Source organism: Macrosteles quadrilineatus, unplaced genomic scaffold (genome assembly GCF_028750875.1).
Source record: "Macrosteles quadrilineatus isolate MER2022 unplaced genomic scaffold, UCM_ALF_1.0 Scaffold_3__2_contigs__length_128488019, whole genome shotgun sequence".
Lineage (NCBI taxonomy): Eukaryota > Metazoa > Arthropoda > Insecta > Hemiptera > Cicadellidae > Macrosteles > Macrosteles quadrilineatus.
In genome coordinates this window covers 44352414-44421973 of record NW_026542596.1, presented here as the reverse complement: position 1 = coordinate 44421973, position 69560 = coordinate 44352414, and the positions used below count along the sequence as shown (strand labels likewise).

Below are 69560 nucleotides of genomic sequence, written 5' to 3'. Positions count from 1 at the left end.
AAACCGGACAAAGAATCCCCTATGTAATCCACAGACTTCTCTATTTTCACATGTTGGAATTTATACCATCTGTTTCGATTCAGTATGGATGCGGTTCAATACCACACAATATAGACCAACATTTAAAAGTTTTTATTTACTAGAGTTGGTCAAGCTAATTTAAGAGTTAAATTTACCTTATTAATTACTGTACTTGATCGATGTTGCAGTACAGACATGATTTTATCCAGATTTTTTCGCTGTATGGTGGCGCTCACAACGGCCGAGCCTGGAACTAAATTTAATTACAAAAGCTGTATGATGTAATATTGCGTCAGTGTCAATCACCCAATCGTAATTAAAAAATACTCTTCTGTAAAAATATAATTTTCACTTAGCATGTTATAACAAGTTACTGCTAAAACTTGAATATAAAAAAAGTATCATTGTACATTAGCTATGAAGTGAGGATACCATTGCAGAAACGCGGTTGATATTTTAATGAATTTTTAACTAGTATGGTTTGTCAATAAATGATTATTGTGATTTTTCTAAAAAGCTTCTTTCAATTGTTCGGTTGGTTAAATGATTTAAGTTTAACCAGTTTAACTTATTTAACAAGTTTAACTTATTTGCTGAGTTCTAACAGCATTTATAATTTAGTTTTATTATACAGTGTGTAAATTAAGTCTGGCACACATTTTTTATCTTTTTTTCTATAGTAGATAGAAATAATCAATTTGCGGGACTGATTAATTAAAAATGTTAGGCACTTTTTACAAATTTTGAAAATAAAAATTCCCTTAAGACAAAGGGGGGGGTGGGGGGTAACTAAAAATTTTCAAATGACAACCCCCATCTTGTGACCCCTCATTTTAAAGGTATTTGGAAGACAAATTTAACGATGTGTCTAAAGATGTTTTTTAAGCACCCTGTCCAATATGGCGGCTTAAAATGTACTTAGGGTTGAACAAGTAAATTAAGTCTGAAACACCCTTAGGGGGATTTTTTCAAATAAATAAAAAGGTGCCTAATTTTGGCTCAGTCCCACAAGTGGATAAGTTCTATCTATTAATGGCAAAACAGATAAAATTGTGTTCCAGACCCCACCCGTTTAACCCCAAGTACATTTAAAGCCGCCATCTTGGACAGGATGCAAAAAAAAATTCAGACACATCGTTAAATTTGTCTTCCAAATACCTTTAAAATGAGGGGTCAAAATATGGGGGTTGTCATTTGAAAATTTTTAGTTACCCCCCACCACCACCTTACCCTTAAGGGAATTTTTTTTATTATGAAAAAGTGCTAAACATTTGTTCTTACTCAGTCCCGCAAAATAATTCCTTCTATCTACAAAGAGTAAAAAAGATAAGAAATGTATGCCATACCTAATTTACCCGTTCAACCCTAATTACATTTTAAACCACCATCTTTTATAGGGTGCAACAAAAATTTTTTCAGACACATCTTTAGATTTGTCTTCCAAATACCTTTAAAATGAGGGGTCACAAGATGGGGGTTGTCATTTGAAAATTTTTAGTTACCCCCTACCACCACTTGCCCTTAAGGGAATTTTTATTTTCAAAATTTGTAAAAAGTGCCTAACATATGTTATTAATCAGTCCCGCAAATTGATTTCTTCTATCTACTATAGAAAAAAAGATAAAAAATGTGTGCCAGACTTAATTTACACACTGTATATTCTTGTGACGCTATTACTGTATACAGTTTTTTCTGTGCAAAATAAAGATGATTTGATTTGATTTTGATTTATGGTTTGTCAATAAATGATTATTGTGATTTTTCTAAAAAATATCATACCAAATTGTTTTGGTGGTATCTGTTAAATGTTTTATTTAAATTTAGTTTCTGTGGTTTGCTCACTGTACTTGTGGTTTGTTGGAATTGCATTCAGAGAAATACAGGCGGACGACTCTGGTCTTGCTTCTTGAAACGGGTAGTCAATTTGTGTATATATACTGTATAACAATAGTCAATTATCTAACATATAATAACACCATTTCCACAAAAGTCTTATGTTTTACTATTCATGCTCAAGTACGTTTAGTGAGGAAGAACATAGTTTACAACTAGAAATTCGTCATTGCACTTGGTAACGTTTAGAGATGACGTCCTACTCTCGTGTCAAAGAATGTGTGTTGTTGCGGTGTGATGCACACTGTAATTTCCATTGATTCTGGTGTTAAAATGTATGTTTTAGGTATGAAGCGACATTGAACCAATCCCTCATAAAATATATGTTATATCCCACAATACGATAGTATTTATCAAATCTACGTGACTAGCCCCGTTTTCAGTCTCATTATTTGGTAGTAGCGTTTAACACTGCAGTTCAAGTAACCAATTAACTGCAAGTCAATAAGCGCCGCCAGCTCATATTGTAAACAAGTGGGTCGATTTCTATCAGCTGTTCAACAATGGTCTGTTTCCGGTAGGAATAATGTGGCCGGAAGCAACGTTTCCTATTGGCCATATGTTTCCGGGTCCAACAATGGTATGTTTCCGGTGTTGATGACATTTGGCGCACGACGAGAACCGAGTACTTCCCTCCCTTCGGTGTCGAAATAGAAATTACTGAGCCGGGGTGAATTTCCTTTTCCCACACCTTCGGTCCGGAAGGGAGTCGAGGGCAGGTGGGGGGCGGAGCGCGGAAATGCAAATTACCTGGTTGAGATTGAAATTAGAACCCTTCAGGTCTTGAAGGTAGGGGGTGAAGACCGAAGTCCGTTCTGTTGTTGTTACAACAGAATTATTGACTAGGGGCCTACAGTAAATCGAACCAGGGCCCTGTTTCATAAAGATAATAGTCTAGTAATTTCAGTAGAGGGCTGCCACTTTCAAAACTGTGAAAACCACAGTTTAGGTTAGGTTAGGTTAGCTCACGCGTAAACTAATACACTAATACTCTGGGGTCTTTTCAGTAGAGGGCCGCCACTATCAAAACTGTGAAAACCACAGTTTTAGGGGGCCTACCGTAAATCGAACCAGGGCCCTGTTTCATAAAGATACTAGTCTAGTAATTTCAGTAGAGGGCCGCCACTATCAAAACTGTGAAAACCACAGTTTAGGTAAGGTTAGGTTAGCTCACGCGTAAACTAATACACTAATACTAATGCGCATGTTATGTGGTAAACGTGTAGGGAAAGGGAAACTTTAAATAGTGGCGGCCATAGAGAGTGCTCTTACTCTACAGAGAGTGCCACCAGTGCCATTACTCTATTAATGGTTAATAGAGTAAACCATTAATATTCTATAGTCTATGGTACAGTAAAATGTCGATCACCCCAATTCATTTGACCAAGTCAAACCACAATGGCAACTGTAATCTATAGCATCTTTTTGTCACAGCGACCATCATAGTAACAAAATAACCCCGTTGCAGAAAACCTGCAGACAAATCAAATTTCCATCCTCATTGGATTTTCGCTTAGTTCCATAAACATGTCAGATTCATTCCCTATTTAAATAACATAGATTAAACCATAGATTACAGATAGTAGACTGTTTGCTGCTACAGTAAAGGTAATAGGGTGTGTTTTAATTTAAATTTTAATAACCAATAAGTAAGTTACAAAATGTAACCAGGATGTATCCGCAAACAAGCAAACTACATCAGTTTACTCATTCTCCTAAAAAAATTGCATTGATTTACAGTAGTTTTATTTAATTTTCTCCTTAAAGTATTAAGTGCACGACACTTGAACATACAGTACTAAATTAGCTTTTTTAGGTAGCTTTTTTAGCTTTTTTGATAAATGATAAATAATTGTGATACAATTTATCAATATAGATAAATTTATTTAATCTTCCCTTAAAAATAATTATAAATGAATAAGGACCGCCTCCACTGAAGTCATAAAATAATAAGGAACTAGCAACCTGCGTCATTACATGACTTCAAAATCCGTGATATATTTTATATGTAGTTGATAAGGGTGAAAACGATTATATACATCATATCCCTATTATTTGCCTTGCAAGCCCTATTGTTTTATTTGCGTGCGCGATCTCTTCGAGGCATCTTGGAAAAAATACAAATACGAATGAAACATTCAAGTAATTTTCTTCTTTTCATTTTAACCAAATAACGTTGCAACATTTTGCTTGAATTCCCAATAACACATACTATGAAAACTCAAAATCCTATCACAACACAATATCTAACGCAAGAAATTTTCTTCTTTACATTTTATACAAATAACATAGCATAAAATTTTACTTGAATTCACTGAAACATCGCCAACTACATATACCCAAGGGAGTATGATTTATCTATGACTAGCTGTAACCCGCGGGCTTTGCCCCGTTTAACTTCTTAATTTTCAAGACTATCTCGTTCGCATGGCTCAATCACGTCCTGGTTGAAGTTTGTTCGCTACGCTCACTCACCTTTAGGTTGGAGCTCGTTCGCTACGCTCACTCACCTTTAGGTTGGAGCTCGTTCGCTACGCTCACTCACCTTTAGGTTGGAGCTCGTTTGCTGCGCTCACTCACCTTTAGGTATTCTCGCTCACTCACCCAATCCGACCAGTATTTTTCGAGTTTACTTTTCCCATACACACATACAGCAACCACCTCTTTTTTATAATAGTATAGATAGATATACCCCATACCATTTTCGTATGGATGGAAACAAAATTGTATCAAAGCCATCTGTTTTGATGTAAACAAAATGTAAACTTGCAAAAGTTCAGATGATTAACAACAGAATTCAGCACAAACTATGAAATGTTTAAAGTTTTATAGGACGATGGGCTTTTACGGGATATCAACCGAACTCGCAAAATGCACATCTAGAGGATAAGAGCTTTAAATTGATACCCAATATGCCTAAAAAAATAGGGTTCGATTTGTGCCCTTATCTGCACACAAAAATCCAACAAATTATTTTAACGAGAGGTCATCCAGTGGTCGAAACTCGACCAAAAATATGTAATGTAAACTTACTCACTTCTCTATTTTCACCCCACACTGTAAATAAAACATGTGATTGGAGTTTCTTCCATTTGTTTTGATTTTCTGTTTATATTTCGTTGTTATTTCGTCACCAGCATGGCAACGCATAAGATCCATGTTAATTTTTTCAAATTTTTAAACTCATTTTTTGTGCTTATCTTTGAGCCTATTTAAATTTATAAAGGGATTCTGCACACCTACAGGAAAATAGCTTTCCAACGGTATGCGTAGATTTTCCCTACGATTCACACGAGCTGAGAAAAAAGGTTTTAAAGAAACATGCTTGCCTATTAATATATAGATAATATTGATATTATTTTCTTTCCTCCCGTGGCCCTTCCATGAAATACCGCTAATAGTCAAACAACCAAGCGGAAACGGAACTGGCTCTACGGATTTCCGTAAGTACGGACCGATAAGACGGAAGTGGGCGTGAGTACCGCGTCCTGTCGGTCCTCCAGCCACATCCTGAGGGAGCGGAAGGATCAAATCTTGGAGCAATCACAGGATCTCCGTCGCAAGACTTGTCAATCCTGTCTAGGACCTGAAAGGAGAAAATGCTGTTCTGTAAAAACACTGTGTGTAACAACATTGTGACTTTTGGATACCGAAGTCTGAAGTAGGCAAGAAGCATCATATTTCCATTCCATGTTAAATCTGTAGGCCTACTCAGTTTGTTTGCTGAATTACAGGAAAATTTAGTTGAACTAAGTCATCGACAGAGTGCGTTGATGTCAGAAAGAATATTTTTATTAAAGCATCCGTTAATCAATTAATTTAACTTCAAATACATTGTGCTGTATACAACAAGACAGAACATATGTACATATTATATTGAAAAAATCTGATCCATAATTATTTTACCTTACCCTTGCCAAACTTAAAATAGCTAAACATGACTATTATAATCTTTTACAAGAGGTTCTACCCGCGAATTCACGGGTGTACAGAAGCCACCATTAAATTAATTTAATCAACTTTGACTTTATATTTCATTTAAAGGGCCCAAGTTCGAGAAATTGTCATCTGAAAGGATGTTAAAAGCAGTGCAACCTTCATACCTTACGTCCTAAGGTGGCCGAGGTGGGTACAGTTGTACCTGAACTCGCCGCTCTCTTTCACGACGTCTTTAATACTTTAATACTTTTCAATGAAATGGCGACCTGTTAAGGGGAGTCTGTACCTTTTTGGTGAAAAAAAAAAATTTTTTTTATTTTTATCTTAAAAATTCTTTAATTCTTTGTGTTTATTTATATATATAACACTTCATATTTTGCAAAAGTTTTTTATTAAAAAAAAAAACAAATAAATAGTACTGCACGATATTTTTCAATGTTCTTAGGATGCGCGACCTAAGCCCTTTAGAACTTCAAGGGCGTTTTACCGAAAATAGTGTTTTTAAAAGTTAGGTACGCATAACTTAAAAACTATAAGAGATAGCAATATGAAACTTCACACACATCTTCTTCACATCATGGTGAGTAGTGCTTGATACCTCTTTTAGTTTAAAATGATTTGGTTTAAGTCATTACCAAGGTAACATACAAAATAAATAAGGTAAAAAAATTGCATATTTTATTTATAAAAATAAAAAATAAAAAACAAGAATATATTTAAGTTTTAACTAGCAAGCCGGGTACCCTATGGCATAGAGATCATGTAGTAAAAATTTCACTTTAAATGGTTTATAGGTTACTGAGGAATGCGTACCTATATTGGTGCATATCTCCCCATTTAAATAGCATTAGGGCGTAAAAGGGACAGACTCCCCTTAAAGATCGGTGACAACCTCTTGGAACTAACAACATACATGGTTTGTTAATCTCATATTTATCGTGTTTCGCAAACTTTTAATCACTCACTTGGATCAAACAGCTAGAAATAGCTTCACTGTCCATTCACCTCACCTCTTTTTAAGAACATAAAAGTAAATAATAAAATAAGTAAACAACAATGTAAACAAACAAACTATATTGTCAATTGCATTGACCAGCTGTTGTTCACTAAATTAATCGAATAACGTTAACTTCCAAAACATGCAAGGCGTAGCCCTTTGGAAATCAGTCTGCGGGGCAGAGCCCTTAGGGAGTTCGTCCATATCAATACTTTTCTACTTTTCGGCAAATCTTCAAACTCCAAGCTTCATTTTGGTGTGCCATATGCCTATATTTTTATTTGGTAAATTGCCTTAACCGTTTACATAAAATTTGGTTGTATCACTTTAATAATATAATAGATGTTGCATAATTTTTAAATTTTTAGAATTATGTAATTGTGAACTCATATTTTTTGTTTGGGCTTAAATAATGTTTCAGCTATGGTTGCTAAACATTCGTAAACTTCTAACCTGTAGAGAATTATTTTAATTTTTTAGTTTCTAGTTCTACTTTCTTACTTGCCATGCCAGATGTTGATGAGTTATTTATTATTTTGAGTTTGGCGTGAGCAAATTCTTTCTAAGTTTCTATGCAATTCTTGTTAACTCAGATAGCTAAGAGTAAGTTGAAAAAGAAAATCGTAAAATATTACGTAATAGGCCTACACAAAATATTAACTTCCTTGAACATTTTAGGGCCATAAAAGTTATTATTATTATTATTTTATATTATTATTAAATGCCCAATTTGCTATCTAGATGATAATTATTTTATCAGCTTGCTCAAACAGCTGAAAATCTTATCTTTTGCAATTTATTTTACTCTTTTCAAGAACATTCGATCACAGATCGTCCAGGAGATTTTGACCCCTCTGGGATGTTCAGCGCAGATTGTTACCAGGGCCACATTTTGATATCCTATGAAGTATTCAGTCAATTTTCAGGGACACATTTAGGATTATCCTCTGTAATATAAGGTCACAGATTGTTCGTCACACATTCTAGTCCTTCAAACGTCGCCGAAAAGGAATAGTTGCTAAATAAAACAATAAAAGTGTAAAATGTATACATTTGTTTGACAATATCTGGGTCGCCAAAGGCCACGACGCCTCTGCGCCGGCGACAATGTCCACTGTCGTCATCGTCACCAAGCACAGCTGACAGCGCGGGGAAGTGGTTATCTTTGACCAGTCAGTAGGCGCGCGTTATCTCTCGTTTTGGAGAGCGCAAGGCCGTTGATAACCCACACCGGACATGACACGACACGCCGGATGCTGATATGGCGCTCGTGCGTGCGCGGATGTCCACCTGTGAAAGGAGCGATAGTAAATGTAAGTAGCAAGTATAATTTGTGGATGTATTAGTAGTACAAGAATATCATACTTGCTCTTGGCTTCCTTTCTAAATTAGTATTTCTTTCCTCTTGCCATTGGCCGGCTGTTCATCAGTGGTTGTCAACGATATGATAAAATCATTTTAGCGAATTTCCCATATAGGGAATAAGCTATTACCGTAGTACTCATGGTAAGACCTGGACGCGGGACCGATTTTTTTTTCGTTTTGAGGTCCCTAGAGGCTAAAAACACCATCCGTTCAAATTCATATATATATATATATATATATATTTATATATTTATATATATATATATATATATGTGTCCGTCAGCACGATAACTCGAGCAAAAATGATCCGATTTTGATGAAATTTGGTACAAACGTGTAAACGTACGTTTATTCGAACGAGTTCGCGATCCAGCATGATCGGACCATGGGACGGGGGTTTACGGGGGTTTTATGGGGTAAAAATAGGTTTTTCCCATTTTTGACCCAAAAAACATAAAATTTAGCAATTTCTTTTCAAACCATTTTGTAGAGCTTAAAAAAACAAATAATTTAGTATATTGAAGTGTTATTATACGCCTAAAGGTCACGGAGAAAATTCCAAAAAATTGTAAATTTTAAATTCCCATGTTATTCTTATGGAGAATAAGTAAACTGTTGTAGTTTGCTTGTTTGTGAACATATTTTGATTAAATTTGGAAAATGTTTTTATTTTTTACTAACTATTCAAATTTTACAAAAAAAAAACAGTTTTACCCTCCCTGATGCAGCAAACCTAAGTACTTGTTAAACTAATTCTATTTAAATCAAGAATAAATGTTATAATTTTAAGTAGACATTTCAGTGTAAATCCAATCAGTCAAATGGAAATTCGCTTAGTTTGCAGGTTTGCTGCGGCGGGGGTATTTTTAGTAATTGATGTTACTTTGTCAGAGTCTGTTATTTTATGTGTATTAGTTTCTCTTATTTGATTCATTCGTAGCAAAACATCATGCTGTATATTGGGTGAATGACTGCTTTGTTGTTTGTTTGTTTTATTGTTATCAGCTGTTTCGTTACCCTATTAGCATTGACTATTGGATACTGAAGTATACTCCCCATCTATTTAAGGACCAGCTGTAGCTATTTTTTTTTTATTAAAAAAAGAATGTAGTTGTGTAAGCAGTCAAAGAATGCGCTAGTGTCTAAATTCTATTTTATACATTATTTTGGTTGCTGGCCAGGTCATAACAGTTGCTATAACTCATCATTGTATTGACAGAGTTTTGTAATTTAGATCAGTGCAATCTGTAGGTGGCTCACATCAACTACGAAGATTTTGATAAAAAAAATCTGGCTACAAATTTAACATGGGGATGGAAGGTCTAGTTGTATTAATAGTCCAAGCTATTAGGTAAACAAAACATCTATCTATATCTATAAAAGAGGAACTATGTATGTATGTGTGAGTGTGTGTATATACGTTATGGACTCCGAAACCGCTGGACAGATTGTAATGAAACTTTCAGGCATTGTTAATCATCTTTCAAGGATGGTTCGAGTGAAGTTTGGTGCAGATCCGTCAAAAGGGCTCTGCCCTAGAGGGTTTTAAGTGGGCCAATGTCAGACTTTTTCATCTACAATGTTTACAAATAAATATAATTTAAAAGCAGATGTTTACTTTCACCAACTGTTTTGTAGGTTTGAATAATCACAACATTCTGTATTAGCATTAGTCATGATTTGAAATAATGCCACAGTGTTTCAACAGAGTGCAGCACAGAAAACTATTTTACTTTTTAATAAGTCCAAATGTATTAAACCATACAGAGATCTATGATTAAACCCCAATCACAGCACACCTGTGCACTCAACAACGTTTAAATTCTCCAATGTTAAATATTAAAACATAAAAACCTTTATCAAAGTATTATAAACAATAAAAGGGATGACTTTTTTAAATTTATGACAACAGCTTATTTGCAACCAAAAGGTGAGTGAGCGTAGCGAACGAACTTCAACCTGGAGGCGAGTAAGCGTAGCGAACGAGCTAACTTGAAAACAAGTGAGCGTAGCGAACGATTTCCAACCTGAAGGCGAGTGAGCGTAGCGAACTAACTTCAACCAGGACGTGATTGAGCCATGCGAATACTTATGAAGTTAAGGACTGTTCACACCGGCGTAGCCAGACGTATTAATACTTTTTCGGAATACGTAGCTGACGTAGCTCTTAATGTAATTCATAGAGAGTGTTCACACCGGCGTATTAATACGTGAGCTACGGAAGCTACGGCGCTGCCGCTACGCCGGCTAGCTACGCGTAGCTCGCATAGCCGAATACGCGCATGCGCACTAGCACACCGGGCTGTCACCGCCACCCTCCCTCCACCTCATAATTAATTTATAAGTGGTAAATGTTGGATTATCACACAAAAATAAAAAAAATCATTAAATCACTATAACATAACAACCTTAAGAAAACTTTATATGATCAATATAATAATACTTCATCATACGAGTACCTAATGTTCACTAACATTTTACTTGTAAATCTCCTTATCAAAAAAGTCGTCTCTCTTAATATGGTTTATTATGGTTCATATTGTGGGCTGATATTTATGAAACATTAATGAATTATTTTTAGACATAGGCCTACGTCTTACTTACACCATAGAATATTTTATCAAGTAATCCATGGATGAGCAAAATTATTGCATATTTTCTGATGATATTTATTTTATATTATAATATAGCACAAGTCTTATAGTCTACTATATACGGCCTAAAATTAGAGTGAAACATTTTTTTCAACATTAACTCATTAATCAACAGACTTTTCAGGGTACTATAAAAGCTGCAATTGAACCGTGACAATCTTAACTGAAATCCATAAAACGCTAATAAAAATAAACAATAAAATTACCAAATAAAATAATATAATAAAACAAAGAATCAACAACCGGCTCACCGGCTACGTAGCCGTCAGACGTAGCTGCGGTGTGAACAGTGCACGGGCAACGTATTAATACACCGAATACGTCTGCAGACGTCGGGCTACGCCGGTGTGAACAGGCCTTTAAGCGGGGCAAAGCCCGCGGGTACAGCTAGTTGATTATATATCCGCTAGGTAAAAACCTTCAAGCACATCTGAGCCCAGTTTCGAACCAAGAATTGTAAGTATTGACTTTCAGGATGGAACCGGTGCGGTGATCTGTGCGGTTGTTGGTTTTTGTTTTTGCAAGCACCTGAAGTGGGAACTGCATTTGACAAAAGTATGATTCGTCATGAAACTATACATATCTTGTGTAGAATACAATACAATATGTATGTGTCTCGATCAGTGAGGTTCCCACAGCATGAATGGGTCGACCAAGTAGGGTGTTGTGGAGTGGACACCGTCCAATCTCATTCAAATCTACAATCTGCCCTCAGTCCTCACGCGATAACTAAGTCAGGAATTTCATTCATTACATTCTGCCCACAACAATTATTGTTGTTTTAGTCAGTTGAAAACATTAGATTGATTTGAGTTTTTGGACGGAGAGATTGATTATAATTATCTTTTCACACCACGAAGTCTGAAGTTCTGTATACATTTGCAGGCGAGGAATTTGTTGTGCCTTTTGCTGATTTCATGACGCTACTGTGAAAAAATTGAGTGACGTAGGCTTAAGTCTTAAACAAAAATCAAGCAATTTTTGTACTCATATCGTAGTTTAAAATAAACAAATAATATAATCACCAATCAAATGTGTAAATATGAATACAAACAAATTACCTACCACTATTCATAGGCCTATTTCTCGTGAAATGAATTTAAACAAACCGTTTTTGTATTCATTGAAACAGAGCCCTCGATGCTCACAAAGTAGTCTATTCTTGTGTTTCTTCAATTTGTCCTTAGATTGTATAACCTCTTTTTATCAAAACTACTGTTTAACTCTAAAAGAATTAGAATTTTTCTAGAGACGCCGTAGATAAATGCTTGTAACAATGTGTTTTACTTCCAAACCTGTAAAGATGTCAAAACGGATATAAATACCCCCGCCGCAGCAAACCTGCCGACTAAGCGAATTTCCATTTGTCTGAATTGATTTTCAGTTAAATATATTTTAATAACATTAGGTTTAACGAGTACCTAGGTTTGCTGCTACAAGGAAACTAATAAAGTATGTTTTTGAGTAAAATATTGATAGCTTAGTACAAAATAAATAAATTTGCCAAGTTTGATCAAAATATATTCATAAACAAGCAAACTACAACATTTGACAATATTCTCCATAAGAATAACATGGGAATTTTAAATTTACAATTTTTTTAATTTTCTCCGTTACTAATAACCGAACAAAAATACTTTTATATACTAAATTATTTGTTTTTTTAAGCTCTTTAAAAACTAAAAAGGTCTAAAGAGAAATTGGGAAATTTTGTGTTTTGAGGGTCAAAAGTGAGAAAAACCAATTTTTACCCCATAAAACCCCCCGTAAAGCCCGGTTCCCATGGTCCGATCGTGCTGGTTCGCGAACTCATTCAAGTTTATCCCGCTTTACACCTTTAAACCAAATTTCGTCAAAATCTGACAAAAATTACTCAAGTTATCGCGTTCACGGACGTATATATATATTTATATATATGTCTATATATATATATATATATATATATACACATATAAAAATTTGAACGAATAGTGTTTTTGGCCTCTGGGGACATCAAAATGAAAAAAGTAAATCGGTCCCGGGTCTAGGTCTTACTCTAGGAAATTCGCTAATAAAGCAGCTAATACTAAAAACCCCTAATGTTTTCCAAACACTACTAGGCAAAGAGGAAAACCAAGATAACTATAAAAAGATCGGATACAAGAACAAGCCGGGAGTCTGCGGCCTCATCGCCCCCTCGCCTCCTACAGCGTAGAAAGTGTGTAGTATTACCATATATTATAATGATAAATAAATCACATGTTACATAATTAAGTGAGTAGGCGCTTGTTGAGCTGTGATAGGTGACGAGACTGTCAGATAGAGCTGCACCCGGGCAATGTGGGAGTCACATGTTGATGTTACTGTCATATGTTGATGTTACTGCCGTCACATGTTGATGTTACTGTCGTCAAATGTTGATGTTACTGTCATATGTTGATGTTACTGCCGTCACATGTTGATGTTACTGTCGTCACATGTTGATGTTACTGTCGTCAAATGTTGATGTTACTGTCATATGTTGATGTTACTGTCGTCACATGTTGATGTTATTGTCACATGATGATGTCACTGCTGTTTAATGTTGATGTAACAGTACTGCCAAATGGTGATACTGTAGTGACATATTGAAGGTGATGTTTTGCTGTCACATTTTGATACTATTGTCAAATGTTGATGTCACAGGACCGCAAAATGTTGATGTTACTGTAGTGACGTATTGGAGTTATGTTTTGTTGTCACATGTTGAAGTTTTGATGTCATATGTTGATGTTACTGTCACATGTTGAATTGTTGATGTTACTGTCACATGATGATGTTACTGTCACATGTACAGTTGGGAACGAGCACACTCGCCCGGTAAACACGTTATACTTTCAGGACTAGTAACCTAGGCTATTGTTTGTTTCGTTTGTACTATTGTTTGTTAAGGTTTTTTTACCTCACACCTAATAAATAAATTAATGTAATTGACAATATGTCTAAGACAAGCTATGTTTAAATGTGAGATAATTGTATAGTTGCCTATAACTTCAAGTTCAAACTGACAAAGTAAATACAGCAAGTAAATATTCAATATATCAATATTTTTATATGCAGTCGCTTCATAGATTATTATTAGCTTTATTACTTTGACTAAGATCAGCTGTTTTGTTAGTCAGGTCCATAAAAAAACCCAATAATAAAATACAGATGGATATATCAAATCACTAAAAAGTTAATTATTCCTTTGGATCGGATTGGACACCTTCATATTGTTATGCGATCATTAAAACTGATAAAGCTGTTCAATGCTACAATTTTACTGCATGGTGGAAGCCTTCTACCATGATTTTACTGTGTCTTTTAAGAATAAAGCAGTTTGTTACATACAGGAAACGAAAGGGCGAACAAATCCTGAATCTACTAGTGTACTAGTGTATCCTACACTCCCGCAACACTGCCAGAAATGGCCGATGACGCCTTCAACTCCGACCAGCAACCCGCGCAACGCCTCCGCGGCAAAGTGCCTACTGTTGCCTATCACATCCTTCTGCAGGCGTTTTAATTATTTCCCTCAATAGGTATACGGGTTTCAACTGTACAATTTAAAAACCATTTTTTACACCTACACACTTTTAATTCAACGTAACCATTCAAAATCGAAATGGTAGTACTGTATTAATCCTAGCCAGGCGAAATTGATTGTGAATACACCGTAGACACAAATCCACAGTTAATTTTTTAACAAATCTTTTTTTGTACCCTACGTTGCCAAACGGTAATCATCGGTTTTGAGATGAAAAGATCACACAATGCATAACGAATTATCTAAAAAAAAACGGCTCATGAAAGGGTTTTGTAGTTGATTCGCTTAACATTGACCGCAATGATTGGTAAGGGTTGGATTGGTATAACAGTTTAGGAAAGTGAAGTATTCAATAGCTGATTTAAAAATGAAAAAGTTTGTTAGTATTCAGCTTTCTTAGCTGTTACTAAAGTAAAATAATAAGATTTTTGTGTATAAAATGAAGTAAGGATATTAAATTGGGGTAAACTGCATCGTATTTATATTAGCATAGCGATGATGGATATCGAGTTGATTTGTAACGACTGACTTGGAGCTCGAAACATGCAAAGTATCGGAATAGCAGGACAAGGTTTACTGCGCGATTGAGTGTGTGGGAGGAAACATTTCCCGCGCTTGCATTTGAGAACGAGCCACTTATTTATGAAGGTCACCTTTCGCTGAGAATGAGAATCAAGTTGCAAATCTTCGAGTTTCGTTTAAAAAATCCGAATACATTACATTTTGATTTTTAATCGAAATGTTACTCGGGTAGTTTTAACGATAGCTCTCTCGAAGCCACTCCTCCTCGATAATTTAACGAGATAATTTCCGTCTGGTGCTTACAAGAAAAGCACATTGATACAAGTCCTTGCCCGTATGAATGAACCAAGTGTTCAGTTATGGCCGGGAGGGAGGGGAGCGGCCGCGCTAGTGCGCATGCGCCAAACACTCCCAGTCGAGACCTGCTCCTCGCCGCAGCGAAAATAACTTAACTGTTTATTCTCGTGTCTTTTGAACTGTAGTTAGTGTTTTTTACCTCCAAAATCACCGCAATACATGAAGAAGTCTACCAGTGTTGATATAGTGATATACAAGACAGGTGTTTCAGTGTTTTCGTTGGTGAATATCGTGTTGTGGCAGTCCTGAGGAGAGGCCATGCTTTTGAACAGATCTGTAAGTTGAAAACGTTCTGGCGACTCGCTCGTCCTTCTCAAAACTCCTACACTAAAAACATGGCCGCGTTATCTAGCGGGTTTCTTTTATAAATCTGTGCAATTAGTAAGTAGCGAGTTGATAACTCGATTGTTAAAAGTTTTATAGGTTATGTCCAATTCCCTGTGGTGTAACCTTGTCAGACTGCAGTGGGGGTTGAATGAATGAACTTATTGCAACAGTCTTTCTTTCATTAGCTATCCATTCTGTCAAAGTTAACTGTACATTATGTAAGTGTGCCGTTCTGACCGTAGGAAAAACTCGGAAATGTAACATTTTACATTACAAAATAATGAAAACGAAATCCTGTTAATTCTGTGCGGTTGTCAAGAATATCTTGGTCTAGTGCCACAGTTTATTTTTGAATTGAGTGAGAGAAAACGCCAGTAGAAACTTCAGACAACCTTCTTGAAATAAGCATTAAACTGTGTTTTATACCGTACATTATATTCTACGGTAAACGTGTTTTGAGTGAAGTGAAGTGTGTGGTTGGAGCACTACTTAACTAAACTTGGATTTGTCATCTGAATTTATTGGCTGCTGCTTACAATGAAGGTAAGATTCTGTTAATTATTTTACTATTCTTCTAGACAGCAACTTAGGTCATTTTCCTATTTGTTTTATTAGCCTAACTTAACTTATGTAGGTATATCAACGAGACTTAACTTGCCTACAAAACCTTAACATAAACCTAGACACATTCATAGTGCCAAGTTATATTATTTTAATTTTCAAAGCCTTAGCCGTAGCTCTTCGATAAATAAACTAAGTTATCCTAGCTTTCTTAGTTAACCTATTATGGGAGTTTAAAGTAGCCTAACTAATTCTATGGTAACCAGACTTAATTTTTGCCAAAGTTACTTCTAAACGAGTCATGAGGGTTTGAGACTGCGTAACAGTTTAACATCGAGACCCAGTGGCGTGGGCCTACATACAAAATTTTTCCTCGTAGGTTTCTTCGTCAAACATAACTAACTAATTCTAGTTAGGTATCATGTAACCATTGGTCTTTAAGATTACATAGCCCTTAAAGTAAGTATAAGACCGAAAATGACACTGAGGTGGTAAATGTAACTTGTCTCCACTGATTGAACGGAAAGGGAGCTGAATTCCACTCTTTGCTAACTTAAAAAGAATTTATACGAACCCGGATGTCGTTTGCCCTGAGACCAGGAATGCAAGTCAAAATAATCTTTTAACAACATGTCATCACTACCGTAATTGTAACATATAGCCTATTTGCTAAGTCCTATTCCTATAATAAATTAAGGTACACATGAAACGATTAATTCACCGTTGTACGGTACCTATCTCTCTGTTAAATTCAGGACTACCGGTACTTAACTTGGTTATAACTTTTAGAGTGATGTAATATAATATATCACGAATCCTGGAGAAATGGGGCAGATTTTTTCCCTCTCAGGTTTCATTATGGATAACCAAAATCAATGTCGATAAGGCTAGCAAGTTCTGATAGCTAAAATATAGTTGGTATTTCATGTGACACATTCTAGATCTAGATTATTTGTGGCCCTGCTTTGTTTATTTTGTAGCTTCATTTATAACAAGATTCTGCAAGTTATCTTTTTAAACCAGTAAGTTAGGCCTAAAATATGCAGCATATTAGTACAGGTCCATGGCAACTCAGTCAGTGACTTAAAATGAACCCAATTGTTAGGCGTAAATGTGCTAGGCCTATTAATTAATATCATGAGTATTTTCCTCTTTGATAACTCAACTTATACTGTGGTTAGCATAGTAAGTTAGTTCATCGCTACATTGAAGGATGTTTAGTGAAATTATTTTCAACCCAATTGGATCATGTTAAAGAGTCCCATACAACCTGTAAAAATGTCTCTTACACATATTAGGGGGGAGTAGACTGTTATTTCCATATTTGTTAGAGAGTTTAATGGACCGGACCGTAAAATATATTGTTTCTTAGCATTGTAGGGATTGTTGTGAATTTATTGGATATGCTATATATTTTAACAATGAGAACCTGCCAACTTTCTAATATTCTTTTTTATTACTTTCAATTTCAAACCAAGTAGGTAGGTTATTCACTTGATTTGTTTGGTGTGGTTGACTATACAGTTCGTCGATTCTAAATTTACTTAGGTTCTAAATGCATTAGCCTAGAATGATTCTGATGATATTTCAAAATTCTGATTCTATTTATAGAACGATTCTCCTTTGTTCCTCAGGAAATTTCAGTTTTTATTATGCTGCATTGTGCTTGGTGTTGATGAAATTATCAGTATTAAGCATAGGTTTTAGGCAGACATAACATTGTACTCTAACCAACTTGAGTAATGATATGGTAGGCCCTACATAGGGTAGTCTATTGTATAAGGTTTCAGTTATTATTTGTTGAATAACAAATTTTCATGACAAACCTACAGAAAGTTTATGGGCTTTTGTAGAGATCACCGATAAACATAAAGATGGACAGTGAGTTCTCCTGCCTGAGACGTTCGAGTTCTTATCTTTTCTTCCTGGTTGGTGAACAAATGGGCTCGGAAACCACAGAATTATTGCAAATATTAAAACATTACTTTATTTACGAATAAGAGATCATGTCTACTGAAGCTGGCCTTTCATGCACTTTTAAGACCTACAGTATGGACAGCACCAACATTATCCATCTAGAAACAGAAACACTTTACATTAATGACAATCGATCCTGGATTCATTGAATGAAGGTTGGTCTTTCCAATAGTCCTACTTTGGACCTATGCAGCAGGAATGTCCTGAGTTTATACCATCCTCGGAGGAAGTGGTGATCTTTATTGCTCCACAAAACGTAATAAAAGACACATAAATTGTTGGAGTCAGGAGGGATCCCGGCGGATGGAATTTGGATGTCCCCAGCCCCGGGGAGGGGGCAAGGCAAGGGCATTGTCTGGCCCCGCGACCGGTCAAGGTCACCCTAGGAATCCGAGTTCCTAGGCCATCAATGAGGCCTCTGTCATTTCTGTCTTTCTGGTGATAAGTTATGTTTCGGAATCTCCAGCTTTGCACGTGGGCGGTGGCCAAGCGATTGTTCATGGATTTCTCCGGACAAAGAATTGGGATGGAGTTGGATGGAGGTTGCTTGGACTGTTACTTGAAGTCTGTTAGTTTGTTAGCCCCTATTGGTTATTGGGAATCGACCGGGAAGTATTTTAAAGTAAAGTTATATGGACTTATGGTTCGAAATGCGACAAAGCTTAAACTTACTAGATTGTTGATTGACAGTGGTACATCAAATTACTCTTCTATTGCAAAATGAGAAAAAATGAGCTCTACTGGAACTTCTGGAAAAAAGCCTGTGAGACATGAGACGTTTGGTATTGAACACATCTTGGTCGACATTTTTTTGAATTGGTTGCCGTCGTTAGTGTAACTTTTTGCAGTCAAATACATCCTCATACCCTGGCAGAATCAGCCCAAATCACATCTTCACAAACTCCTAGTTGATACCCCTGTACGCCCTAACACTCGTTACTCTCTCTATAGACGTAGGACTGAGTGGAGCGTAGGCAAGGCATTCGCTAGACATGAATGAGGGCTGTTGCGGAATTCCGTACAATCAGGCCACCGACTTTCCCGATCATTCATGGTTCGGTCGTAGGCTAATAATTTCTCTTTCCTCCTTCCACGACTCTCGCTGCTCGACCGTGTAACCGTTGCCGGAACTGGGCAAGGGTCGTCGTCACTGAAATTGTCCTAGCGACGTCAGTTGTCACTGAAATTGTCCTAGCGACGTCAGTTGTCACTGAAATTGTCCTAGCGACGTCAGTTGTCACTGAAATTGTCCTAGCGACGTCAGTTGTCACTGAAATTGTCTTAGAGGCGTCAGCTGTCAATGAAATTGACCAATGGTCGTCATCATTGAAATTGTCCTAGCAACGTCAGTTGTCATTGAAACTATCCTATCGTCGTCGTCACACTTGTCAGCGTCGTCAGTTGTCACTGTGGGTCTGGCCATGTGTCATCGTCCCTTGTAGACCCACGGTCGTTGCAATCGGTATTGGACAAAGGCGTAACAGTAAATGGCGAAAGGTCTTTTACATCAGAATTGGTCAAAGGTCGTCGTTACCGGAATCGGTCATTGGTAATCTTTGTGGTCTGGCCAAGGGTAATCGTCATTAAAAATGTCCAAGGTAGGTCATCGGAATTGGCTACTAATTGTCGCCATTGGAAATGAAGGATTTTACTTTTGGAAACAGGCGAGGCATGAAATTATAAATATCCTCACACATAAAGGTTTTGTTGTTTCTCTGGATCCGGCCTTTGCAGTTAATTTGTTTATCGTTTAGGCTAAATATCGTAATAATTGTAAAAGATCGTACAATCAAGTATAAAATAAGATCGGTTTCTTTTTTATTTATTGGTTAGGTGGTCAGGAAAAGATTGTTTGTGACTGTTCCCTAATTAGTGAACATAAGAATTCGTTGAACAACATACTGTTTCTCTAAAGTGTCCTTAATATTTACAAGGCGACACGACTTAAAAACAATTATAAATTAATTTTGAAAACTACAATATGAGATCAACATCGTAGATCCCCTGTAAATAGTAGTTGTTCTTGTGAAAATCCCCACTTGTAAATACGTACCATACTTAATATCAATTTCTATGAGTACAGTATTCAATTTAAAGCTGTAATGTTGCATTCATTGGCCGGGGTTTAGAGAGCGGCGACGATGTTTTCAGGTGGATGTTTTTAGGACGGACAGTGCAGACAGGAAGTGGTAGGGGGGGCCATTGAATGCTGCCTAGCCCTCGCCGAGCCGCTGGCTCTACCATTCACTCAACTCAAGCTCAAGCTGTCTACCAAGTCCAACACGGCAATAGCAATATTACGTCGGTGTTTGTTAAACCACAGTGTTTACACTATTTGCTGTTGGTCACTAAACAAATCCACTACCCGGTCCTAACCGAAGGAGGAACTTATATTAGAACGCTGCTATGACAGACAATTGTCGGAAGGAGGAGATTTTGTTTTTTTAAATGACTCGCGCAATTGACACACTAGCTGACAATCTGGTCACCAAAGAAATCCACTAGGCTTTAGGTTGTTTAAAATTACGAAAACCATAATTTCGATCTTGTCCCTTTATAACGTTGCGAGGATTATTTTCTCTATCCATACCTTCGATGTTTATAACCAAACAATATACATCGATGATCCATACAACGTGGGTTATGTCAAGTAGACTTTCCGGTTTTGTGCCAGACTACGAATTCGCGTTCGATCGAGTCATCTATATAATTACAATTGGCAGAATGAGTTTCATTTTCTGCTGTATTGAGGAAGTTGCATTACAAATGTCTTTACGCTTAGCTACCAACGGCTCAAAGCTCAGTTGACTTCATAACGCGGTGTGTAATTGAATTGGAACAGAAGAGTCAATGTAAAATTAAGTTTCGAATTTGGATTTTTTCAAGTTCAATATATTGAATCCATTTCTAGTTTGTCTCAGGTTTACTACCAAATAACATAGATTTGTGGAAACCTTAACATTATGTAGCCCCAATCACTTCAACTCGACGAGTTGCAGCAAATTTTCTCTTCATCACTCAACGTTTTGCATTTACATTTTATCACACAAACAGAAACAAAAGTCATGTTTTTTCGTAGTTTCAAGTAAGTTACGGTGCATAATCTATATTTAGGGTAGGCCTATTCTAAAATCATTCAAATTAGTGTTTTTACCGAATTCCCCTATAGAGAAGTACAGTAGCTATTACCGTAGGTGGCAGGTAAAACCAAGACCCGGGACCGATATAGGTACTTTTTCATTTTGATGTCCCTAGATGGCCGCTTTTTGCCTATTGGTATTGACTGAATTTGCTACGTGCAATAATAATGTCTCGCAAATTGTAAAGTAAGGTGATTCAATGTGCAGTGGTATATTGCAAGGTATCACCACTGTGTTCCAGGCCGTGTTTCATTAAACAATTCCCCAGTCCACAGTTCTCAGGCCCGACGTTCCTGGTCGTTAGTAATAAGTAGGCGATTCAATGTGCAGTAGTTGTGGTATATTGCAAGGTATCCACTGTGTTTCAGCCCGTGTTTCATTCCACAATTCCCCAGTCTACAGTTCCCAGACCCGACGTTCCTTGTCGTTAGTAATAAGTAGGCGATTCAATGTGCAGTAGTTGTGGTATATTGCAAGGTATCCACTGTGTTTCAGCCCGTGTTTCATTCCACAATTCCCCAGTCCACAGTTCTCAGACCCGACGTTCCTGGTCGTTAGTAATAAGTAGGCGATTCAATGTGCAGTAGTTGTGGTATATTGCAAGGTATCCACTGTGTTTCAGCCCGTGTTTCATTCCACAATTCCCCAGTCTACAGTTCCCAGACCCGACGTTCCTTGTCGTTAGTAATAAGTAGGCGATTCAATGTGCAGTAGTTGTGGTATATTGCAAGGTATCCACTGTGTTTCAGCCCGTGTTTCATTCCACAATTCCCCAGTCCACAGTTCTCAGACCCGACGTTCCTGGTCGTTAGTAATAAGTAGGCGATTCAATGTGCAGTAGTTGTGGTATATTGCAAGGTATCCACTGTGTTTCAGCCCGTGTTTCATTCCACAATTCCCCAGTCTACAGTTCCCAGACCCGACGTTCCTTGTCGTTAGTAATAAGTAGGCGATTCAATGTGCAGTAGTTGTGGTATATTGCAAGGTATCCACTGTGTTCCAGGCCGTGTTTCATTAAACAATTCCCCAGTCCACAGTTCCCAGGTCCGACGTTCCTGGTCGTAATTGGGCGGAAGCTGCTCCGAGCCGCTCGTCCCGGAAACAGTAACGACGTCCCGTCCCAACCTGAGAAAGGAAGGGATTATCCGTTTTTTACTTTTTTCAATTTCGGAAAATTACTAGGCCTACCTTCCATTGTTTGTTGACGCGGATTGAATACTCGCTGCGGATGGGTTTTTCGCATTTCGAATCGCCCGTGATCTTTATTTGATTTGGATACACGGTATGGGGATGCATCTAATCTGTTATAGGTATATAATATGCAAGCTACTAGCTGTAGTCAATTGTTTAGGTCAAGTGCAAGAAAGTGCCTTACTTTGTCTAACAAAATTAAGAATTTTTCATTTAGTTTTGTATTGTTAATTCCAATTGAATGTAGATGAATGACTCGCTCAGTGTGCTATCTACCCACTGTTAAAATTCTAGGCCTACACCATCTCGTAGTACAGTACAGTAGTTAGTAAATCTGTACTGTTCAGTTTTTGGATAATTGATAATCGATGTGGTTATGGTTTACAGTAAATTATCCTTTTAGTTTAGCTCGGTTAAATAGCTGTCGCCCCATTAATCCCAGAATTGTAAAAAAATTCTATAATTTAGATTTTTTAGATTTCTGCGTGCATGCTACTATAAGGTTTGAAGTGAAGTGAACGGTAATTGTATAATGGAAACTGGGCTGGTACGTACATAAACTTAGAAAATATGCAAAACTTTAGCCTATATAGGCCTATAGTGAACCAATTTATACATTTTATGAAACTGAGCAACAGTTCTCGCATTGCAAAACCCCTTGATTTGTAATGTACTAATTTTTCAATGACCCAACACATATTCGTCTTAAATTACTGCTCATTGTATAGATTTCCTTTCCTGGTCGGCATTTATACTCGGTTGAGTCACCGACCGCCGAACCCCGTTTGGAACAGCCGATTTGGCGGTGTTTGGTCGTTGACCGGGAGTCAGCTTACTGGAAGAAAATTATTGGAACAATCAGGGAAATGACGTAGAGTCATATTTCAACGGCCTTCCGCTTCCGGTCCGTCATCGTGTAAGTGCCCTCTCGATTGACGTGTGTCTTCAGTGTAAACGCCCTTGACGAATGTTTGTGGCATGTGTCAATGTCCTATCGATAATGTAAATGTCCTCTTGGTGGAAAGACGTAGGTCAGAGGCACGTGTAAACTCTGTAAATGTCCTCTCGATAGACCAATGCATTGCGGGACGTGTTAATGTCTTCTCGATAAATGTACTGCAGTGCGTATAAATGTCCTTTCGACAGACGTATGTTTTGTCGTTATAAATGAATGTTCTCTCAGTATAAGTATATCTTGCATGTACAATTTCCTATATGTATGTTTACGTGTGAATGTCTTCCTACTTACTATCTTAATTAAATACCTGAAACATTCTCCCTACTCTTAGTAGTTTCTTCAAACGCAATACAGTAAAATCCCGATTAATCAAAGTAATGCTATGAATTGTTAACGATTAATATTAAATGTCACGCGTTCCAGTCATATTACAATTTCTGTCTAAAAAATTGCATTTTAGCGAATTTCCCTATAGGGAAGACATGATCGGACAATGGGAACGGGGGTATTACGGGGTAAAAAGAGGTTTTTCCCATTTTTGACCCAAAAAACTTAAAATTTAGCAATTTCTTTCCAGACCATTTTGTAGAGCTTAAAAAAACAAATAATTTAGTATATTGAAGTGTTATTATGCGCCTAATGGTTACGGAGAAAATTCCAAAAAAAATGTAAATTTAAAATTCCCATGTTATTCTTATGGAGAAAAGGTAAACTGTTGTAGTTTGCTTGTTTATGAACATATTTTGATCAAATTTGGAAAATGTTTTTATTTCTTACTAACTATTAACACAGTTTGCCCTCCCTGATGCAGCAAACCTAAGTACTTGTTAAACTAATTCTATTTAAATAGGAAATAAATTTTATATTTTTAAGTAGACATTTTAGTGTAAATCCAATCAGGCAAATGGAAATTCGCTTAGTCTGCAGGTTTGCTGTGGCGATGGTATTAAATAGTTAAATAGTAGGTTCACAATTGTGGTATATAGCAGGTATATAGTTTTCCATTCCGATTACCCCTATTTCCCTGCATCATGTGAAAAATTATAGTTTATAGAGAAATCCGTATTAGATCATAAAAGAAAATATTCATTTACAAGTTTCACCTCAACCTTATCCACTATACTGTTGATTTTGTAACCAAGATTTTACCTCTGGTATAATATTGCTGTGTGTTTACACAATGAAATATGAATACGCATTTATACCTTTCTCCGTTTTAAGTAGTTTGTTGGGTAATTCCCCAAAATGTTTTAACGAGCCTTGTTAGTCGCCTCAAATCGGTTTTTGACAAACTCCTGCGGTTAAGCTGTAATTTGAGCGATTACGTTGTTCCGTTCGTCATCGTGAGTCAGATGATCCTCTACACTCTACACTCTACAGTCTACACTCGGCTCCCGACTACGTACAGAACACAAGGCGAATGTCCGTGAAACTTTGAGACTAAATGTATATTGATGTCTCAATCAAGAGGAAATCTGACAATCAAAGTAAATATGAAGTCGACACTGTTTTAATTCTGAAAAGATAAGGATGTTCCGTGTACGTGTTTGATTATGACTTTATATACTCAAACCACTGACAGTTCCAAAATCGCTGACCAGTAATCATTGTTGTGTCAACCAAAATTGATTGCTTATCACAAGCTTGTTGCACCGACTACCTACCGATATAACATGAAATACAGTATGCAATACTTTGTATTAATTACTATGGTAAACAAAAATCGCAACTATTCATCCACAACCGATGACGAACCAATATATCGTAACGATTCATCCACAGCTACGATTACTAACCAATGTATCGCAACACAGCCGATTACTAATCAATTATCGCAACTATTCATCCCAACCGATGGCGAACCAATATATCGTAACGATTCATCCACAGCTACGATTACTAACCAATGTATCGCAACACAGCCGATTACTAATCAATTATCGCAACTATTCATCCCAACCGATGGCGAACCAATATATCGTAATAATTCATCCACAGCTACGATTACTAACCAATGTATCGCAACGATTCTCACACAGCCGATTACCAATCAATTATCGCAACTATTCATCCATAACCGATTTCTAACCAATATATTGCAACGATTCATCCAAATCCGATTCTAACCAATACATCGCAACAATTCATCCACAGCTAGCCAATATTAACCAATATATCGCAATGATTCATCCACAACCGATTACTAACCAATAATATCGCAACGATTCGCCAACAGCAGATTACTAACCAATACATCGCAACAATTCATCCACAGCTAACCAATATTAACCAATATATCGCAATGATTCATCCACAACCGATTACTAACCAATAATATCGCAACGATTCGTCAACAGTAGATTACTAACCAATACATCGAAACGAGTAATCCGTTACTTACCCCCAACAACAAAACAAATGGCCAATGAATGATAGAGTGGTATTGAACTTAAAAGATACCTATTTCTTCTTTCTGCAGGACCTCACAAACATCTTGTATGGCGAAGGTCATAGAAACACACGTATCACAGTTTACATGTACTGTATACTGTAGTGGCTAGTAGTAGTACACTACTCTGAGGCCATTTCCTGATGCAACCGTTTGTCCTTGCACCTTCATTTGCCCGCAGTTTGCACCTTCACTTATATAGCAACTGTTCAGTAGGTTTTTATTATTACATCTGGACTACTCACTGAGTAGGATAAGGTCATTTTATTAGTGCTGTGTTTTTTGTGAGTTTTGGCATGTTGCGGTCACAATAATAAGCTTCGAAAGTGATGTCTCTGCTAATGGACTTTGCACTGTATTATTGCATCTTGGGGGGTTTTGAAATGTTCGTGCATTTAGTCTAAAACAGTGTGGCTTAATCTAGAGAGCACAGAATAGAAACTTCTTTCTTTCTATTCTGTACTCTCTGGGCTTAATCGTCCACACTCGCTCACTTTTAATCGTCGGTTGTATTGGTATCTTTAGCAAATTTTAACACCCGTGAATGTTCTTGGTTCTAAAATATTTTTAAGGAAATTACAACACTTTAATTTAACGATTTGGTTGTTTGATTACTTTATGATTTCTAGGTAATACGCGGAATAGAGCAAAGCTCATGATCTTTTGAGAATTTGGTTATTTGATAATTTCTTAGTTAGAAGTTACCCTCGGAATGGATTAACGCTATGCTCTTTTTGAATATTTATTAACAGTAGTTATTTGATGTTTGTTTGGTAATTTTGTTGCTTGAACTAGTCCAAAGAATAGATCAACGCTCATGTTTTAATTTGGGTGTTTGTTCAAATTGATCTTTTGATTATTTCGTAGTGTTAAGTAGTCCACAGAACGGAGCAAAGCTTAGTCCATTTGAGTATTTGACGATCTACAGTAGTTATTTTATGTTGATTGTAACATTTTTTGGGAATTCGATTCCTTGATTATATTGTAGTTTGGAGTATTCTACGCATTGGAGCAACGCTAAAGTCATTTGGGTACTTGGTGATATAGTTGTTTTATGGTAATTTTAACATTTGGGGATTTGATTCTTTGGTCGTTTGGTAGTTTGGTGTAGTCTACTCAATGTAGCAACGCTAAAGTCATTTGGGTACTTGGTGATCTAGTTGTTTTATGTTAATTTTAACATTTGGGTATTTGATTCTTTGATCGTTTGATAGTTTGATGTAGTCTACGCAATGTAGCAACGCTAAGTCATTTGGGTACTTGGTGATCTGGTTGTTTTATGTTAATTTTAACATTTGGGTATTTGATTCTTTGATCGTTTGGTAATTTGATGTAGTCTACGCAATGAAGTAACGCTAAGTCATTTGGGTACTTGGTGATCTAGTTGTTTTATGTGTTAATTTTAACATTTGGGTATTTGATTCTTTGATCGTTTGGTAATTTGATGTAGTCTACGCAATGAAGTAACGCTAAGTCATTTGGGTACTTGGTGATCTAGTTGTTTTATGTTAATTTTAACATTTGGGTATTTGATTCTTTGATCGTTTGATAGTTTGATGTAGTCTACGCAATGAAGCAACGCTAAGTCATTTGGGTACTTGGTGATCTAGTTGTTTTATGTTAATTTTAACATTTGGGTATTTGATTCTTTGATCGTTTGATAGTTTGATGTAGTCTACGCAATGAAGCAACGCTAAGTCATTTGGGTACTTGGTGATCTAGTTGTTTTATGTTAATTTTAACATTTGGGTATTTGATTCTTTGATCGTTTGATAGTTTGATGTAGTCTACGCAATGAAGCAACGCTAAAGTCATTTGGGTACTTGGTGATCTAGTTGTTTTATGTTAATTTTAACATTTGGGTATTTGATTCTTTGATCGTTCGGTAGTTTGATGTAGTCTACGCAATGAAGCAACGCTAAGTCATTTGGGTACTTGGTGATCTAGTTGTTTTATGTTAATTTTAACATTTGGGTATTTGATTCTTTGATCGTTCGGTAGATTGATGTAGTCTACGCAATGTAGCAACGCGTGTTCAGTAGGTGAACCGGTTGAAACAGCTGGCTTTCAGTGTATAACATTGTGTAACTATTTTAATCTGTGCTACGAGTTTGGAACCCAGGAGTTTTGAAAGTTTGTTACAGTACTTATATGGGCGTTGAGATTCAATGTGGGTCCGTATGTTTGCTTTCTGAGAATAATCAAAGGAACTTATTGTTAATTCTTGACTGTACTTACTCTAATTAACAATAAAAATTACCAATATAGGGGTTGGGGTGAGATTTGTTTAACTTACTTCAGATGACAGTAGAAAATGATACGTGATTAGGTAGGTTTGGTTTCTATTTATTTAGGTTTTATACATCGATGATTTAGGGTGACCAACACTCAAAAGTTCATTGTCTATGACAATTGAGGCGTTGTTACTGACTGTTAACGGGTTGCAGTTAGCAATATTTTCTCCTATAGGAGTAGTGGTTTACCCACACTCGGATATAAGTGAAGTGATTTACAAAAGGAAAACCTATGTCCTTAAGATTTTTGGTTTTAAATCGTTAATATCAACACAGGTTTTGCGCTAAAAATCAGTAGTGATACAGCTTATACTGAACCTCGTTCTTAGCTAGTTTTTCTCTCTTTGATTAATTGAACCCATCCTTGTCATGGATTACGAAATCGGCTGCACCAACATTTTAGCACAGGTATACAAGTAATATATTTTTACTCAGCAAATATTTACGGTGTGTATATTATATAAGACTGGGATCAGCAGCCTGGACGGCTAGCCTCTGCACGTGCGTTTAGGTTTTTGACCCCAGATTTGCTGTCCCACAACAAATGCACCGACTACCTTAACGTCGATTGATTTCTGTTTCGTCCACTTGGCGTTTATTTCGCCTATTATACAAATTATCGGTCATTTACTTCTGACTTGCGGTCGGTCGTTTACACCACTTGTTGATAATTGCGCTATGTATTTATTTGCTACTGTTTTATTGTGTGATTTCCTTATTGATTTGTGAGTCATTCCAATAAATTCTTGTAAGGTGGTGTGCCCTTGAGATAAAGGCTGTTGAACGTTGAATGTACCAGTGATCGTGTATCAAATCTGAAAATTGCAGAAAAATGTTGATTCGTTTTTCACCAAGAGTTACTTTTTCGTCAATTGTAAGAGTAGCTTTAATGTGCTGTGATAAACTTGTATAGCAAGGCCCCTGATTAAATAGTATTTTAGAGATATTATTTTAATTTAATAAAATTATGGAAGACAGGTTTTTGGTTGCCCAAACTAACAGAGGCAACAAACAGTGCTTAATAAACACTCGATTTAGTGGTAATTAGTTGCCAATTGAAAGGTCACTCAATGTTTTTGGTAGTCAAATTATCAAGTGTTTTAAAACGGCAGCCTAACATTTATAATTGGAGAACTAAGATTAACCCCTAGCTCTCGTATGTTGTCCCTGCGAGCCATCAACTTATTTAAAAAAATATTTCGCCAAACCCCTTTACAATAAAAGGTGGAATCCTCCTCAAACAGTGTTGGCCAACATCGGTGACTCCACGTCGTGTAGCACGGCCTCGCTGCGCCCACGGCGAGTAGCAGGGCCGCGTAACTCCGGCAGCCGACGAGAGAGAATGAGAGAGAACAACAACCTTGGTTAGCTCGGCCTCGCCCCCCCTCCCCCCTCCCTGTGTCATAGAATGGACCACTCTGCCATTCGGCTTTCTTTTTTGCTTTGCTTCTGCCTTCTGCTCGGAAGACTTCACACCTTACTTTCTTCCGTTGTCGTTGTTTTAATTTCATGCATGATGATTCACTTTGGGCTTTTTCTTGTGTGTTTTTTTCTCCCGACGTGGATGGAAGTGTGTCGATAGAGATTGTCCATCTTTGGAACTTTGAGGTTATAGAGTTGTTGTTTAGTATGATGTCCATAGTTAGTTGTCCAAGAGTGCCAATAAATCAGTGACTAAATCGAGATATTCTACCTACAAATCACTTGAAGATGTCATAAGTTTATCGTCACGCACCGACCACCGTGTTATCAAAGTGACTATATACACTCCTACAATGACGTATGATGTTAATAACAAAAATCTGTAACCATCCATGATGGATAAATAAAGCTATCACAATGTAACTATCCATGACGGATAAACATGGGGTACGGGGTCCACAATGTAATTGCGACTTTATCGTCCACCAAACTAAATATCGCGTTAGTGTATAATTTAACTACCACAATTACAATAGTGTTTCATACTAAATCCAAATCCTGTGGTGTCGGGTGAGCTGTACGTGTTATGTGGCATGGACGCTACTTGACACTATTCCACGTATCACTGCCACGCGTCCGCGGGTCTTTACAGGCCGCTGACAGTAAAATACGCCAAGTCAATGCCCAGATTTGTTAAAATGTAATAAGAATCTCAGTTTGGGTGGTTTTCTGTATTATCCGGTAGTGTAGGTAGTCTGTGTCGTCAGTTTGGATGATTTTATGTGTTATCCGGTAGTTTGGGCAGTCTGTATCGTCAGCTTGGGTGATTTTCTGAGTTATCCGGTAGTGTAGGCAGCCTGTGTCGTAAGTTTAGATGGTGTTCTGTGTTATCCGGTACTGTAGGTAGTATGTGTCGTCAGTTTGGATGGGTTTCTGTGATATCCGGTACGGTAGGTAATCTGTGTCGTCAGTGGTAATCTGTGTCGTCAGTTTGGATGGTTTTCTTTGTTATCCGATAGTGTAGGCAGTCTGTGTCGTCAGTTTGGATGGTTTTCTGTGTTATCCGATAGTGTAGGCAGTCTGTGTCGTCAGTTTGGATGGTTTTCTGTGTTATCCGATAGTGTAGGTAGTCTGTGTCGTCAGTTTGGATGGTTTTCTTTATTATCCGATAGTGTAGGCAGTCTGTGTCGTCAGTTTGGATGGTTTTCTGTGTTATCCGATTGTGTAGGCAGTCTGTGTCGTCAGTTTGGATGGTTTTCTGTGTTATCCGATAGTGTAGGTAGTCTGTGTCGTCAGTTTGGATGGTTTTCTGTGTTATCCGATTGTGTAGGCAGTCTGTGTCGTCAGTTTGGATGGTTTTCTGTGTTATCCGATAGTGTAGGCAGTCTGTGTCGTCAGTTTGGATGGTTTTCTGTGTTATCCGGTAGTGTAGGCAGTCTGTGTCGTCAGTTTGGATGGTTTTCTGTGTTATCCGGTAGTGTAGGTAGTCTGTGTCGTCAGTTTGGATGGTTTTCTGTGTTATCCGGTAGTGTAGGTAGTCTGTGTCGTCAGTTTGGATGGTTTTCTGTGTTATCCGGTAGTGTAGGCAGTCTGTGTCGTCAGTTTGGATGGTTTTCTGTGTTAGATAGTGTAGGCAGTCTGTGTCGTCAGTTTGGATGGTTTTCTGTGTTATCCGGTAGTGTAAGCAGTCTGTGTCGTCAGTTTGGATGGTTTTCTAGTGTTATCCGGTAGTGTAAGCAGTCTGTGACGTCAGTTTGGATGGTTTTCTGTGTTATCCGGTAGTGTAAGCAGTCTGTGTCGTCAGTTTGGATGGTTTTCTGTGTTAGATAGTGTAGGCAGTCTGTGTCGTCAGTTTGGATGGTTTTCTGTGTTATCCGGTAGTGTAGGTAGTCTGTGTCGTCAGTTTGGGTGGTTTTCTGTGTTATCCGGTAGTGTAGGCAGTCTGTGTCGTCAGTTTGGATGGTTTTCTGTGTTAGATAGTGTAGGCAGTCTGTGTCGTCAGTTTGGATGGTTTTCTGTGTTATCCGGTAGTGTAGGCAGTCTGTGTCGTCAGTTTGGATGGTTTTCTGTGTTATCCGATAGTGTAGGCAGTCTGTGTCGTCAGTTTGGATGGTTTTCTGTGTTATCCGGTAGTGTAGGCAGTCTGTGTCGTCAGTTTGGATGGTTTTCTTTGTTATCCGATAGTGTAGGCAGTCTGTGTCGTCAGTTTGGATGGTTTTCTGTGTTATCCGATAGTGTAGGCAGTCTGTGTCGTCAGTTTGGATGGTTTTCTGTGTTATCCGATAGTGTAGGTAGTCTGTGTCGTCAGTTTGGATGGTTTTCTTTGTTATCCGATAGTGTAGGCAGTCTGTGTCGTCAGTTTGGATGGTTTTCTGTGTTATCCGATTGTGTAGGCAGTCTGTGTCGTCAGTTTGGATGGTTTTCTGTGTTATCCGATAGTGTAGGTAGTCTGTGTCGTCAGTTTGGATGGTTTTCTGGGTTATCCGATTGTGTAGGCAGTCTGTGTCGTCAGTTTGGATGGTTTTCTGTGTTATCCGATAGTGTAGGCAGTCTGTGTCGTCAGTTTGGATGGTTTTCTGTGTTATCCGATAGTGTAGGCAGTCTGTGTCGTCAGTTTGGATGGTTTTCTGTGTTATCCGATAGTGTAGGCAGTCTGTGTCGTCAGTTTGGATGGTTTTCTGTGTTATCCGATAGTGTAGGTAGTCTGTGTCGTCAGTTTGGATGGTTTTCTTTGTTATCCGATAGTGTAGGCAGTCTGTGTCGTCAGTTTGGATGGTTTTCTGTGTTATCCGATAGTGTAGGCAGTCTGTGTCGTCAGTTTGGATGGTTTTCTGTGTTATCCGATAGTGTAGGTAGTCTGTGTCGTCAGTTTGGATGGTTTTCTGGGTTATCCGATTGTGTAGGCAGTCTGTGTCGTCAGTTTGGATGGTTTTCTGTGTTATCCGATAGTGTAGGCAGTCTGTGTCGTCTGTTTGGATGGTTTTCTGTGTTATCCGGTAGTGTAGGTAGTCCGTGTCGTCAGTTTGGATGGTTTTCTGTGTTATCCGATAGTGTAGATAGTCTGTGTCGTCAGTTTGGATGGTTTTCTGTGTTATCCGATTGTGTAGGCAGTCTGTGTCGTCAGTTTGGATGGTTTTCTGTGTTATCCGATAGTGTAGGCAGTCTGTGTCGTCTGTTTGGATGGTTTTCTGTGTTATCCGGTAGTGTAGGTAGTCCGTGTCGTCAGTTTGGATGGTTTTCTGTGTTATCCGATAGTGTAGATAGTCTGTGTCGTCAGTTTGGATGGTTTTCTGTGTTATCCGATTGTGTAGGCAGTCTGTGTCGTCAGTTTGGATGGTTTTCTGTGTTATCCGATAGTGTAGGCAGTCTGTGTCGTCTGTTTGGATGGTTTTCTGTGTTATCCGGTAGTGTAGGTAGTCCGTGTCGTCAGTTTGGATGGTTTTCTGTGTTATCCGATAGTGTAGATAGTCTGTGTCGTCAGTTTGGATGGTTTTCTGTGTTATCCGATAGTGTAGGCAGTCTGTGTCGTCAGTTTGGATGGTTTTCTGTGTTATCCGGTAGTGTAGGCAGTCTGTGTCGTCAGTTTGGATGGTTTTCTGTGTTATCCGGTAGTGTAGGCAGTCTGTGTCGTCAGTTTGGATGGTTTTCTGTGTTATCCGGTAGTGTAGGCAGTCTGTGTCGTCAGTTTGGATGGTTTTCTGTGTTATCCGGTAGTGTAGGCAGTCTGTGTCGTCAGTTTGGATGGTTTTCTGTGTTATCCGATAGTGTAGGCAGTCTGTGTCGTCAGTTTGGATGGTTTTCTGTGTTATCCGGTAGTGTAGGCAGTCTGTGTCGTCAGTTTGGATGGTTTTCTGTGTTATCCGGTAGTGTAGGCAGTCCGTGTGTTGGTCGACCGGCCGCGGAGGCTGAGCTATTTATAGCTCGTCTCTCTCAAATACGCACTCGTCGCCGACACTCCGTACTCCGAGTTGTTGAATTTTGGAAGTGTAACTCAACACTTACTTCATTTCTAAGAGTTAGTAGGCCTAATTATTTTAGGCGTAGGAGTGTTAATCATACATAGTTCGTGGCATAAAGCAAACAAACCATAGTATAATTTAGTCGGTCTGCTGTAGAGCGGTAGAGTGCTAAAACAGTCGTAGACGGAGTTAGAGATCTAAAGATTAGTGCAACGTCTCGACATCTGTTTGGGGATCACGGTACGGGTATTTTGTCGATTAAAGCAAAGTATGAGAATAGTGTTGTGGTTTTGTTAGGCACGGTATGTTAAAGATGGGTGGATTGCTAGCATAGTGGTTACCGTATCACAATTTGGTGCGAGAGGGATGTATTTAATCATCACCAAAATATGATGGGTTTGCAGCTCTCTCCGGGCGTTTTTGATCATCATTGTGATAGTCATTACAAATTCCTCGCGGCGTGGTCTAAAAAAACATGTTTTACAGGGATAAGCCAATCTTCAAGTGACTCAAACAAGTTAGTTGGTTTATTCTTATAGTGTGAAGGGAGTTAAGCCGGGTAAACACTATGTAGCAAAACCTGCTATATAGCAGATTTGTGTAACATCTAGCAATGTTATATAACATTTGCTAGAAGTAGAAAAAGTCACTTTTCAAAAGTGCTATATAACACTGCTATATGTAGCAGATTCTGCTATATATAGAAAAAATTGTGCTATCCATCGGGAGTCGGTAAAGATCAAAAGAAATGCATGCTATATCTAACATTGCTATATGTAGTAATGTTATACAAATATTTTTCGTCTAGCATCTGCTATATGTAGCATTTAGTGTCAACAGTTCACAAAAGTTCACAGTGTTCAGCCTCATGTGTACGGACGTTTTTGCTCGGGGATCTTTGTTTGCAATGGAAGGACTATAAAGCGACAGTGCGTGGGATCGGGATGCTATTATAAACTTTAATTGAACTGTTCCGTGGACAACCGGCGTTGTGGTCATACGTAAAACATTTTTGAATCTACCATCGTCTTATTTCGCGTTTTAATTATGGATCGCTTCCGCTTCTGACTTCCGATCACCGTGATAGCTGCCTCGAACAATGTCTCTTCGGCTCGACATTTTCGATACAGAATGTAAATGAGGTTGTGCTACATATAACTTAAAGCACGGGCACAGGAATCACAAAATTGTATGTAGCTTTTTTTATAGTAAAAGTTATATAGCAAAAGTTATATAACAATGTTATATAGCAAAAGTTATATAGCAGTTTTTGCTACATAGTGTAAACCCGGCTTTATAGACCTGTAAAGCAAACTTGAGTCAGATACGAGAAACAAGGAAGGTGTGTGCCCAAGTATATCAGGGCAAGCTTTAAGTTGAGGCCGGTTAATGCAAGCAATGGTCAATTTATGTTATATTATAGGAGACTAGTTCGTGCTTACACGGTTAATTAAAGTGGGCCACGGCTAGGATGAGTTGTGATGTATATAGCCACCTAGGATCATGACGATGCATGGTGCAGGCTACAGTAAGCTACAGTCGCTATGCCGGAAGTCACCGACGGTGTGCCGGACGAAGGTGGCGGGGGAACGAACTTTAACGCCGCCGTGGCGACCTCAAGGCCGCTCGGACGTGATTCAAGGCACTCGGGGAAAGTCGCCCGTGATAAACAAGTGTACCTATCTCGCTATCTCGCCGCGTCAAATATTGTGCATTGCAGCTCAATGGCTAAATAGAATGCTCAGACTTTGACATTAAAGTAGGCTTCCATAAACACAGTATTTTGAGTGTTATGGAATTTTAGACTTGGGTTTGAACATTAACTATTGGATACTGATGTAGTCAAAGGTTCGGTGTATGAAGTACGTTTATTTTTCGTTTTGATTAATGGAACACATAATTCTGAAGTAAGGAGATCGATATTATGTAATGTTTTGTGGAACATAGAGCTAGTAATGTAATTCATGCAAGTTTCCTTTTTATGAACAGGGAACTGGATACCAGATCTCACGTTTGTTTCAGCCCTTTCAAGATTGTGGGTTACTGTCTAAATATTAAAATCTAAATACAGTATTTATTTCTTGTCCGCCTACCACACTGCTAGTCACCATACTGTCTTCTCGTCACCAACGTGGACAGATTGCAGTCAACTCTTGTAGGCACTCCTGGTGTAATCAATTACCATGCCTCAGTGGAGTACTCGATTTCGAGCAACAACTATACATTACTGTTGCTGTATGGCATTTCTTGTCCGCCTACCACACTGCTGGTGCTGTCTCCTCGTCACCAACGTGGACAGATTGCAGTCAACTCTTGTAGGCACTCCTGGTGTAATCATTTACCATGCCTCAGTGGAGTACTCGATTTCGAGCAACAACTATACATTACTGTTGCTGTATGGCATTTCTTGTCCGCCTACCACACTGCTGGTGTTGTCTCCTCGTCACCAACGTGGACAGATTGCAGTCAACTCTTGTAAGCACTCCTGGTGTAATCATTTACCATGCCTCAGTGGAGTACTCGATTTCGAGCAACAACTATACATTACTGTTGCTGCATGGCATTTCTTGTCCGCCTACCACACTGCTGGTGTTGTCTCCTCGTCACCAACGTGGACAGATTGCAGTCAACTCTTGTAGGCACTCCTGGTGTAATCATTTACCATGCCTCAGTGGAGTACTCGATTTCGAGCAACAACTATACATTTCTGTTGCTGTATGGCATTTCTTGTCCGCCTACCACACTGCTGGTGTTGTCTCCTCGTCACCAACGTGGACAGATTGCAGTCAACTCTTGTAGGCACTCCTGGTGTAATCATTTACCATGCCTCAGTGGAGTACTCGATTTCGAGCAACAACTATACATTACTGTTGCTGCATGGCATTTCTTGTCCGCCTACCACACTGCTGGTGTTGTCTCCTCGTCACCAACGTGGACAGATTGCAGTCAACTCTTGTAGGCACTCCTGGTGTAATCATTTACCATGCCTCAGTGGAGTACTCGATTTCGAGCAACAACTATACATTACTGTTGCTGTATGGCATTTCTTGTCCGCCTACCACACTGCTGGTGTTGTCTCCTCGTCACCAACGTGGACAGATTGCAGTCAACTCTTGTAGGCACTCCTGGTGTAATCATTTACCATGCCTCAGTGGAGTACTCGATTTCGAGCAACAACTATACATTACTGTTGCTGCATGGCATTTCTTGTCCGCCTACCACACTGCTGGTGTTGTCTCCTCGTCACCAACGTGGACAGATTGCAGTCAACTCTTGTAGGCACTCCTGGTGTAATCATTTACCATGCCTCAGCGGAGTACTCGATTTCGAGCAACAACTATACATTACTGTTGCTGTATGGCATTTCTTGTCCGCCTACCACACTGCTGGTGCTGTCTCCTCGTCACCAACGTGGACAGATTGCAGTCAACTCTTGTAGGCACTCCTGGTGTAATCATTTACCATGCCTCATTGGAGTACTCGATTTCGAGCAACAACTATACATTACTGTTGCTGTATGGAATTTCTTGTCCGCCTACCACACTGCTGGTGTTGTCTCCTCGTCACCAACGTGGACAGATTGCAGTCAACTCTTGTAGGCGCTCCCACTGCTTGCTAACGTGTTCAAGAAATTTTGTTTCTATAACTTACATGTAAATCGATTTAATTTTTTAATATCTAAATGTTCATAGTGCTAACTGATACCTGACTACTTTGAATTTTTTTCTACAATATATGTACCGTATTGAATTTAAAAATCGTATATGCCTATGTATCTTCAGATAATAATTTCGAATTTCCTTAATACAAATTAATTAAACTTTTGGTAAACGCAAAATAGTTGAACAACTTACTAATACATTTTCATCAGTTATTATAATCATAAAGGATTTACAGTGCATAGAACCACCGCCCTAAAAATTAGTATTGTTTCATAACGTTCGCTTGAATCAAATATTCGTCGTTAATTCCAAATACTTTAATAATTTATTTGTAAACTAAATAAAATAGTAATTCACATTCAACATTGTTAGATGAGTTTTTACACATATTAGCGCAACGTTTCCAAACATGGTGCCAGTTATAGATGTTAGAAGGGACCAAATTATGCGGATAGGTCCAATTTTGGGCTGAGATTGGTCCTTCGGGCTACAAAACATTGTTAACATTTCATCAACCCCCCCCCCCCCCAACATAGACCCCTCACCCTTCCCGTAACATGTTTAGTGCTTACATACTCCTCATCAGTCTGTTGGAAGACTCATCACAATTTTCAGTCGATTGAATCTACAAAATACTTGGCTCCTCAAGAAATTATAGTCAAATGTAATTTTAAAATGTAGGCCTACTTTTTGCATTAAAATACTTTAATCGTAAAGTAAAACTAAAACATACTTCTACAACTCTACAAATAAGTGTATTTAATTTACGAAGATTCCCAACTGTTTAAGCATTTTTATGTACTATGCTTGTACGTGTTGTATGTGTTTTTGAAATTATTTAACCCCTACTTAATCTACAATGACAAACCAGTGAGCACAATGTTAATAGTGTAACAGTTTGTTAAACTATTCGAAATATTTTGCTATGTGTCTAGGAAGAGTTTTGTTATGTTTTGTAACATTTAATCAAATTTAGTCGGTCGTAATTTGACCAACAAAAGCGACAAAAATAGTTATTAGTTGACTTATCGTCAATGAACACACGCCGTGTCTGTGTCTTTCTATATATATCAACATTAAAATTGCTGTTTCAGTAGTTTATCTTACGGACTACCCGCCTATTTTAAAGGGTTCGAGTTCGCAATTTCACTATGAAAATACGCCTTGAACAATTCATGTAAATACTTTTACTTTTCGCCAATGAACTATATTGTGAAATTATGGGTTCTTTTATTTTATTTTCGGAATCCGCACCTATTTTCAAGGGTCCAAGTTCACAATTCCAGCATACAGATACACCTTGAGAAATTAATTGATTCATTCAAACGTGAACACAACGCGACAAAAATACTTTTACTTATCGCCTAAATCTCAATATGACGACACTGTGGTTTTAGTCGTGTAACTTTCCTGCGATAAATATTTTTGACGTAGGCCTATACCTAATTGCTTCCACGATATCCTCGGCGGCCATTAGTGAATTGAAAATCATTGTCTTCGGTCGTGTATCCTGTATATTGTAGACAGTGTCCTCCTCGCGGTGTTCAGGTATGTTGTGATTGTTTATCTTATTTGATATACTGATAGGAAATTAGTTCTGGCAGTAGTGTAGGGACGAGTAAGTTAGTATATTCGTTGATTAATGTGTCTTACTCTTTAGTAAAGAATTTGATAACTAACGTTATTGGTAACATTGACGGCTTTCAATGTGATTGGTGCCTTTTTGAACTATCTTATCTGGTTTGGAGGGTTTGCTTGGTTGTTTACAATAATAGGCCTACTATAAGTTGTATATCATTGGTGTTTTATAAAAATGGATTATTTCTGTAAACATAGAGGAAAGGTTATTTTCCAATATTTTGCATTAGAATATTTATTGCAAATTACAAGTAACATGTTTTTTTCCTAAACCTACGTAACAGGTATAGCCTACCTATTGTTATTTGAAAATAAAATTATTATAAACCTGATTCAGAAATCAGGAGTTGATCATCAAACTCCCCATTTTCAATTAGAGATAAAACAATTGTCCCACTGTATTGTAGTTTAGTCTATAAAGTGCAAAAGTCAATTTTGATTTATGAACAATGAAATAGTTGAAGGTATGAAAACCAATTACAGTACTGTACATAATCGTTGGTTTAGCCGTTTGCTTTTGCTAATTTAGTTGTAGTTGAACTATTGAGTAATCCTATAGTCTACATCCCATTCGTATAATATGCGCTGATGTAACTTATTTGTCTTATTTGTGATTCGAAATGGACTGATAATGTAATAAAAGATTTGATTTCTAATGCGTCATAGCTATTGCCGCGAGTAAAAAAAAATTAATTACGACTTCTATATTGTGCGCCAACCAGTAGAAAATATAATTTGTATCGTAGTTTACTCAGTGAGTGGCTTATTCAACTGTGTAATTACAATATAAACTTACATCTGGTCCATACAGATAATATTATGTCTGATTCAGTGTCCAAAAGTCAGTGTAGTGAATGTCTCGACCGTACCGCGGTGGCCATTTCAGTGAATGAACGCCATGAACGCACGCTCGGCGTGAAAGATAGCAAATTAGGCCAGCAATTAGCGTGTTTCCGTTAGAGGTATGCGGAATATTTCCGGTGCACATTGTCACTTCCGGTGTATGAATGGAAGGGACGTGTGACGTGCCTGCGAGTAGTGGCAGAGGATACGAGTGTACGTGAGTGTTAACGTGGCCCCGGGCTCAGCCCGATCTGCACAAAGGAGGTCTTTACACTTCGAGTCGCATTGGGGTCACGTTTTGTTCGATTGGCAAATGGTGATTCAAAGGGGAGTGGAAAGGCGAATAGGCTTTGCGAGTCACGGAATTTGTTTGGCAAAACGAAACGACATTCCACAAATGAAAAACTGAGTTTTAAGTCATAAGTCATTTGTTGTCATTCGCCAAATATAAAAACTGATGAAACTGTATACCCTTAGCAATATGGGAGTGGCCCTGAACGTCAGATAAATACAATATTTAAAGGGCATTCCCATATTGCTAACTTCGATGTGAGAAAATAAACATGGATGTTCAATCACCGATTTTCGTGACAACCCCGAAGAAGTTGTCGACTGAAGCCGATTCGCATATACAGTATTCCGTTTATGGAAATAGCGAAATAGCTGTCGCTAATTTGTAGTAAAAAAAGCTTATCCCTGTGGCCAGTCACAGATTCCAAAACATTTCTCAGTGTCTAAAATTCTTTATTCTACATAATTTTTTGTTGCTAAATTCGTTGACGCCACATAAACGATCTTACAATCAGTCGACCCTATCAGTTTGACTTGGTTAAGTCAGAATATTCTATAAAAATATATAATTATTTTACACTGGCACAATCTGTCAACATGAGCCATTTCCAACTTCCATTTTTACTTAAAAACTGGCGACAGTTTTAACGTTAGGATTGATTGTCTAGTTCTGTCAGTGTTCAAAGATCAAAACAATTTTTTTGTACATAACTTACCCCATACATAGGAAGGTTGGAATTGTCTTTGTATAAAGATTATTTTACATCAAAATCTTGTTGCGATTAAGATCAACGAAGGCTCGAGCGTAACTTATTACAAATAGGGGGAATAGGCCTTTATTCTATTTTCAAAAGAAATCAAACTTGTGACTATTCTATGTAGGTCTAAACTAAGATTTTTCATAGTAAACTAATGATCTGTGATTAACTCAGAACCTATTTTATCCTTAGTGATGCAGATGCTTTTGAAAGAACTGTGTTATTCTAAATTTAGATTCATTTATATCACTAAGCTCATATTTTACTGATAATTCGTACAGTTTCAATGGCGAAGGCCACGCACAGCATTCATAATATCGAGATGAAAAGTGAATGGGCTTATCACACTTCCGTTATCTTATCAGCTCAACTGATTTTACGCAATGCAGTGACTGTTTAATGAGTTTCATTCATTCGTAGTTGTCAATGGGATTGTGTAATACTCATTGTGTTTTAAGTCTTCAATGAATCTCTACCTCTGAACAACAGTTTTAAGTCTGCTTTGGTTGGATTTGTGTTTGGTAAGTTGGTCTATGCATTAGAATTGTTGAATTTGTCATTTCTGTTTGATTGGTGAGTTTTGACGATTCCGAATAACATTAGTTACTTTGATTCCTGAAAATTTGTTGCTTTCACTGTAATTTGTCTACGAATATGGTAATTATAAAATTGTCCCAATGAATATCATAATGACATATTTTTGTCAAATGAGAAAAAACACGCCTAAATTGGTTACGTGAAAGTAACTTCAGGTCCTTGACTAACTAACACGAGTAGACTTCTCATCCCATTGTTAATTTTGAAGCTTGTTTTTCATGTCTTGTTCATGTCCGGTGACACTGATCGCTATTGTCGACGAAAATTGTTTCTATTATTTTAGGGTTTATTTCATGATGTGCTTTACAGTTTGGTTATATAAGTTGAGGACGAGTTGTTGCTGAGTAGATCGTGTTATTTGGTTAAACGAGAGTTTAGAAGACTGAAGTTTCAAGAAACAAATTGTAAACTATACACGCACCTCTACAGTGCACCGGACAGAACTATCAATAAAATTGTCTTCAGCTGATCCATGAGGATGAGAAATATACCAGGGGTAGGGGAGTATGTGTTATCTGCGATCACGACGTGCCGAGATCAAAGCCCGTCGTCCCCCACACCATCCTCATCCTGGAATATTATATAAAACTATGAAAGAAGAAGTTAATTACGAAAATTATTTATGATATGTACGCCGTGCTGATTAATCAACATCTACGATTTCTTTTGAACCGAGCATAGGACAGTGTTGAGGGTGGAAGCTTGAGAGGGAGACAGACAGAGAGAGCAAGCGGAGCGACACTGCGTAGGTAGCAGCGACCGGAAATGGAGGGGGGGACTTCCTGCCTCCCCCTGCCTCTCCCGCAAATAGCCAGCCTATTGCTTTTCATTCATAGCTTCCGACACCTTTCCTAGAATGTCTTTTGACAGTCGATCGACTTGCCTTCAACTCCAACTTTTTGCTCGTTCGCTTCGCACAATCCAGTAAGGTTTTGAATCGGTCGTCCGAGAAAGTCGTTAATGGTTTGGAGTAAAAGTGCGTCTTCAGAAAAGGTCTAGAGTTTGATTTTTTCAATCTGTCGAATCATTGACCGTTGGAAACACACTGTGAACATACTTAGTGTTACCAGTGAATACCAAACGAATGTACTTATCTTATCCCAAACTAACTAACCCAAAGGTTTGACGACCGACGCATGTCTCTATGTGGATTTCGATCAATGTTTCTCTTGAGACAAACTGTAGACATTTCCAGATTATTTCCTTTCGTATATTCTCGTGTTTATTTGAGCAGATCTACTTATTTACCACACCGTTCGTTTAGATTCAAATCGTGGCAAACCAATAAGAATACTACACAACCATGGTAAATATTCGAACCCAAGTCTGGTACAAAATGATAAAATGCCCATGTTTTGTTTCTATTGAAACCCTTAGGAAGTGATTCTACGACTTAAAGTCGTGAAGAGTCTTGAATTGTTCTTTCATAGTAGTTTAGGCCCTTTAAGTAAATTTGTAATCAAGAAAGGATTTAGAGTTATAATAACGACTAACAAGGTCACTTTCGATTTTTACCTGATCGTGTCCAGTTCCTGACTTCCGTCATCACGAATCAACAGTTCGATTGTTAAACAACGGATTGTTTTTACAGCAATTAAATAACTTTTTCTTTGTCCACCGATAAGTGGACTCCGATTTTCCTAAAGTAGTGTTGTGAATTACAATTTCAACATGTTACTTGTACCACCGTGGTACTGGTATGTAGTCTAACTGGCCGGGAGGATATCGTCCATCAGTTTCGCCACTACAAGGGGCCCGTCAAGGTGTAGTTCCGTTCTAATTCTGAGACTCGTTCATTCATTCGTCGCCTTCGCAACAATACCGATCGAACTGTCTCACTCGCTCAATGGCCCCCTCCCCCACTCACCCGGCGCGGCGTCCATTCATAAAAAGCTAGTTGCCGCGTGGTGCCGCTAGGCGCGCTGGTGAGCGTGCGCAGTAGGCTGTGCGCATCCGCTGCACCCGTTGACAAAACCTTGGTTATTAGTGGTTCAGTGCTGCTGCGGATATCTACGTGAGGTAGCCTAGTGTTGTGATATTGTGGAGTGATCAGTGCTGTGTTCTGGTGAAGTGTCATGATGGATTACCCTAGGAGAGATATGGATAGGAGCGCCACACATTCTGTAAGTGTCAGAATCGAGTAGGAAATATTATAGCGATTTTGTAGTAATTGAAATTGGGTTAATTGAAATTAGATTTGTGGGAGGGATCAAAAGTAAATTTTTGTCATATTTTTGGACGAGTAAGTTTAATGTGTTGCAGGAGATTAAAGTCGCCGGGACATATTTGGGCAAACGTACTTAAGTTGAAAAATATTTGAATTACGGCTCTGTTAGAATGTAATTAATAATTATGCTTTGCTTGAAATGCATTGATTAAATTTATCGGAGTTTAAAAATCATTCTACATCTGCGATTTTCTTCATTCGCTCACTCAAACTCTGAAAAATCGTGCAACGCATTTTCTGTAGAGTTAATTTTAAATTTAAACGTCAAGTTGTAGGCCTACTAGTCCCTTACTACGGAGCAAAGAATAACTTTATTCTTATTGTTTTGATAATTATTATTTTTTGCTCTGTGCCTTACCCAACAGACCACAATAATTGCTCATTGTTAATCTGCGTGACATATTTTTAAATTCCATCAATTCAGAATTTGTAGTATGAAACCATTCATCAATACCAATGGACACGTCTTTTAACTAAATTTAAACTCTCGGACGCAGTGTATGAGTGGAAGGTGGGCTTCATTCATGCGGTTTCATTCACGCCTGACCGTGGCGTAGCCCCGGGCCTCTGGCAAGGGTTGCACCGGAAGTCCACCATCTGCTTCCCACCCAACAATGCTGAGGATTTGTACTGACTGATGCTGAGTAGGAACTACGCAGCTGGCGTAGGCCCACCTGGGGCTCACGATTTTGGCGCGAACGAAAATAATGTTCTGTTGGGTTGAACATTGATTTTGTTTTTGTGGACGAAGTTTTATAAATAAATGTATGCCTATTTGTTGGTTAGCGAGGTCTGTTTGCGTAAACAATTTCTCCATTCCAAGTTACGTTTAATGGGCCTCACGAAATTACTACTGTGGATGGAGGACTGGCTACGTTTTTCATCAAAACCTGTACCACAATAATTAAATTTCATATTTAATGGAAATGAAAGCAAATTTGGTCGCTTGTAGATCACAGATCGCAGATCACTGGCGGGTAGCCTACTTTGGTATATATGGAAGTTTTTATGTATATAGTGTAAATAGAAAATTGACGCAACCTATCCGGCTCTGCTGGTCTCGGTCAAGGAGGAGGTAATTAAAAGGTAATTAAAGGTATAAACGAGTAAACCAATAAAGGCTATAAGTAAAATGTATTTGAAATGATTAAAAATATAAAAGTGGTCAACATCGATACACAGTGCTGTGATGATACTAATGAGTAAAACAGACCGGTATGTCAATGACTACGATATATAGGCCTACATGTACTCAGGCTAACATTTTTATGTTGAGGAGGATTACCACATTAAAATATCGCAATCGGCCCTAATGCACGTCTCCTTGACGAGTCGATTGGTCTGAAAAAATCGTATCCATCATTTAACATTAGGTCTGTCTCAGTCGAATTCGAAAACACGTCGGAAACTAACTAAACCAATTTCTAAAATTTGTCTGTTGGAAATAGTTTTTTCTTACATCAACTACATACATTTTTATGGTTTAAATCAGTTTCAACATAGGCTACTGTATTTCCATATTTAAATATATAGATAGATAATAGTTCGATTACATATTTTATTTACAGAAAAGATTACTATTTGAATTTAAAAATGAACTGATTAGCTATCGTGTTTATTTATAAAAATAGGTCGTTATATTTTTTATGTTTTACATTGACTGTGAGAGTACTAGCCTATTTTGTTTACTTCCTTTCGTGATATAATACTACGTGTCTGTATTTTATTAGTTTATTGTAAACAAACTTATTTGAAGAGAAGTCGTTGATTGAATGTTTAGAGAGCGAATGACGTAGGTACCTAGAATGAGTAATACTCCCAGTTTGGCCTTGCTACAGTACCAGCTGTTTTCAATACCATATGCAAGCTGTGGTTCGTCATCGTGTTAAAGTAGTGCTGTAGTAGTTTTGCTGGTCTTTCTTATTGGGTCAATAGTTTCATTGAGTTATGAGCTTTTTTCTTCCAACGCATTAGGTTTGAACGTAAAGATCACCACTAATGCTGAAATGTATTATGATATTCTGTTGAATACCATGGGTACTATTAAAATCATTAATATTGTATTTACGTTTAACAAAAATATATTTCTTAGTTGTTAAAATTTGGAACATACACTTTTTATTACCTAGTCAAGCTGTTAACGGAAATAATACGCTATAGGCTTAGGCCAAAATAGTAGACATAAATTAATTGTTGCTTTGTAGGCTTAGTTGAGGCTACTCTACCACTGTGCTGGTTATTCTTTTATCAACATAATACATTTTGATAAGTTGTTAAGTATTTACAAAAAGACCATCTTTCTTAAAAAGTACCTTAACTTCATACACATGTTGTTCGTGGGATCCAGAGAGCACAGAATAGCTGTGGGCTATCTGCTGGGATCCTATCAGCAAAGTGTAGATTATTGTGTGTAATTACATGTATCTATAGGCGGTAGAGGGAAGTATTTGTACCATCTATACTGTAATAGTCGTCTTCCTCTATGAGCAAGCAGGCTGTAGATTTGCGCAACAGCTGACTGTTGAGTGCTTAGTATGGACAGTTTTCGCCAAAGATTGTTACCAAACTTCCGGTAGTTGTGTGACACCATTCATGCGTTCCACTGTCCTGTCTTGTTTAGTTGGCACATTATAGTGGCATACTGTATGCTTGATTGTGTGACGTAATACGTCCTACTGCCCTGTCATGTTTATTTGGCACATTGTATCAGCTGACTGTATACTTGTTTCCTGACACCATTCATGCGTTCTACTGTGTGACCATGTTTAGTTGGCACATTATAGTAGCAGGCTGTTCTTGGATTGTCTTGTGACGCAATTTATACATCATAGTACTGCCCTATCATGTAAGTTGGCGTGTCAAAATTGACTTAATGTTTGGTTATGTGACCCCATTTATACGTTCTACTGTCCTACCATGTTTAGTAGACATGTTCAGTTTACTCGGTTGTTGCCTGAAACATTTCTTACATTCTACTGTGCTACCAGGATAAGTTGGCACAAATATCAGTTGTGCTCGATTGGTGTGTGAGACAATTAGTATTCAAGTTCCTACTGTCCTGCCATTATTTAGTTGGCACATTATTGGCTGACTGTATGCTCGGATGTTCTGTGACATCTTTCATACTAAATGTTGTACTGTCGAACCATGTTAGGTTAGCACATTAATGTATGCTCGGTCCTCGAGTTACACCATTCGTTCTACTGTCCTGTCATGTTCAGTTCGCACATTCGAGTAGGTAATCTGTAGGCTCACCAGGAATTTTTTTCTCGCCAAATAATTTAATCTTACATAGTTCCCACCCAGAGACATTAGGATAGTAAATCTCGGACTGATCCCAGCCACGAGTAGAAGCTGCGTAGAGAGTTTTTGAGCTCAGTTCCGGGGCCGAGCAGATGGGGCCTACTGCACACATGTCCAACATTGCACACACGGGTTTTTATCTCCCTCCCCCCCCCTCACACTTGTGGTGTCGTAATCTGTTTGTGGATCTTGGATATGCTCGTGATTTAATGGAGAAATTCACGCTTGATTCCCAACCCAAAACGTAATTTTAACTGAGATGGAAAATTTAGGCCCACGATGTAAAGTGTTGAACCTTAAAGCTGCAAAGAAGATAGATTACACGTACAGTACTTAACAAATGTATATAGATTTTTGTGTACATTTAATGTTAGTCGACTGAAATTCGTGTTTCTTTGAACAAACCCTCTTGATAACCCTCTTGAAGGACTCATTCTGGTTTAGGCCTACTGTCCGCAATATCTAAATACAATACAACATAACTCGAACGGGTTTAAATGAATTGCTTAAAATTAATATTGACTTATTGGTAAGATAGCTTTTGTCTAAGTACTTAACTAACCTTTTAAATCTTGGTCCAACCGGTGTAGGCTATTGCACCGGATTTCTAGAATGCTGACGTTTTACATATTCTAGGCCTATTCAATCTTCTCAAATTTCAATACGTCTGACTTTGTGTGGTAAATAAATAAACAATATTTTGACACTGGTATTTTTGACTTGTTTTAGCTTTCTATGTACGTACCTAACTTCCTATTGCAATATAGGCCCCTAAGTGCATTTTTCTAAGATATTACGTAACTCTGTTGAACCTTTATTTTTTCAGTAACTTGTCATTGGTTATGAATTCCTTAAATCGTAGACAGTATTTGCTTCATTAATTAGTAAGTAATGTAGTTATTTAGGCCTATGGATCTTTTCACTAAAATAAACGTAGAAACAACATATTCCTAATTGTATGTAGTAGGTTGATTCTTTACACTAATTGTATTACAGTAATACAATAATTGAGATGTAGAACCTTGTTTGTATGCATTAATTTTTACTTCCGCAAATGAGATACAGCATAAGAAAGCTGTTGAACTTAACGTAACCATAGTCAACCAAACATAACCTTACCCTAGAAATGTATGAGCTGAACATTTACGTTTGGTTTGTTAGCAACCATTGCATTCGTAGATTTCAGTATTGTAGATAGATCTTGTAACACCAGGGGTTTTCCAAATTTTGTGATAACGAATAGATGTAGAGCCTAATTGACGAATGAGATAGGTTAGTTACAGACCACGATCAGTTGTTTCTTTCAAGTCCAATGATCAAATAGACCTACAGCTTTTTAAAATTTATTATACATCGTACTTAATTTAAAATCCATGTTCCTTTAAACAAATTCAACTTTTGTTATTTTATTGAGTAAGTTACCCTATGACTCAATATATATATTGGGTATAACCAATTTATCGTCGATTATCCACCCCTCAGTCTTACCTTATTTAGGCAGTGCTGTATAAGTAATGCATTTTTATGATGTATTGTAAACGTTGATATTTCTCGTCTCTCGATGGTGGTATTTGGTCATGTATCAATCAATAGCATCACCGATGTTCCTCAACATAGTCAAACCTCATGAGGATAGGTCTTGTATATACAGTTTTATACATATATATTCTGTAAACGTTGGTATTTCTCGACTGTCGACGGTGGTGTTGGTATTCGGTGGGTTGTGACGCTGGGTGGGGGTGGGTTTGGAGGCGTGACGCTCAATACCCACGCTGTAACTGTCATGGTAGCCATGGACCTGTGGAATCTTAGCAAACCAACATACCGGGGACTGTAGGGTGTAGGCATACACACAACTACTGCTAGGTAAGGTTAGGTTAGCGTGCACTTCTGGCAATGTATTCGTTGTAGGAATCAACAATCGAGTTGAGGTTAAATCTGCGTTCTTTGTCGTTTTTGGGGTTTTAGATTCATTTCCCAGTGTTTTGGTGTTAGAAAACTACCTAGGTATGTTTGTGAAATGCCATAATTTAGTCTACTTAATATGTTCTATATTATCAGTGTATGCGCTTGTCAAGGCCGCATTCCAAGAGTTAAAGGTGAGGGTTCAACGTAACAAAAGTAATTGCACGAATTTCGTTACACAGCTTCATTATGTATTCTTACTTGAAATCGATAAACTAAGATAGCTTGGTTCATTGGTCATTGCTCATTATGAATGGATTAGGTTTGGCTGATTGGAGCGACAATTGCCGGTATGTGATGTCGATATACATTACAAAGTAAAAGATAAGGGTGGACAAACTACTTTTAATACGTTGTCACAAGGAATTTGAATAGCTGTGTCCACCTGTGTAGTTAGGCTTACAAATCTATCTGGATAAACAGTTAAGGTCATACTGACAACTTAATAGTTGTATTTTTTATGGCATTAAATGCATTTTAGGGCACAATAGCGACGAAATCCTTGGCAACGAGTCAGGGTAAAAATCATGAAATAAGCTATCCCCCGATCTCTGGTTGATTTGGGAGGTAGATTTAACTAGTGTTGAAGATAGCAGCTATAGAAATGCATATTTAGCCGTGTGGTCTAACAAATAAATTATCTAAAATTCATATATCTATCATAACATATCTTTTTATGTATGTTAACAAACGGTAAAGTTGATATATTTACTAACATGACGAAGATTGGGAAAGGCAGTGCTTTCTGAGTACATAATTATTGCAAATTACCCCGTGATTTAATCCCTATTCATGATATGTACTAAAAAACCGTATACATACTCCTAACTGTACATTTATAATTAGGCCTAATTATCGGTTTTAGGGCCAATATAATTGCACATATAATTGCAAAGTGGTGCGAATTTCTTCATGATCTACAATTACTTGCCCAAAGTTCTTGTTAGTTTTCAATAAAAATCAACTTAGTTGAATTCAGCCAATAGAGTACGTTGATTTTAATTACTTGGTTACTAACAAGACTACAAGAACTCATCCTACACTTCTTACTCATATTTGGGTTAATACGCACATAGTGGCGACCCTATCTTAAATAATTGATATACTGATCTCTGTCGAGATTTTTAATCAAGTCAAACAGGAAATAGCATTTATTGTAAACTCTTTATGCGATATCAATTGCCACGGTCACTTTTAAAGTAGGAAATATGATTTAGCATGCAGCAAAGTATGAGTGACTCACTGAACCATTCTGATATCGTATAATAAATTGGTCACAACAGGTTGGACTTTACTTTAGTATCTGTGTATATAGAACAGGTGACGCCCCTTGTACTTTCTGGGGCTATAATTCTCCAAAGGGGTTTGAACGATGCTGCCAACAAATCTTTACATTAATTGCAATAGAAAACTGAATGAATACTATTGCCTCTGGAGTGTAAATTTCACTCCTCTACCCCAAGACCATGGACCTAGTATATAGGTTTAACGCCCATGTTATTTCCTGGGGATATACTAGTCCAAGATTTGAACGTAACGCTTGTCCTGGTTATTTCGGCGCTGTCCCCAACTCACCTATTATTGGCACGATCATTCACCGCCGCCCATTGATCTGGCTGTTCAATGAGTGTCGACATGTTTATTTCTTATTGTCTTTCGAAATTAATCGACGCGCGAGACTGTTGCGACGCTCGTTTCCGCGTAAATTGGTCCTAGAATAAACTGTTACTTACACCTGGTAAAAAGGAATTTGTTTCATAACTCTGGCCAAACGCCCCTTCTTATTTTCATAAGATAGTTTTTATCCCAGTGTTATTCTTAAGATTAAAGTATTTGAAGTAGATAGCAGCACTTTGTGGATATGCGTATTTAAAGAATTTGGCAATAACTTTATTTCCAGACCGGTTTTTGGATCAGTTAACACATTTTGTATGTTCCTATTGCGCGCAACGTAAGTACCGTACTCATCGAGCAGTGTTATTTTTGGACGTAGATCCAAGAGGAATGTAAATTTTCTTAAAATTGTGAGAATTATAGTCAGAAAAAACTTTTTTGTGAGTGCTGCTCACAGCATACTCATTAAGCGTTGTTATTTTAGGCGTGGTTTCAAGGAAAAATTTCCCATGGTTAAAGCTTAACTGATATGGAAGTTTACTGAAGTTACTAAATGAAAGTTAGTATTCATACAACTTTCCATCATGTAATTAAATTTCCATTAAAAAATATTAATGGCGCGAATGCCTGTACAGCATAAACCTAAGAGTTCAACTGGATATTCACGTAGGCTATGTAATTAGATGGAACGGGGAGTTTAAAAAGGTTAGTCCCTTCGTAACATACATAAATCTTGCTAATACGTTATTTAGGGCATAAAAAGTCCTAAAATGTATAAATTTCTCTCAATGAAATAAGTGTTGTGCTAAAACAATCCATCTAATTTTAAGGATTAAGTCGTAATGTTTGTTCGTACAGTATGTTAGTTCTAAAGTAGTACTTTAAAGGATTATTTTATGAAATTGACCTCCTATTTCGATTTACAATTATTGCCCTATTTCAGGCTTTCGTTTCTCAAATCCTATAAAATCCCTATTTACACCAAAAGATCGTATGATTTCTTATTTCCGTTTTCAATGCTCCATAACATGTTTCAAGGTCAATTTTAACACATATATCAATGGGAATTGATAATTACGAAAGTCAGCAGAATCACAGTTGGTTACTATTGTCCCTTGTCAATGTTGGGCACCTCGTGACCTTGATAGCTTATCAGCGGTTATCACTGGACCAGCTGATAACAGACGACCTCTTGACCTCTGGCTCAGCGTCTGCCCCCCTCTCCCCCTCACACACTATAGCTCTGTAGTTGCTAAATTTAGTTAGAATTTTTATGATTTTTAGGGAACATAATACCTCGTTGTTGTTCCAATTTACCATTCAAGTAGAACCATTTAATAGTCAAAAGTTGAATGTTGTTGGATTAGTTATTCACATAGTGAACTGCTTTAAAAATTCAATTTCAAAGTGGTACAGACTGCAGTAATAAAGTAAGTTTGATTCAGATCTGTCTTTTGGCCACTAGGATAGACAGGTCTCTTATGGGCCAACTGTAGTTTCTAATTGTCATAAACATATAAAGATAGTTAATGTTAACATATTGTGAGTTTAATGTGCTACACACAAAATAAGTTATTGTAAAATTGTTTCCCCTCTTAGCTTATGGCTTATGATACCACTATACTTTGTGGTGTGAATGATCCCATTGTTCACTATAAATTAACTAGTTTTGTGTGATTTAATTGATGTTCAGGTCTGTAATTGGTAACATTGTGTTCTGATGTGGCTCAATTTTTAACTTTATATATTTTTACTCTTAACTGGCGAAAGTTTTTGCATAGAAACAGGATGTCTAATTTGATCATTAGTCACAGATTTTATCCACTTGTTAAACCAAATGTTTTGTATTTGTAGTTTAAACTCGCAAGGATGTTATTTGAAAACGTATTGATCAGCTTCTCAAAACGTGAACTACTGTACATTATTTAAAATGCGACTACGTTTCTCAATTATGCTTACTGTAGGTTTATCCATGTACTTGGTTGATTATTTCACCACCATATAAAAGTGCAATCCAATTTCCTCACACAGTTTCTGATGACCAAATATTTTTGCCAAATGTGACTGTCGATCATTTGTTGTCTGTATAATCTGGTGTGGCTCTAAACGTAAATACTGTAGGCTGAATAAATCATGGAGAGCGTATATCATAATGATAATTTAAATGTCGGACGTGCGGTTTAAATCATAACAATTGAAATGGAGAGATAACCAAATGTTACATTGCTTTTCTAGCGCCTCACGCCTAAGCCTGAACATTGATATTCGCCCTAAAAAAATAACATGATCATTTAATAGGTTTTAAAATGTCTTAAATGGCAGGGTAAATAGCACGCATAACCAACCTAGGAATTGTAAAAAAGCTAACTTTTAATGTATTTTGTTATAGATCAATGATACGCGGTATTACCCTAAATAATTTCAAATTCAGGTAATTTCGTGTTAAGCGAACAGTTAAACTAAAAATAGTGTAAACGCCATCAAAAGTGATAACGCTTGGGCGTAAGTTTTTTTTGTGCATCCAAAACATTTTAGATACTGTACACCGGTCAGGAAAATATATCTTAAAAAGTTTTGTTCAGTAAAATCCTATATTCTTTTTATTGTTTCCTGTAATACGTAATTTAGTTCTTCGAGTATGTATATTTCTTTCAAAGTTAAATTTAAAACCAATATTATTAACTCTTGTGACTCAATTAAGATATGAAGATGAGGGTTGTTGGTCCTCCACCATGTCACTTTTAGTCAGAGAATGCAAGAGCTATATCGGAGGAAAGTATTTTGTTATTTGCTAGTTTCCATTCATTTTTCAATGCCACGTTTCTATTTTCGCTTATTTTGCTCGCCCCCTCGATCTCCGCTGATAAGGAAGTCATTAGAACATTGTGCTGATAACCTTCCGTTCTGTTTTTCGTTCTTGCCCAGATTTGACCAGATGTTTGCTATTAGGCGTGAACTGTTATCTTGTACACCCGGAGGCTCCTATCTATTTTTATATATCTTTCAAATGGGTTAGATTATTTATTTTGATTCATTCATTTCTGGGAATTATGTCAAATCATTTTTATGCTAAGTAGATTTCGTCGGAGTAAAAACACACTTAATTTTTTTTCTTTCGGAGTGTATGATTTTTTAGCATGTGGAGGGCGTGTAATTTGTTAACAGATGCCAAGTGAACCGACAACCTGCAGTACGATGCCAACAGAGCTACAGTACTGGGTGTTGAGCTGTAGGAGTACGAGGTGTGAACAGTGGAGTGAGCAAGTTATAATTGGGATATAGACAACCGCACTGCTGTTTCTGGGTGGTGCAAAGTGAAAATGGAACCTACAGTCTATCCAACAATGTGAACGTGGAACGTACAGTGCGATGTACTTGTGTGTCAAACAAAGTGAACATGGAACCTACAGTCTGTCCAACAATGTGAACGTGGAACGTACAGTGCGATGTAGGCCTACTTGTGTGTCAAACAAGAGAACGTGGAACCTACAGTCTGTCCAACAATGTGAACGTGGAACGTACAGTGCGATGTACTTGTGTGTCAAACAAAGTGAACATGGAACCTACAGTCTGTCCAACAATGTGAACGTGGAACGTACAGTGCGATGTAGGCCTACTTGTGTGTCAAACAAGAGAACGTGGAACCTACAGTCTGTCCAACAATGTGAACGTGGAACGTACAGTGCGATGTACTTGTGTGTCAAACAAAGTGAACATGGAACCTACAGTCTGTCCAACAATGTGAACGTGGAACGTACAGTGCGATGTACTTGTGTGTCAAACATAATGAACATGGAACCTACAGTCTGTCCAACAATGTGAACGTGGAACGTACAGTGCGATGTACTTGTGTGTCAAACATAATGAACATGGAACCTACAGTCTGTAGAACAATGTGAAGTTGGAACGTACAGTGCGATGTACTTGTGTGTCAAACAAAGTGAACATGGAACCTACAGTCTGTCCAACAATGTGAACGTGGAACGTACAGTGCGATGTACTTGTGTGTCAAACATAATGAACATGGAACCTACAGTCTGTAGAACAATGTGAAGTTGGAACGTACAGTGCGATGTACTTGTGTGTCAAACAAAGTGAACATGGAACCTACAGTCTGTCCAACAATGTGAACGTGGAACGTACAGTGCGATGTACTTGTGTGTCAAACATAATGAACATGGAACCTACAGTCTGTAGAACAATGTGAAGTTGGAACGTACAGTGCGATGTACTTGTGTGTCAAACATAGTGAACATGGATCCTATAGTCTGTAGAACAATGTGAAAATTTGAACGTGGAATGTGCAGTACGAGTGTACGAAGGACTATTGTCGAGTGTGTTATACTGACGTGAAACGTACAGTATGATGTACGATTAGGACGATTGTGGAGCAACGTGAACGTGGAACTTACCGTACGATATAGGAGTGTGTGTACGAAGGACTGTTGTAGGGCTATGTGCATGTGGAACGTACAGTATGATGTACGAGTGTACGGAGGACAATTGTGGAGAAGTTTGAGCGTGGACCGTTCAGTACGGTGTACTAGTGTTGTCCTAGGAGGATTCCAGCAACGTAAACGTGGGACGTACAGTATGATGTACGAATGGTCGAAGGACTATTGTGGGGAGATGCATCTTGCTTCTGTGTAGGAGATGTGAACGTGCAACGTACAGAGCGATGTTCGGAGGAGTATTGTGGAGCAATGTGAACTTGGAACGTACAGTACGATGTACGAGTGTACGGAGGACGACCGAGTTATCGTGGGTTATCACACATCCGGAGTGAGTGTCAACAACACGCGCGAAACCCGGCCTAGAGATACTGGATCACATCACCACTGTACTGACCGGCAACCTTATTGGCTGGGCGTGGCTAGATGCACTGTCCAAGATCCAATTACAGTCGTACATTTCAATACTACATGTTAACGATGAATTTGCTTACTTTAGTGCATTTAGCATAAATCTTAATTAGGATTGAGGGGGCTGGATGCATCATTCCCCTCTTGTGGTGAGATCGGCATTGTTTTGTTTCCTCCCACGTTGTTTCGCAGTTGGATGTTCCCCGGTCAACATGTTTTCAGACTTCGAAATAGAAAATGTTTTATTGACGCAGGGAAATACTCTATGAATTGATGATGATTTTTGTTAATACGATGATACTCTTTATGATATGATTAAGATTTTGATTTCTTATATCGACCCTACCTTTTCTCAACTTTTGGGTACTAGGATCATCACGATGTAATAACTAGTTAGTCCTATATACATCGAAGACTAGGATATAAGTTACATGTTCTAAATTGTCTTTTAGTTTGGGGCGGTTAAATATTTAGTGTAACGGCAGAAATCAATGTTTTAATTTCATCAGCGCATTCTTTGGTTGGCTCAATTCAACTGAGTCAATTTTAATTCTAAAACTTGGAAACCGGAATGGTCTATCAAGAGTTTCCACCTCCAGATGCTAGGGGACCAGAGGTAACGCTAGCCGACACTTCCTGAGTTGATTCAGCGGAAATCCGCCCTGATTCAGACTTGGCGCGTCCCCGTAAACACGCTATTTTCGCCCTGTCTGCCGCCCAACTTCTATTTGGCTATAGATCACCGCCAGTGGCCGCTGCCAGCTCTATTTCCTAACATATGCGATTCGTTCAGATCCCCGACGCGACACTGTACGCTTCTCGTTCTGTTGGGAACTAGTCTGGTGACTTGCCGACCTGCGTCATAGGAATCGCGTCAAAGAAACTTTAGGTCGTAGAAACTCAAAATTAAGCGCAGTTCATTGTGATACTAGAGGGGAGTTAGGTACAGCGCGTTATAATTGTGTAGGCTAATACTTATCTTCCGCAGTATATATCCTGCGATATTGGAAATAAAACAAAATAGGACAAAAAGGTGTTTGTATATTTGTTTTAGTTTTGATTCATATTTCCATTGCGTATAAGCGGAATGAATTTCAATTTCCAGATGCTCTATTAGTAGAAAGTAGAATAGGCCTACAGTAACAAATTGTTAATCGTGTGAGTCAAGGACGATGAAATATTCTCGCATATTTTAATTTACTTTCCTATTTTAAGTATCTAAACCAGTGACTCTTCATACTAATGCCTTCCAGCTGCGTCTTATAGGATGACATGTTTACTCATTCTAGTCCTGTGATAAATTACAATAGGCCAAGTATGTTTGTATTTTTTACTCTATTTGACTTAGAATTTTAATATTTGAAGATATTTTGTAACGCTAATGGATTCAGCATTGTGGGCGTTAGTAGTATTTTGTTAGCTGGGCGGTAGGCGGGTTAAGGGCGGCTGGTCTTGCGCCGTGGGCGACCCCCGCCTACTGTCACCGCCTATCACCCGGTTTTGTTAACTTTTACTGTTACATTTCACGCCGGTTGTCCTTCGTTAGTTAATAATATACGCTCCATTATTGTTCTTGAGGTAATGTAATATGGTCGTCGGACAAGCAGCTCCATCAGAGTATGCTAAGCATCATTGTACATACTTTACTGCCCTTGTATTTATACTTTTACACGCTGTATACTTCTCCTGTGGTGATGTGTCTATTGTCCCTAATAAGCAGTTTTGACCGGTCGATTGGGACAGACGAGCTGGTCGTTGGACGTGTAAGTGACCCGCGACACAGGACACCGCGGTCGCTGCGGTCTGCAGTCGGAGGACCGGTCTGTGGTAGCTGTCGTGTAGTAGTCTAGTGTTGTTGTGTTGTTGCTGATCAATTGTTGTTGTGTTGCAGGAAGCAGCGTGGTGCAGGGTGGCAGAAGCCAGCAGTTGAAGCGCCGGCGATCGTCTGATGGCAGATCGCGATGGCACACGAGGCGGACTGGTCTCGGTGCACAACACGGGGCGCCCCAGTCCGCCGGACACTCCCCCAGGCCCCGTCACTCTCCTGCAGCCCCGACCCGACCAGCAGAGGGCGGTCAACGAGTACGTGGAGACGCCACTGCGTCCCACAAGGACTAGTAGTGCTAGTAGTGTGCCGCGAGTGAAACGGGACCGAGGAGTGGTGACGGAACAACCGGGACAGACGTTCAAGAAGGACTCGGCGGGGACCGCGGCGACGACGACGACGCCTCCCCCCAACAGTGACTGTAGCATTATATGCCGCGAGTGTGGACGATGTAGGTGCGAGAGTTGTAGAGAGCCGAGGCCGATGCCGAGTCTGTGGCTTTGTCACGACTTCTGTCTGTGTTCTACAGAGACGTGTGTGGACTACGGGTCGTGTCTGTGTTGTGTCAAGGGTCTCATGTACCATTGCGCCAGCAAGGACGGTGACGACGATACCTGCGCTGACGACCCTTGCTCCTGCGGTCCTCACCGTCGCCTGGGTCGATGGACCTGCCTGGGCCTCACCTCCCTCGTACTACCCTGTCTCTGCTGCTACTGGCCGCTGCGAGGAGTCGCCGGGGTGGTGGAGTCCCTCTACTCTCGCTGTACCTCCAGGGGTTGTCGCTGCGACTCTCGGCATTCCTCCTTCACTCCGGAGAAGAGGTTACTCGACTCGAGCCCCGAACTCTAGACACTCACGTGTGCGCGTTTCACCTTTCTAATATGCATTTAAACCTATCGACTTATTTATTTATTTGTAAGATATATCACTTTTTGTAATTTAACAGTCAAATTTTAGAAAACGTTTTACTGTGCAATCTCGCAACGAGACTAAAAACAATTTTACTAAAGGTGAAAAGCGCATCGCGATTTCTTTCTCTTTAGACTGTCTTTTAATCCGTTATAAATGTAAATCCCAGGGCTTGTTGCGATTGTGATAAATTGTATATTATTTCTCGTAACAAACTGTCACGCGTCCGCGTCGGGTGTCACTTAAACCGTTTACCTCATGTATTCGCTTAGTAAATTGTAATTATTATAAATATTAGTTTAGGGGCTGAAGCATTCCAAAGACGTTACTTTAAGGTGCCTCCTGTACGGGGCTGTTGTTTGTTATACTTAAATGAAAAGGGACGGATTAAGATTTCTCGGTACGACTTTAATCCACAACAAACCAAATTTAATTAATGTATTTCCTAGGATTAGGTCGCGACGATGGTTTCTCCGCCGTTTGTTATCAACTAAAAGTTATTTTATTAATAATATTAATTAATTTTATATGTAAATAATAGTATAGCCTCTTCCTCTTACCGCTGTACGAACCACTTTGTTTTCAAAATCAAAATATCTCTTCTCCGCGACTGTTGCTATTTTATTTATTCTCGTGGACGTACACAAATAGAACACCATCTACCGTAGCTCTAGCTTCTATCCTCTATCTTCTGTCGTCTCTCTTGTCTAAGTCAAATTGTCAATTGTCAGTTCTGCTCAACTCCGGTTTGTTGATTGACGCCATCAAATGGCTGATATGGGAGGATCAGTATTCATCTAGTCTAACTTATTATATTAATAATACTCCGGTTACGCCCGGAGTATCGACTTTAATATGATTGTTATTATTTTGTACGATAACTATTTTATGTGAATAGCAATCAAAAATGTATATTGTACACGGACCCATATTATATTTAGTAACTAATCAGATGAGCCGCAGTAAAGCGCCACCAGGCGGCGTAGCAGCAGCTTTGTTTATTTGTATTTGTAAATATTTCTATATCGTTTAGTTAACAAATATATCGCAGTAACAGAACCAATCGTTGTTTTTATTTATCTTATTAAAACTGCTTAAATTGTAAATTTTATGTAAATAAAAATGTGTCCAATGCCAAACTTTTATGGTTTTTCTTCATTTGGTTTACCTCCTGTAGTTAAGCTATGTTATATGTTAAACTGGCAGATAAACAAGACATTCTTTAAGAAATGAGAAAAATTGCATTAGTAACTTAATGAGTTGTACAGTACTTGAACTCCCATTAACAATGGGATTCATCTTGGAGATCAATCAATTTCTGCCATGGAAAAAGTACACCTCTGTAATAATCAAAACCAGAGGTCGTCCAGTGGTAAAAAACTCGACCATAAATATGTAATGTACAGACTTTTGTAATTTCACCCCACGCTGTAAATAAAACATGTGAATGGAATCTTTTTTAATTTGTTTTGATTTTCTGTTTATATTTCGTCCCCAGCTTGGCAACCCATAAGGCCCATGAATTTTTTTTTCAAATAACTGAATTGTTGTGCTTATTTTTGAGCTTGTTTTGATTTATAAAGAGGTTCTGCTCATCTAGAGGAAAATATCTTTCTAACATTAGACCAGTGTGTGGATTTTCCATGTGATGCACACGAGCTGAGAAAAAATGTGTTGCATAAGTTTATCGAGCAATGATGTGATAAGTGAATGCCCACAGAGAAGTGAGAAACAGATGATATATCCTGTGTATATTTATTATTTCTACTCTGTGGTCTGGCTTAGTTATTATCATGATATCCGTAGTGTTAAGCCAAAGCTTTGTAACATTCAAAGCAACCTACTTTGAAACCAACCGCTTTATTCAAAGTGGAGTAGCAAAGACAAAAAGTTTCCATGGGGCAAAAAATCACAATTTAATCTGACAATAATTATACAAATTAAATAAGAATTAAAAGTCAAACAAACGTTATAAAAACACTGGGTAGAATAAATATCAAGACTTGTGTTCTGTTGTGTCGTGGACATTACATTCTGAAGGGAATGATACCCCTTTTGCAACAAACCTGCACACTTCGAGAATCTCTAGTTACTTGATTGAATCTTTAAACATTTCAGTGCAAAATAACGCCTATATTACACTTCTATTCATAATTTAAAAAAAATTATGTTTCAAATCTTACTACGAATAAACTGGTCCGATGTTATGAACAGTTATTCCATGACAATTTAAACTATTTATTTGGTTAATTCATATGGTTGTTTTCCTGTGATCTCAAACATAATTGGCCACGTAAAGGATCAGCTGTTTCATTGTTAAAAGAAGTACATTGGGCAGCGAGCTAGAAAATCTGCTTTGGTTAATTGTAAATCGAGGGTCTGCTTGACGATTTCTCTACTTCCAGGGGACCAATCCATGGCTCTGTATGATTTATTTCAATTGTAAAAGCAATACTCTACAGGGTGATTGGGACAAAGATTTTTTGGTGTAAGTACAAAGTAAATGAAGGGTGATGATGCATATAAGAGGTCCCATCAAAAAATTGGCTTCCCAAAGAATTATTTTAGTTTTTTTTTTTTAAACCATGTTTTTAAACTTAATACAGCAATTTCTCAATTACCTGTAAAAGGATTTGAGTAGATAATGTAATTTTCGTGTTCTACATTAAACTTTGAATAAGAATAATAGAAAACTATGGAGGATAAATACTAAAAACTCCATTTTAAATAGATCCAAAGATAAAAATTAAGGTGTTTGATAAAAATTAAAAAGAAATTGGTTTATTGCATTTTTCTACACTCTGTAAAACAAGAAGGTGGCCAAATATGTTAAAAACTGCGCCATTGTATAAGCTTTCCAACCATATGCTACACTATTGAGGTTTAGATATACTTTTGTTTGTTTTAGTGGTTTGAATGCTAGGAAACAGGGGACCTTTTTACTGTTTTTACTGTTCCAACTGAAACAAAAATGCAAGTTTTGCTTAATACATGCCGACTATCCATGTTAATGTAGAACACGAAAATGACATTATCTACTAATCCATTTACAGGTAATTGAGAAATTGCTGTATTAACAAAATATGGTTAATTTTTAAATAATTTAAAATAATTCTTTGGGAAGCTAATTTTTACACTTTGAACCTCTTACAGTATTTTTATCATCACACTTCATTTACTTTGTACTTACACACAAAAAAATTGTCGCACTGAGTACCAATCACCCTGTATTAAGGAAACTCATGTTTCATTTACAGCTAATTTTGGCTTTTTTATATGAGGTTCAGTGGAATAACAATTTATTATGATGCAAATTTTAACCTGGCAATCCACAGCACATTAATTTATGTTACAGTCGATGAAACATCACTCGTTTAAACATTGTTTCGACAGTTTGCTTGATTAATTAAAATAGCTGAGGATTTTTAGCGAATTTCCCTATAGGGAAGTAGTTATTACCGTAGGTCTCATGGTAAGACCTAAGCCCGGGACCGATTTACTTTTTCATTTTGATGTCCCCAGAGGCCAAAAACACCATTCGTTCAAATTTTTATATATCTATATAAAGAGATATATATATATATATATACAGGGCGAGTTTCTACTAAGTGCGTTAATTTTTACCAGTTATTCTACTCACTAAAAGGAACAAAAAATGACAAACAACAATTTTCCATCCCCACTCGTTATGCTGTAATGGCCGATTATGTGAATTTTTAAAATTACCTGTAGTAGCTTCACTAAAACGAGCATAGAAATTAAGCCAATACACGTACAGCATAATAATTTATACCAATGAAAAGAGCGTTAAATTTCCTACAAAACCACTGCAACACCTTTAACATACAACCATATTTTCACCGTTGTATGTCTCACATAACATAAAAAAAGAAGTTTCAAAATTAATTCTTTACAACTTCAAAGTGGTTTTACAACTATACATACTAAAGTGATGTTTTGTCAAATTACGTAAAAAACTTCCCCATTTCATGCCCTTTAAAATGATGTAACCCATAAGGTTATTTCTGTATTAAAAGTTCGAAAAATTAGGTAAAAACCGCGTCAAGGTCAGACTTTTCGGAATCAAAACATTGAACCAAATGTAATACAGTATCTATTCATTTCTTTGCTTTCTTATAATCAGCTGACATCTGATCAGCTGGGTGTTAAACTTTGTTTACAAAACCAGCTGATTGCAATTGTTGGCTTGTAAACATTTAAATTATTAACTTTTTCATTATTTTATAATTCTATGACAAAATTTCAAAATAAATTTGATCAAAATCTAGGTTAATTCATTTGTACAAATAAACCAAATGAATCCTGTAAAGTCTGGTTTCTAGATTTTTAATAAAAGTAAGTTTTCAAAATGTCCACCATTTTTGCTCTAATACATGTGGTCATAAATATGGTCTTTTCCGAAAGTTTCTCACTGTTGCCTTTAATTTTAGCTCCTCTTGAAGAAGGTTGGAAGCTTAAGTCCGATTTCTTAGCTCATCCGCTGTTTGAACTAGTGTTCGGTAATTTTCCTGTTTGAGGTAACCTCAAGCGTCCATTGGTCAAGTCCATTGGTGTCTGGTGACTGTGGTGGCCAAGCAATTGGTCCGCCTCTTCCAATCCACATTGGGAAAGTATTTCCAATGTAAATTCGCACCCCATTATTGAAGTGGGGAGGTGCGCCATATACTTGCTAAACTATTCGCTTATGTACATCCAACAGGACGTCTTCAATGAGCCTTGGTAGAGTATCAGTAAGGACGTTGAGATACTGACAGCAGTTTAATGAATATGGAAGATCCATGAAAGGGCCAACTAACTGGTTTTAGAGTAATCTATTTAACTTAAATCTTGTTTGGTTTCGACACTGGTGTATCACATGTGGGTTTTCTGTAGCATAGTGATGTCCATTATGGATTTTGTAAATACAATCCCGAGTAAACTTGGATTCGTCTGTCCACAAAATCGACTTGAGGAAGTCACGATGATCATGCCAACTAACAGAGGGACATAACTGAAGTCTCTGTAGACAATCTCTTGGTTCAATAATCTGTACTCGTGTAAAATGGTAGGGATGCAATTTTTCCTTTCTCAATAGCTGAGAAATACCTAAGTCACGAGAAACTGTCATTGTTCTTGTCCGTGGATCGTCCTCAAACCACCCCAACACATCTGACACAGCTCCTTAAACACATACACAATACACATCTTGTATCACTTCCCAACAGAATGATGTTTAGTGCCCATGGAAACTTGTATGGACACTGATGAATATTCGTTAATTTGAAACACACCTATTAGGAAACTGACGACTGTATTCACGTCAGATTACAGCTGCATTTGAGAACATATCCGGAAAGTAAAATCTTATCAGGACACTTTGTTGGTGAACACCAACATAGCACTAAACAATTATAATATTTTCCAAGTATGTTCATGAAATAGTTAATAATTTAAATGTTTACAAGCCAACAATTGAAATCAGCTGGTTTTGTAAACAAAGTTTAACACCAGCTGATCAGATGTCAGCTGATTATAAGAAAGCAAAGAAATCAACAGATACTGTATTACATTTGGTTCAATGTTTTGATTCCGAAAACTCTGACCTTGACGCGGCTTTTACCTAATTTTTCGAACTTTTAATACAGAAATAACCTTATGGGTTACATAATTTTAAAGGGCATGAAATGGGAAAGTTTTTTACATAATTTGACAAAACATCACATTAGTATGTATGGTTGTAAAACCACTTTGAAGTTGTAAAGCATTAATTTTGAAACTTATTTTTTTATGTTATGTGAGACATACAACGGTGAAAATATAATTTTATGTTAAAGGTGTTGTAATGGTTTTGTAGGAAATTTAACGCTCTTTTTATTGGTATAAGTTATTATGCTGTACGTGTATTGGCTTAATTTCTATGCTCGTTTTAGTGAAGCTACTACAGGTAATTTTAAAAATTCACATAATCGGCCATTACAGCATAACGAGTGGGGATGGAAAATTGTTGTTTGTCATTTTTTGTTCCTTTTAGTGAGTAGAATAACTGGTAAAAATTAACGCACTTAGTAGAAACTCACCCTGTATATATATATATATATATATATATATGTGTGTCCATCCGCACGATAACTTGAGTAATTTTTGTCCGATTTTGATAAAATTTGGTTTGAAGGTGTAAGGCAGGATAAACTTGAATGAGTTCGCGAACCAGCATGATCGGACTATGGGAACGGGGGTTTATGGGGGGTTTTATGGGGTAAAAATAGGTTTTGCCCATTTTTGGCCCTAAAAACACAAAATTTCACAATTTCTTTTTAAACCATTTTGTAGAGCTTAAAAAAACAAATAATTTAGTATATTGAAGCGTTCTTATGGGCCTAATTGTTACGGAGAAAATTAAAAAAAAATGTAATTTTAAAATTCCCATGTTATTCTTATGGAGAATAAGTCAACTGTTGTAGTTTGCTTGTTTATGAACATATTTTGATCAAATTTGGAAAATACATTAATTTCTTACTAAACCATAGTACCTTTTAATATTTTACATTAAAAAAAACTTTTACCCTCCCTGTTGCAGCAAACCTAAGTACTCATTAAACTAATTCTGTTTAAATAGGGAATAAAAATGTGATATTTTTAAGGAGACAATTTAGTTTAAATCTAATCAGGCAGATGGAAATTCGCTAAGTCTGCAGGTTTGCTGCGGCGGGGGTATTTTAATTCTAATTTATACAAAAAAATATTTATTTCACTGTTAGATCAACAAAGTTTACCAACTATATTGCCTCAGTAATTCGGGGATAAAGTTTTGGTAGGAGAGAGCCAAGTAAAATAGTCCGTATTTGATCGGAACTACATATTTTCTCTTAAGTAGGCCTAATCTTCAATGTAACCTCAATAGTAGCAACAGATGTCTTCCCTTTGTACTGTATTTTGTAATTTGCTGTGGATGGCCTGTTACACGTATTTTGTTTACATTTTCCTTGTTATTTTGTTCAACCAACAAAGTTACAAAGATACGGCCAATGTAAAAAAACGTGACTTTCTTTCATTTTGTAGATTTTTGTTAGCAGTTTTAACTGCATTTTACACGTTTTTAAGACAAAAATAAATTATATACACCACTTGAAGGAAATAATCAAATCCGTTTTCGATATATTTGTGCAAGCAAGCATGCATACATACATATACATACAAGCAAACATTGACTCATATAAGAGTATAGGATAGAAATTTTCAATGAAATACCCATCAAACTATGTTATTACGATATCTTAATAGATTTTATAACAGTTTTGCTGTTGTCTTCTACACCTTTAGTGAAAGAATAAAAGCGATATTCTCAAATTGAATACTTAATTTGTCAATAACCCTGTACTTCATGATTTAGCACTATGTAGTTTAATGATACTGTAATTATTTCATCATATGTGAAACAGAGTAATCAACGATGGGCTGAGTTAGTTTAGTTTTATTTAAAGAGAAAACCCCCTTTGTAAAGTGCAATGCAAATTAGAAAATTCGTTAGGAATTCTCAGCGAATGGTAATACAAGCATACAACAAATACCTATACCAACATAAGCTTCTTCAACACTCATATGCTGATGGGGGTGCACAAATCTATTATTATATTATTAAAGTGGTACAATCAAATTTTATGTAAACGGTTAAGGTCATTTACCAAATATAAATATAGGCATATGGCACATCAAAATGAAGCTTATAGTGTGTAGATTTGCCGAAAAGTATTGATATGGACGAATTTCCTAAGGGCTATACCCCACAGGCTGATTTCCAAAGGACTACGCCTGGCATGCTTCCAAAGTTAAATGATTTAATTTAATTTAGTTAATGAAACAGCTGGTCAGAACAATGAACTGGTGTTTGTTTCTTTATTCGAAAAAGATGTTTGTGACGCTTTGTGTAGTAGAGGAGGGTTATGTTTGGTTTTAAAGTGAGGTTGTATACGTTTTGTAAAGTATTGCTCTAAGTTTCATTTTTTAATTTATATAGTAAGCTACATGTAGTTCCTGATGCTCTTTCAAGTGCACCTCTCCCATTTTAGTCACTGATGATCGTGAGAAGAAGAAGAAACCCAAGTGTTTGTTCAAATGGTTTTGTCGTCCATCGATATAAATGACTGCATAGTTGCTAAAGTATTTGAGGAACAAAATAAATATCGCGTACTTTATGTGAACTGAAAAAAATAAATCATCTAAGGCTTTCAAAGGGATCTCTACGAAACCACCTAAAACCATATAACTCAGTTAAGGGTGAGCTAAGCGTTGATAATAGATGATACTACGAGGTTCAAGACTTGTAATTCCACCAGCTCTTCAACCTTGGGCACGTCAAAGAGTACATGAAGGTCATATAAGAGTTACCAAGTGTCGTTTACGTGCAACAGAGTCAATCTGGTGGGCAGGAATCTCTTCAGCGATGACAGACCGTAGAAAGCACTTGCAAAGGATTTGTTCTAACTTGAAGACGTTTGGTGTTTTACTGTAACAGATTATTACTACAGTTACTCTGAGATAGCCGAATTACAGTCATTAACATTACAAGAAGTGATAATGAGGTGCAAAGTATTTTTCTGTCGACACGGCATTCCATAAGAAGTTAGATCTGACTGTCTCAATTTCAAGTCCTTGAACATTCAGATTTCAAGACATTTCCCAAAGTGTATGGATTTAAGCATATAACAAGTAGCACACAATTTGTCAAAAGCAATTAGGAGGCTGAAGCGGCAGTTAAAATCGCTGAAACGATTCTAACTTAAAATGTGGAAGACCCTTATTTAGCACTTCTACCCTATCGAACGACATCCCTCTGGAATAGGTACATCCCCTCTAAATACTATTAGTTCTTGTAAAAGCATCGATCGGTTATGATAAATCATAGCATTGATTATATACACTACATACAGTATATATATCATAGGTCAGTGAATATAGGTTATACAAATAGATCAATCGAATCTCACAAGAAAACGTTTAGATTCTTTCTTCAAATTTTGAGAATCGTTTAGATGTATAGGAGTTATTACATTGTATAATGTATTATCTATATTATCTATACTTATTTAATACGCAAGCAGGTTTTTTGTGACAATTACTCCTCCAAAACTACTGATCCGATTGACATGTTTTTGGTGTCATTGGAAAGAGCGTAACGTGAAGTTGTGCAAGAAACTTTCTTTTTAGGGAAATAATTAGAGAGTGAGGCCCTGAGGCCCTTTAAAGTTTCGTATTCCTCCATAAGATTAACATGGGAAACAAAAATATTGTTATGAAACTCCAGCTGTTGTCAGAAATTAAAAGTGAGAAGAAGAACATATGTTAATTTGTAAACAGTCAATGATTAAATTATCTATGTTGTATTAAAAAGGTGTATAGTTTTGGATGTTGGTTTGTGTGTAATGATATAAGTTTTTAATTAATGATTTTTTTATAAGTCAGGAAATGTTTGTAGAAAACACTAAAAAACAATATCAGCTTATGAAGCATGATAAAATATTTACATGAAATTTTGATTACAGTTTGTTGAACCGTTAAGCCGCGTTTACACCGGAGTTTCAAACAAAAAGTTGCAAACTTTTATTGCAAACACCAGTTGCAAACAGTAGTTTCAAATAAAAGTTTGCAATTTTTATTTCATGGTTTTGTTTCCATGTTTCATGAAAATGTTTGAAATAATTTCGACCTTGATTGAAATATCATTGATTGATAAAAAAAACTCCCACTTGGTTTTCCCATCGTCGGCCCCCGATCCAGACTTATTGCCCTTTTTAGATTCTCTGTTAAATTGAATTATGAGGTTCCTCATCCTATTTTGGACCTCTGCCTTGCTTAAGTTAATTTCCCGTGAAATGTCATTCCACGCATAGTTTTTCTTGTTCTTGTTTTTATAGTCAGAAATAGTTTGATTCCAAAGCACTTCATGTTCTCTATAAAAGCTAATTAACTTAATAATATTGTAATCTCTTCACTCCATCTCACTCAGTAGATCATCACTCACAACACGCACGATACGAGATAAGTCACAACAATAACGAGGTAGCCGTCCAGACAGGGTACTGAGTCGAGATACAGGGTGGTGCGAGTGATCACGTGAGTGAGACAGGAGGTGGTAGCGTAGGGGATGGCTGAGAAATGTTTCTGTTTTGTGTTTCATCGGCTCATAGTGACCGAAACTAGTGTTGCAAACAAAGAGTTTGCAACTCCCTTTGATCTTTACCGACTTCAAGTGGAAACAAAAATTTCTGTTGCAAACACCGAAAAACTGTTTGCAACAGCGAAAAGTTTCGTCTGAAAATGGGCGTTTTTAGAGATGTTTGCAATTTCTGTTTGCAACTCGTGTTTCAAACTCCGGTGTAAACGCGGCTTTATATACATCGTGAGTATTTCCATGAGTTACACACCGGTAATCTATGAGTTGACTCATTTAAACTCATTGTAAATATGACTGTTATTCGTTTTGACATATCTTCTGTAAAACTTTGCAATTGCTCGAATTCGAGCAACATGTACACTAGTACCTATTTAAGGGGATTTGCCACTAAAAATAGGTAAAAATCATGAAACATTTTTAAAATTTTTTTTACATTTCTTTGTACATTGGACCCTATTACATCCAAAAAGTATGATATAATCCATGTATGAATGTTATTATATGTTATAACCAAGGGTTTTGCTCTATACGATAGCTACAAGATCATAGGACACCTTCTTATTCAAACGCGGTTTTCCGCAACATTGAAATTTCACGTTTTTTAATACAAAATTTGATATATCTTGAGAGCCACTAAAGATACATTGTTGAAGTTTTTACTACTAATTCTAGACAGTATTAGGAAAATATTTAGGTAGAATTAGTTAGCTAAGTTAATTAGGTACTGAACAATAACGTTATTTTCAGACTAATTCTTTTTTATGAAGAAAAATTATATTTAATGTGTCACAGCAAAAAAAGTATCTGAGATATTATTATGAATCTATCTGAATATTAAGTTTAGATAACTGTCTTTAAAAAAAAACACCAAATTTATCAAAATCCATAAAGAACTCTCTTCAGAATATCGATTTTTAAAACCCCTTACAAATTGATCGAAAAACCTCTATTTTATTTTTTTTACACCTATAATTTATATTCAGGAGTAAACCAGCATTTTTCAATTTTTTGTTAAACTATACCCTACTGAAAAAAAATAGTTTCACGACTTTCCTCATTAAATAAAAAAAATCACCCTTTTCAGTGGCAAATCCCCTTAATACGCAAGCAGGTTTTTTTGTGACAATTACTCCTCTGAAACTACTGAACCGATTTACATGTTCTTGGTGTCATTGGAAAGAGCGTAACGTGAAGTTGTGCAGGAAACTTTCTTTTTAGGGAAATAATTAGAGGGTGAGGCCCTGGGGCCCTTTAAAGTTTCGTATTTCTCTATAAGATTAACATGGGAATCAAATATTGTTATGAAACTCCAGCTAGTTTGC

The 69560-nt window shown here is 37.4% G+C and overlaps 1 protein-coding gene across 2 annotated transcripts; it reads left to right on the top strand.

Moving 5' to 3' along the window:
- Positions 1–15335: 15335 nt before the first annotated feature.
- On the top strand, positions 15336–59210 carry LOC128990536 (protein sprouty homolog 3). Of its 2 annotated transcripts, none has more exons than XM_054412941.1 (2): positions 15336–16165; positions 57225–59210. In XM_054412941.1, the coding sequence occupies exon 2, from the start codon at positions 57282–57284 to the stop codon at positions 58005–58007; it is 726 nt and encodes a 241-aa protein (XP_054268916.1). In that variant the 5' UTR covers positions 15336–16165; positions 57225–57281; the 3' UTR covers positions 58008–59210. The 2 variants fall into 2 exon arrangements, with proteins under 2 accessions (XP_054268916.1, XP_054268915.1); XM_054412940.1 differs by lacking the exon at positions 15336–16165 and adding an exon at positions 43334–43485.
- Positions 59211–69560: the final 10350 nt, after the last annotated feature.

Bases quoted from the DNA above. Each gene is read 5' to 3' on its own strand.
- LOC128990536 (XM_054412941.1), top strand. From the start codon at position 57,282: ATGGCAGATCGCGATGGCACACGAGGCGGACTGGTCTCGGTGCACAAC.